This window comes from Diadema antillarum, unplaced genomic scaffold (assembly GCF_040938485.1).
Source record: "Diadema antillarum isolate AM-2024a unplaced genomic scaffold, OU_Dant_1.0 scf00000166, whole genome shotgun sequence".
Classification (NCBI taxonomy): domain Eukaryota; kingdom Metazoa; phylum Echinodermata; class Echinoidea; order Diadematoida; family Diadematidae; genus Diadema; species Diadema antillarum.
The window spans coordinates 1,303,004-1,369,246 of NW_027271055.1; the positions used below are offsets into that span (position 1 = coordinate 1,303,004).

Sequence of the window (66,243 nt, forward strand, 5' to 3'; positions counted from 1 at the left end):
TCTCTCATTACAAGGGATTTATCTCGTGTGTGTTCATGTGCAATGCACTCCCGTTAAAACGAAATGCTCAGGACCGGCAGTTTTTTGTTTTTGGGGTTTTTTTTCGTTTTAACGAAATTTCATTATAACCGAACAAACATAATATGCAATGTATAAGGAAAAGAAGGAAACCACGCATAAAAGATGCTATTTGTTGAATCCTCATCATACGCTGGAAAGCTATGTGAGATGGGAGAATACCTTTTTAATTTCGTTTAAATATTACATCTTAAAAAGAGCATAAAGTTGTTTGTGTTGTCACACATGTGTAGAAAATGACGGTGTAGGATTTGGTTACAGTTCGCTATTCCAAAGGTTCTTTTCTTACTAAAGTACGTTACTCCGAAGCCTCCTTATTCCGAAGTTTCGCCATTCCCTGGATTCCGATGGTTTGTTTATCTGAAGGTTCGCATTTCTGAAGAATCATTATTCCGTAAGTTCATGATTTAGATCAAAATAATATATCGTTCATTTTCCGAAGGTTCGTTGATCTGAAAATGAAATGAGGTTCGTCATTTTGAAGGTTTATAAATCAAAAAGTGAGAAAGGTTCACTATTCAGAAAGCCCGTTGTTCCGAAGGCTTTTTCATCCGAAAATGATATAAGGTTCGTTATTCCGAAGAAATTTTGTTAATGAAAAAAAAATGAGAAAGGTCACTTATTTCGAAGATTTATTTATCTTAAGACGATTATAAGGATTGCAGTTCTTAAGTTATGTTAGTGTACTCTCCTTTTTTCACCATGGACGATATTTTTGTAATGTTCCGATTAACGAACGTTTTGAATTCCTATCATGTTCGGACTAACGAACCGTATAAGAATGAGAATAAGGACCATATTTTATTATCGGATTAAAAAACTTTTGTTATGGAATAACGCAAAAATGTGCTTAATATTTCATTTCCGAACTATTACGGACATTTAGTTGTATCAGAATCTATGTGTTTTGTATTGAAGGACTTCGGAACAATGAAACAAACCTTATCTGAATTCAGATTATTGTATTACAATAATGCAAGTTCCCCTCGGAAACTGTGCGTGATACGCGGAGTGAACATTCAATGATGCGTTCGCTCATGCAGAGACGCTTTAAAAATGCTTGTTCCGCTACGCATTTTCGAATCATCGGCGATCCGCATTTCGTTATAACGGAGCACATTTCCTTTGTTTTTCTTTGTCAGTGGTGCTCAGAAAAGACTTCGTGATAACGAAAATCTTTTTATAACCGTCTTCGTTATAAGCGAATTTTGTACCATAGACTTTAATGGCGATAATTTTGGGACCAGAAGTTTTGCTTCGTTATAACGAAATTTCGTTATAACCTTGTTCGTTGTAACGGGAGTGCACTGTATCTTTATTTGTGTTGTTCGTCTCTGTCTTAATTTGCTTTCTTTGCATTGTTTCATCAATTTTGTAACCATTTTACTGTTATACCGTTAACGCTCATTTCAGGATTGCCCTACTGCATCATTGGGCATTAACAACTAGTATATCAAGAATGTGGGAAGAGATTGTCACCTCCTTGGTATGATCACCGCAGAGCATTACCTCCCTTGACAATTACTCCTTATTAAAATTAGGCTCCAAACAGTCACCCCTCTTACAATAACTCTCCCCCAGAAAATTACGTTTCTCATTGTTATTTTCGAACTTTTGCTATTTGAATTGAAAAAAAAAACAACATTTTTTTCACTACATATCGTCTGGTTTTGGTCGAGACCTAACTTCAGGTTTTAAACATCTTTTGGGTGAGAAAATTAGAAACCCCTTACGAAATGAGCATGTTATTCCAAGAAGGATTCAAGTTTTTGTGAAAGAAAAATACTCTTGAAATGGCCAGGATAAAACAGAGCAGCCCTATAATGTAAAAAGGATTCTGTCAACTACAACTCTCTATAGATCTATTAAAAAAGAGGGTGCAGGACAAAAGACTTCGTTAACAACTAGGGGTGTTTTGTAAAAAAAAAAAGAAGAAATACCGTTAAACTCGTAATATTTTACTCTTTCTAATCAGACTAACTTAATTTGAAGTGGATTTCCCCTTAAAGTGTCGAGGACATTTAATTTGAAAACTAGCACAATTCTACTTGTATGTAAAACAAGCTGTAATCTTACTCTTATGACAGATTAGGGCACCGTTTGATAAAAGTTGCCAGTTATGACATCTTGTTAGTCTCTAATAATTTCAATAAAACCATGGGTTCTGCTTGATTGATAAGTTCGAGTCACCGACTTGTTACCATGGACCTGCTTTGAGCGACCTACAACGATTGGTAATTGTGTGGAACTGACAGCTTGTCAGGACTGACTTCATAAAACCGTGCCCGGATCCTATCAGAAATTATGGCTTTATTATCCGGGGGGTAGTTATCCGGGGGGTAGTTATCCGGGGGGTAGTTATCCGGGGGGTAGTTACCCAGGGGGTAGTTCTCCGGGGGGTAGTTATCCAAGGGGTAGTTATCCGGGGGGTAGTTATCCAGGGGGTAGTTATCCGGGTGGTAGTTATCTGGGGGGTAGTTATCCGGGGGGTAGTCATCCAGGGGGTAGTTACCCAGGGGGTTGTTATCCAGGGGGTAGATGTCCTAAGGGTAATTGCTCTTGGTGGTAGTTGCCCTAGGAGGGTAGATGACCGGGTGGTGGTTGTCCTAGGGGGTAATGGCCCTGGAGGGTGATTGCCCTAGGAGGGTAGTTGTCCGGGGGGTTGTTGCCCTAAGGGGGAATAGACCTGGGGGGTAATTATCCGGGTGGTAGTTATCCGGAGGGTAGTTGCCCAGGGGGTAAGTGCCCGGATACGGAATATAACATTCTTTGGACCACCAGGGAGTTACATTATCCCAAGGGAAAACGTGTGGTCACAACCAGGGAGAATATGACATTTACGATTCTCGTAAACAGTAGTCTGTGACGATCTGTTAACAAATCACATCCTAGTAATCGTAAAAGCCATCGAATATACTCTTTTATTGCTATGAACATATCATTTCTGCTATGATTTATGGTTGAAATTGACTGATCTTAAGTCAGAGACTGAGATTATTTGACTTAAAGTATAACATCTCCTATATTGTTCACATGACAATTTTTGCATATTATTGCCTTATCAAAATGTTATTGTGTATAAATTTCGTAGCATAGTTTCCATGCCATAGTAGCTCATAGTATACTAAGTTAACTTTTTTTTTTCAGAAACAGACTTTCTTTCTAACTCAAGCTTGTAAGTTCTTAATGTGTGCAGATACCCTTGCATCCACATAATTTGCACAAGTTTATAATCAGTTTGATGTAAAAAGCCTCTTATTCGCTTGATTGCCTACAAAATGCAGTGAAAATCAGAATTCACACTTTCACTATGGTAGTGTTTTTTGGAATGATTTTCTAACCATGACCTCAGTTGTGTACTGTTTGCAAGGGAAAAACAGTCCTTTTGTAAGCAATATTGTTCCGATTTGCATCTGTTCATAATTATGTAGGCCCTACTGTTAGATTTGCATAGTCATATTCAAAGGGAACATAAACCTAAAGAGCAATGTGGATTGAGTGAAAGCAGTAACATTAGTAGAACACATCAATGAAAGTTTGAGGAAAATCGGGCAATCGATGCAAAAGTTATGAATTTTTAAAGTTTTGGTGTTGGAACTGCTGGGTAATGACGTATGAGAGGACAGCAATGTAAACAAAATATAAAAGGAATTCCACAAAAAAAAAATCACTTTTATAACAAAGTGAAAGAGTACTTGACTAACCGCTTTCAGAAAGCAGGGGGAATAAGTGCTACCCCTAACATATGTCTGTATCAAGTTGATGGAATGTGTAATTTTCATGAAAAATGAATTTCTATATCAAGATCAATATGTTTCGAAATTTCACGTCTGGTGTACTTGTTTACATAATCATGCATAAAATGCCTAAGTTAATTAAATACTATGGAAACAATTTAAGCAACTGAAAAGTGTTGTTGTGAGAATATTGTCTTATTCCATTAGCTTTTTGGATATTAAGTTCAAAGCAATTTAAGACATTGTCACATTAAGGCTTTTTGTTTGTTCTGATTATCTGTAGATGTGTACGTATTGATATGCATATCATGCAAATAACAGGTTGTTTGCATAGAGACAGTTTGTCTCTTCAGATGAATCATTTACTTTTGACCTAAGGAACATCCATCCCAGGTTCAGACTTTGTACTACAAGATTCAGTGCTTAATAGTTTAGAAATTCTCTCAAAAATGCAGATTTTTGCACAATAACTTGCGTAATTATGCAATTTTTATGTTTATTTACATAGGTATGAAATCAATTTTTACAGGAATTGTTTTCACTAACTCTATACAATACTTCTAACAAATTAGGTATTTCTGCTGGATGCACATATATTTTTTTATAATTTGTATATGTATTTCTGCATAAATTATGCAAATTAAGGCTTATTTGCATAGATGCAGAAATAGATAGTATATAGATACAATTTTTCAATTGCCCTAGGGAACATCTGTGCCAAGTAGGACATTTTGTACTAAAAAATGCAGCGTTTACCCCCTTAGCGTGTCTAGTTCCGCCGCCCTGTAATGCAAACAATGGGTTTTGCCATTGAAGTGAAAACAAAGTTGTGGTGAGGGCTTGAGAACCCGTCTGGCACCATTTTATATTTGCTTGCAATATATCGAAAGAGTCTACAAAGATACTTACCTGGCTGACGCGGTTTGCCGGAATAATGAGTCGTTTTGGAGTATTTTGAGAAAAATAATAAAAGTAGGTTATATGTAGGTAAGTAGATGCAATGCACACACAACTATATCTGTGTTGATTCTTAATACCCTGATATTCACATATGCGGTGAAAAGAAAGTATTATTACATGCCAAGAATTTTATAATAATTTTTCAGCCATTTTTCTTCGGAATGCTTGGAAACGCCCACAAAATACTTCCCAAGCCAAGATACTGTCAGTAACCTCATCTGTCAATCACCGCTCATTTACTAATGCACTTGACAAAAGACAGTACTGAATTAAACACATTTTGCATGTTTCCAGACAATGACTAGTCATTGTCTTTGGTGGTGTCCTTGTATTAATGGAGCTTTCCTAAAAATTGCAACTGTCAATAAAATTGAAACAAAAATGGGTCAGTATTATGTAGAAACATGCAACAGCATTGTGACAGAATGCCCCTCTTGGAGGAAGACGAATTCCACTGTCTTTTGTCTAGTGCATTAGTAATTAAGTGGTGATTGACAGATGAGGTCACTGACAGAATTTTGGTTTGGGAGGTTTTTATGCCTCCGCCACGAAGTGGTGCCGGAGGCATTATGTTTTCGGGTTGTCCGTCCGTCCGTCCGTCCGTCCGTCCGTCCGTCCTTCCGTCCGTCCGTAATGAATTTTGTGGACAAGGTAACTATCAAAACCTGTTGAGGTATCCTAATGAAACTTGGCATGTATGTGTATTAGGGGGTGAAGTTGTGCCTATCAACTTTTGGGTGCATATGCTCAAGGTCAAAGGTCAAAAGGTCATGGTCAAATACATAAAATTTCACTATTTCCACCACATCTATTGAATGCCTGAAGATATTTTCTTGAAACTTAGTGTATACATGTATTACCCAATTAAGATTCTCTGGTGAAAGTTTGGGTCATGAGGTCAAAGGTCAAAGGTCAAAAGGTCAGGGTCAAATACATAAAATTTCACTATTTCCACCATCTCTATTGAATGCCTGAAGATATTCTCTTGAAACTTAGTGTATACATGTATTACCCAATTAAGATTCTCTGGTAAAAGTTTGGGTCATGAGGTCAAAGGTCAAAAGGTCAAGTAAAAATATTAAAACTTCTTTTTTTTTCTCCATACCTTGGAAAATTGTTCAAGGTATCTTCATGGAACATAGTATATACATATACTGACTGAAAGTGATTATCTAGAGAATGTAGGGTTCATGAGGTCAAAGGTCAGGGGTCAAAGGTCAAGTGCAACACTTCAAGATTTTACTATTTCCCTCCTATCATGCAATGCCAGCAGGGTTATTTTTTTTTTTACACTTGGTGTATACATGCATACATGTGTAACCTAATAGAAATTCTCTGGAAAGTTTTTTTTTTCTTCTTTTTTTGCCTCAAAGGTCAAAAGGTCAAAGATCAAGTGAAAGTGCTGAACTAACTTTTTCCTCCATATCTCGGAAGTGGCTCAAGTTATCTTGAAACTTAGTACATATTATGCATGTTCTACCTGAAAGTGATTATCTTATGAATTTTAGGGTCAAGGGCCAGATGAAAATGGTAACAATTTACTATTCAATTCAGAAATTGCACTTTTTCTCCACACCTTGACCTTGAAAATTACTCAATGCCTAAATGTATGAATGGGTCAAAGTCGAGTTAAAGTCCTTAAATCCCTAGTTACATGCTCTCCTATTCATCCAATTAAACCTAGGTCAAGGAAGGTGAACATTCAACACATTTGTGACAAACTTGTCATTTCAATATTTTGCCAATTTTGTGAAAATGTAATCACACATTGTCCACATGTACTCTCTAAAAAATTTCGAGTGAATAATTCACTCCTTGGAAGGAGTGAATAAAATTTCACTCAATTAAGAGTGACTTTCACTCGTTGTCGAGTGAATTTCACTCTTGTAACGAGTGAAATTTGTGTGAAACCCATTCGCCGAGTGAATTCCGAGTGGAAATTAAGCCGAGTGAATTCTGAGTGAATACATAATTAAACGCATTTGGCTAGGCCAATAGAAGTTGAGAATTCCCCTGTCATGTGTTTACTCTAAGCCAATCACCAGCAGCAATTTCCCCTGGCTTGGGCGCGGGCAGGTTTACCTGAAGAGCGACGCGTCGCCTGTGCGTGGACTGTGTGCAATTGCGTGCTGTGTGCTAGCTGTGCGTGTATTATGCATAGGATCACAGATTTACGTGCGTGTAAGTGCAATCGTGAGAATCAGAGCCTGGATGTCGTGATTGACGGGAGAAAATGTCTGTCTTCAAATTCAGTGGAGCGGAGATATTATTCACATTTTTGAAGGTAAGCAAACCATAGATCGATCTAATTATACCTCTCCGTAAACGACCATAAGTAAGTTACCTTTAGGGTTCTATACGAATAACCCCGGGCCAGTACTGGCGTTCCTTCGAACAATTAATGTACAATGGTTTGTACACAGTTAGCTATATGGGGCTGGTCATACCATAGAACACCTTACGAACAGCTAGAATCCGAGGCCGAAACTCAGCTGATGGTACACGCTAGGTGTTGGGATCTAATAATACGTTGAGTCTTTAGACAACACTTTAATTGTACACATTGGGATCTAGGGCTTGAACTACTAGTATTCCAACAAAAAAATGAGTGATGAATGAAACGTTGGTCGTTAGTCATTGAATTGACATTCGTAAGCATATCATCACACAGAGATTACTGTGGTCGAGTGTAGCGTTAGCAGGGCTGCCAACACTGGAAACTAGTTGAGAGTTAGCCCCGGAGACCGCGCCGCCAGGCGCGGTCCTGGCGGCTTCCCCGCAGTTTCGCTTATGTTATAGTTCAAGTATTCTGTGCGCTTGTGCAAGTGATTGTGAATTCTGTGAACATCGGTGAGCTGCTTATAAGACATCATTTTGTGCATCACAAGCAATGAAATGCATCAAACAGTCGCCGATGATAGTCATTTAGGTTTCATCGACCCATGTAAGTATTCCTAGTAGTTTCTGTTGAAAAATTAAGGAAATATAGCGCCGCAAAGGCACCCGTTTGTTCAACATGAAGATCTTTTATGGGAGCACGGCGCAGGCGCCACACTGCGTGTGGCGGCTGTCGCAGTTAGTTGAGAGTGAGACTCCCATATAGGCCAATGCTATAATTTAAGAGTCAAAATGAGTGAGATCAATAGAAATGCATGCAAATGAAATAAAGTTTTAGAGTGAGAAAGGACCAAAATGCGTGAGTCTCACGCTCAATGCGTGAGAGTTGGCAGCCCTGCGTTAGATATCGAACTTATACTATAGGGTCCTATTACTGTTACTAAGCTGTGCTAATTAAAGCAATACATTAGAAGCGCCTAGCGCCAGACACGTACTCTACATTGCTATTGTTGAGTTGACAGCCGAATCACTGACACTGCATGGTCTGTGTTGCCAGATGAGATGGTGATCTCGATCAGTACGGTAATAAAGAATGGTGAAATTTGGTGATTTATGATTATTGTTCATTATATACACTGTATGTAGTCGTAAAAAGGACTTTTATTTGCCGCTACATTTGAGCATCCAAACAGCTGGGAGAATACCACGTACCAGTACACTAGCTCCCTCGTCATGTGTCGTGATCATCCACTACTGTACTAGGTAAGAAGTATGATGCGTGTACTGTTCGTGTTAAGTGCATGGTCCACTGTGATATATCACACTTCTAGCTGAAGATCAGCGTGCTCACACATCATGGAGATCGATCCCCCTTGTAGCAGACGATGACTGGCACTATTTTCAACGTTGTTTTTTATGAAAGTTACAGGTGACCTTAGGTATCAAAATTTGGCAGAGATCACATCTTTGGGTCTTTAATTCTAACATTAAATATGATGTACGGTAGCTAAAAAAGTAATTAGGCCTACTAGCTTTTGTATTGGTGCTCATTTAGTATTTATGTGGACAAAACAACTGCATATTGTCTTGTGGAAATGAGTTCTAAATCCATTTCTAAACCTTGTGTTTTCATACTTTCCTCCAGATAAGGACGTAGACATGACAGCTCTTCGGGAGTGATGGTGATTTAAAGGAACTCGGTGTAGGGGTCATCATTTGGAGAACAAAGACAGATATTGAGAGCTGTACAGTCTCTGCGACACGAAGGAGGGTGCAGATCACCAGATTGCAAAGTACCAGATGTGGTCATACAACGACTAGCCATTGAATTCAGGGTTGACGAATGCTGGAAACACCGGGCCAACATCAGCGAAGGAGCCTCTGAGATATGGACTTCCATTGCATTAACCCTGCTGTAAGCTATTCTGTTGTTTTCCACAATGATTAATGAAGGGAGACTAGTTTGAAATTGATTTATATCTATTTTACATTCTAGAGGCTTAGTAATTACATAAGAGGCTACATTAAGAGACTGAATGCTTGGTTGGTTTCATTTTGTTTGAAGAAATGATTTTCAAGATACTTCATGGAGCAGTTTTCGAGCTGTCCTTCCCTCTGACAATGAATGTCTTGACAGGTTAGTACTTGTATTTAAGAAGAATGTGTACCATGTACTTGCCGTATTGACAGAAGTGAGAACCATGTTATGGTCAGTCTTGAGTTGTGTAAGTAGAGCTGTTGCTTATGTCAAATATGTATGTTAAATGATTTTGCTCTTCAAGTTTGTAATGTAAACTGGAAGAACCTACTATCCTCATGCCATTTGTATTATTCATAAAACCATTAAATTTTACTTATTTGCCCAGGAATTCAACACACACATCACTTCAAGGGGGAAGAGATACTTCAAAAGCTGAGGGAAGGAGTTCTGACTGTTCCGAGGAGACATCTGCACATCCAGATCATTGCAGCATATTTGTTGTTGAAAATGGAAGCAGAAAACTGTACAGCGTAAGTTCAATTAGTTAAAATATTATTATTATTCATATATTATCATTATAATTTGAAAATTGGTCTGGAATACCAGTTTCCCATTGTCATGTCTTGTACTACAATGTACATTTTCATCCAATATATAACCACGTAATTTGCCTGTTCATTTTTTTTTTTTTTGGTCTTCTCAAGTATAGAGAAAAGCAGACTAAAATTTGCCCCCCCCCCCCAAAAAAAAGGAAAGAAAGTAGAAGGGACCGGTAAGTATAACATTGTTAATGAAGTAATGGTTATAGATTTAAAAATAAAGACTGGTATACTTGTATGAAACATGTAGACAGAGTGTACGTACAAGACTCCATGCTGACTTATTTTCGTGGTAGCCCCATCGGGCCACAGGTATATTGATTTGATAATAGTCCTAATACTTATGATTTGGCCTTTACAGGGAAATTGCATCTATTTCTTAATTAACTCATTGTGCAAATATACAGGCAATGTGGGGATTGTGATGTACCTCCTCATAGATGTCTAATAAAGTTGTGTGCAGATTGGCCTGATTCCATGACTTAGGTTCGATGAACGTTAACTTCAACGTAACGTAATGTTACTTAAGTTCCAACATGCCAGTTGCGCCGTTCATTTATAATAAACCTATTCTCATTTTCTTCCGTAAGAATGCCACTACATGTATTTCTACTGCTATCAGATCTTCATCAGTTATAGTCAACTCTGTGCCAAAGTCAAATTTGTTGAGACTCAAGAAAAAGCTTTGACTTACAATGCATTCTTATATTTCAGGAGTATATCTGTATGGCAAGGATCATGGATTCATTGAGTATCATTTGAAGACCTTGAGGAGCTATGACACCACAAATTACCTCAGGCAGAGAGAGAGAGAGTAGTTGCAGCTCCCACCAAGCCCCTGACCGAGCACCATTCCAACGTTAGATTAGAAGCCCAATGAGAAGAGACAGCTACCATCGGTGTATAGGTCTAAATACCCTTGCTTTTTCCTCTTTTGAGATACAGCATATGCTCCTCTGACGTTGGAACTTGCATTCTTGTTGAAGAGTCAGCCTCATCAGGCTCAGCGGTAGTTTAGCATGAAGCTGTTACCAGGATGTACTGCAGCACTTCAACATTAAAAGTAGAACAGGGCTCGCCGATGAAAAGAGTTTGTTGCATAGAATGTGTGATTGTTAATGCTTTAAATTGTTGATTGTTGTATATACTAGTAACTGAAAATAGTTTTGACTTATGTAGTCAAAAAAATCTCCTCTTCATGGCCACATGTTAATCAATACATTCATCTGTGAGGTGTTCCAAGCATATCAAAGAATGTTTGGCCACACACAGCTTGGCATTCCGCATGATACGAATCTGGCTGCGCTCATGATTAAGCACCCCCTTCTCTCCAGGCAATTCTGACTTGCTTTAATAAAACCTATTTATGGTCTAATATTCAAGAGAGAAAACTGTTGACAGACGCTCGTATGTAATTTTTTTTTCCTTTCCCTCATTTTTTTTTTTTTTGGGGGGGGGAGGGGGGGGGGGAATGCTACAAATAGCAGGTAAATAGTAGAATCTTCCCATGGTTATCCATGCTCTTGGGATGAAGATCATGTCTCCATGTTGTGATTAAGTTACCACATACCTTTGTCACCCCTTTGATTAGCATTGATGCAGTACAATATGCATGTGCTCAAATTTATTGCATCCATCTTCTTTGGAGGAGGGGGAAAATCTTTAAAAAAAATAAAACAAAATTGATGGGAATCATTGATCCCTAGGGTTACGGGACCCAGAGTTATTTTGTACATTTTCACCTTTATGTAATTGATGTACTGTACTTTGAAAAACTTGTGGGTAGAAGCTCAATTGGTTCAACTTCTTTTTCCACGAAACATCTGCAGCCCATCATTGATAAATCCACGGCATTAGAGGAGATGGAGTTAAATAGATGAGTTCACTAATGTGCCAAGTCAAACTTATGGATAATTCTTCCCTTGATCTCGTAACAAATTATTAAGATAACCTGCAACTGACAATCATATTTTGATATAGAGTGTTAGCAGTGATGTCACAATTGCCCACCATAAGGCTGCGTTCACATAGAAGTATACTATTTGGGTATTTGGGGCTCGTTTTCGAGGGCACGCGAATAGCTTGAATCGAACGATAGGATTTCCTAACACCGGTTCACATAAGAGGGCACTATTTGAATGTACCAAATAGCATAGAATAGTATAGCAAAGTGGGAATCGAGCTTGTTCAATTTTCTTGCAGCGTATACCGTCTCTCATTTATGAAATAATGACAATTTTGGTCTGGATTTGCCCTTTAGCAAAAATAAGCATGTAGACTGACATTCTGATGCAGTTTAGAAATTGTTAATAAGATTTGCTGGGATGTAGGAGGAAGAAATCCTCACTGCATAGGATGGCGAGTTGATGGTGCGGGTGATGGTGTACTGGGTGCCTGAATAGCGAATAGCGAATACCGTATACTTCTATGTGAATGCAGCCTAATGAAGTCAATTGCCTAAACCGACTAGAAATCAAGACTGCATACAAAAGCTGCAGCAATGTTTACTTCAGGGAAACCTAAGGCAAAAGAACACCTTTGTTAGAGAGGCATGCATGAATGAATATTGATCGCCTTTGCTATGGAAGCCACCATTATGGTGGCCAACATGACGTCACATGAAATCACTCTATAAGAAATTCAGTTTGCATGCATTAGTTGTTGCTACATCTGGCAAAACTCGGAAGGATTACAAGTGTTCAATATTGTACAATGATGCCTTATTTAGGTGAAGAAGATCAATGATATGATACATGTTGTGTCAACTGTAGTGATTGCAATTCTTTTTCCATAAATAGTAGGCCCGGTTGAGGGGGGGGGGGGGGGGGGGCTACAAGCCCTCCTCCCCTTTGACATTCCATGCCAAATTTCATGAAGGCATGATTATTTTGGGGGGGTTATTGATTGTAATCAATAACAAATATTTTCATGCTGGACGTGTTGCTGACAAATTTCATTGAAAAGGCAATGAAAAACAAAAAGTAAGAAACAAAGAAATATGTGAGTAAATAGAAAAAAATAGATACTTCAGAATTTTTTGATGGCACAGTTTTTTCTCTTTCATTTGCTATGGACACTAGAAAGAATATTTACACAAAAAACAAAAAAATGTGCCTTTTTGGAACTTTATTTATGACAAATGGTCTGATTTCATGCTCAAATTAGCTTAATTTAGCCAATTGACTTTTTTTTTGTTGTTGAAAATCAACATTACCGTTTTATAGATTACGTCACAGGCAATTTGTGTGTGGATTTTGTAATGATCGCACGGTTGATGGCCGAGGTCTGGGGGGTTCCAGGGAGGCCCCCCTCTGGCTCTATCATCTACATAAATACCCCACCTAAAGCCTACTTAAAGTCAAGACCATGCTTCTCTGATCGAGTATGTTTAGGTATTTGTACAATGTACTTGTAGAGCATCACTGTGTTACATGACAGAGGATCCAAACTTGATTAACCATGCAGTATTGAAAATTTCTGTTTTTTTGTCAATTTTTCGAAGCAATCACAATTCCTACTACATGTGTAATTGTTTTTGTATTATAATATAGATAATGGTGACTATACTTTGCAAGTCTTTTGTAGCTTATCATTGAACATGCAATAATTATATTCACTTGTAGTCGAAAATTAAACATGTTCAGGAAGGGTACTTGTGAAAACTTTCACTTTTGCACAAACTTTATGAATTTGGCATATTTTCGGGGAAATGTGTGATGTTAATATTTGAAGAGTTTGTTCGCAAAAACTGATATGTCCATTTTTGAAGATTTTGAAGTACGGTTTCTGTCATAGAGTACAAAATAATACCTTTTAAATTATATATTGGTCACTACATATAAAGGTACATTTTTGAAGTTATGATCAAAAGAAGCAAACATTTTCTTATTATTCTCTTTATTTTTCTTGACCTTTAATCGCAAATATCTCCATTTGGCACATATGGACTTTTCACTTTTTGCAAACAAACTCTTCATTTGTAGAGCTTTGGGAATGACAGCTAGAATAGCATATTTACAGGGACCTTGTGATGATTATGGTGACAGTTGTTCTTAAATGATAAAAATATGTATAATTATTGTTGGCCACATAATTCATGGAAAACCAGATACTCAGCACATGAAGACTGTTTGTAATGGTGTACTGCTCTGCAGTTGAAGTTTAAATATTTCAAGAGGTATATTCCTTTTTTTTTAAATTTCAGGTGATCCAGTGGACATCACACATTTATTTGAAATAGAGAATCAGCTCATAAAAAAAAACATAACATGCGTAGCATTTAGTACATTATCTTCTTATATCCCCCTCAATGCTACTTAAAGAAAAAATAAATTAATAAGAAAGAATGAAACAACAGCCATTTGGATTACTAGCTTATATTTTTTCAGTTTCATGTATTGATCCAGCTCGGGTAGGAATTACTTTCAAACCTGGAACACAAAGTTGGCAGTGCACTGGGCTACCAGTGGTGGATCGTTGGCTTCTAAATACAATGTACATGCATTAATATTAACAAATATGTATATTATGAACGTTGCTTACTGTTTTTGTGTGTATTAGTTTGATTGGTATTCATTATTCCAAAAATGACTCCAGACCACCTAGATTATTCCCAAATTCATCGCCATATTGTCACTTTTTCTTCCAGGGTTGAATAACTAGTGCACTGAGTGCTGTGATCAATGGTGATAGAGATGTGTGCTCATGTAGAGTGTAATTCCGTTTGGGATTGAAAAAAGATTGAAAAAGGATTGAAAAAAGAGTGAAAAAGGAGTTAAAAACCTCCGGAGTTAAAGAAGAGTGAATACAATAGGAGTGAATTGAGAGTGAGAAAGGAGTGAAAAACGACTGACAAAAGAGTGAAATACGTCAGGGGTGAATTTAGAGTGAGAAAGGAGTGAACATCCCACCAAAAACATTTCCGTCTTTTTTCACTCTCTTTTGGAGTGAAATTTCTGTTCACTAGAAATTCACTCCACTTCTAGTGATCCTTGACGTCACTACCAAGGGGAGTGAAAATCGAGTGAAAATTCACTCTTTCTTTTTTAGAGAGTACTATCTAGACCTATTGGGAAAATCATGCATTATGGCGGAGGCATACCAGTCGCCAAAGCGACATTTCTAGTTTTTTTTTTTTTTTTTTTTGGGGGGGGGGGCGTTTCCAAGCATTCTGATAAAAATCATTATAAGATATGACACGTATTTATATGTAATTTTTGGCACATAAGTGATGATCAAGGTATTATAAATCAGTACAAGTCAATATGCATTTGCATTGCTTAGGTCCTTTAAGAGGTGGAACAGACAGTTGATGTTCTATGGGGATTTGGTTGGGTTGGGTTTTAAAAGCCCCACCCCAGAAAATGTTTGAGCCTTATTAAGGGGGGGGGGGGGGAGGCTTGTCATCTGCGGCGAATTTGTGTCGCGCATGTGTTGGAATATCTACCCTATTGTCATGATTAAGGGCATTGGTTAACATTGTTCAGTCTTTAAAAATCTGAGCTGCAAGTCCTTATATGCTATCAGAACATCTCATGGGATGTCAAAATGAGCCTTTGAAAAAAAAAATATGCTTAAAGGTTATCAGTTAGTGCTTTTAAAGAGTGAAACCGGAAATTTCACCCCATAGACTAAACTGTACAGGTATTATTATTGTAGTCGATAATAATTATAATTTTCATAGATATTTTGATAGTGAATGTGTGTCTTTCATTGTTTTTGCATTCTAGGTTGTTTTGCATCCAACTGAACATAAAAAGACAGGTCACGGAGTTCAGTTTTAGTTATTTTTAAATCAATCAACCACAATGTTAACCAGTGGCTTTAAAATGGGGAAAACTTCATGAAAGAAAAAATGTGACACGGATTGTCGCCTCCTGCTCGGGGCGACAATCCGTGACGGGCGCTGGCGGCACGGATTGTCGCCCCCGTCACGGATTGTTGCCTGGCGACAATCCATGACGCTTGTGCAGTTCCCAGTTTTTGACCTCGAAGGCGACAATCCGTGTTGGCAAAAAATTTGTTGCTACACGGATTGTCGCCCCGTCACGGATTGTCGCCCCGGACTCGGGGTGGTTCCTCCGGTGTTAAGCTTTGGTAGGATGGGTATGACTGGTAAGTTATGCGTATATGTGTGTGTGTGTGTGTGTGTGTGTGTGTGTGTATTGTGAGCTGCATGATATGTGATGTGTGTGATTTGTTGTGTGTGTGTGTATGTGTGTGTGTTTGGAGTATAATAATACAATATGTAGAAACTGTGAATGTGTGGTGGTTGTATAGTGGTAGTGGTTTGTTTGTCTGTGTGTATACGTGTGCCTGTATGCTTACGTGTGTATGTGGAATATAGTGGCGCTACTGTGGCAATACAAACGCTTTCAGAGTGTATGAGCACGTGTTTAAAGAATTCACACCAGCGTTATCTAAATATATATGGGTGTGTCAACCAATATCAGCGGTGAGGCGGGCTAGGCGAGAGAGAGAGACCGAGAGAAAATACATACGAGGGAGGTACCCTCCCTAAATGTTATTTGTCTTTGTTCATTTTTCACTGCAGTCATTTTCTTCCATCAGTCTTATAAACTAGAACGTCCATACCACTATTCTTTGTCCCAGAATAGGTTTGGCATGCTTTATGCATGAGCGAATAATTTCCACACGCCGTAAAAAATTTGTCAATCGTTAGTTGATTTTAGCACAAACGAACTGCCATTGCACACCGCTAATACATACGTAATACAAACAAACACCAACAAACACTCAAACAAATCCTCATAATTCAAATAAACCAACTCAACACTTTTTTCCCTTGATATTTATTGATTTCATTCAAATCATTCATAAATCGACCCATTCTGAGTGTAACATGAACAAAAAAAGTTACAAATGGCAATTCGAAACACAAACAAATCCATTTGTCCTTATTATTTGTTTATACCACAAATAATCTCACTTCAACATAGATAACTCGATTATAAGTGTGTGTATGTCCTATTAATAATTTCTTCACGAGAAAGTTTTGACATGTAGGGCCCTACCAAACCTATATTCCTTGAATATATTGGTTTGGATCATTCTTACTTACAAGGCCATATACATAAAAAAACACAAATACATTAAACAAATCTAGAATGAAATCAGTCATATAAAAACCCGACCACCCCCTCCCCTCCCCAACCGAAACAAATCTAGAGCCTACATCTATCCTAAATATTAAATCCTACCAACATCTGTCATACCATTTTTAACTATCCTTCTTCAAATTCAATCCCCAACCCACCAACCCCTGATTAAACAAAACCTAAATCATCCCATAAACACCCACATTCACCAACGCAAATACATACATACACACACACACACACACACACACACACACACACACACGAAGGTTCGTTATTCCGAAGTTTCATTTTTTTCCGAGGCTTCATATAATTTTATCCGAAACACACAATTCCCTATACCAAGAGGTTCGTTGATCCAAAAATGAAATTCGGAATAACGAACCTTCGGAATAATGAGCCTTCGGACGAATGAGCCTTCAGAATAACAAACTTTTGCAATAACGAAATGTAACCCCCTTCCCACATACAGACGGACACCCGAACGGATACCACATTCCTTCCAGATGAAACGATTTCCCAATGTTGATAAATAAGACATAATGGACCGTATGCAGAAAAGCAGCATCCGCCCGCACGCAAGCTCCACTCCGAATTCTGATACAAATCTGCCAAGCAAACTCATCAAATTCAAAGCTGCTGATAAAATCAATATCAACGTTTATGCCAGCAACAGCCTACTAGATATCCCTCCCCACGCACAGCTAAAAAACACATACGCAAAAAACTGACATAATAAACACATTCTTCCATCACACACACACACACACACACACGCGCACACACGCACAAACGGACACTAAATTATCATGTGCACGCGCACATACACACTTCCTTGAAACCTCACCATAACTTTTTACATGGCATGTTTGCATGGATGTAGCCATGTAAGTTATGTGTTAGTATTTCAATGATTATGTCCAGAACGATATTACCAAGCAAAATGTGCTTCGAGGTCGGGCGACAATCCGTGCCGCCAGATGATTTTTTTTTGAAAAATTAACTTCATGGTATTTTAGATTACATCATAGGCAATGTGTGTGCCAATTTTCGTCGCGATCGCGCGGTCAACGGCCGAGATCTGGAAGGGGGGGGGGGGCCTAGCCCCCCCCCCCCCCCCCCCCCCGGCTCTATCAACTACCTAAATAGCCCGGCCTAGTTAGGGTTAAGTTTTTGTGGTTTTTTTTTTTTAATCTGAGCTGCTCGTCCGTACATACGATCAGATAAATCGATGGAATTTAACAATGAACCTGTGAAAAAAAAAATAATTCTTCGAGGTTATCACTTAGTGCTTCAAAAGTTTAAAAACCTAAAAGATCCCCCATAGATTACAGTACTGGAATTATTATCGTTATGTGCTAGACATTGGGAGATGGTTGTATGATGACACGAGATGATTCTCGGAGATATCTTGATATAGACCATGGGCTAGTGGGGGTCAACCTGCACCCCGTCTGCACCTAACATCCATTGTTGTTTTCATGTAGCCCTTGGTCTGGAGAGTCAGAAAAGTGATGTTAACAAAAAAAAAAGTTGGGTCCCAAGACCCGCCCCGTGACGTTTTGTGACGTCACTTCCGGAACGACTTTTTAGCGAATATGGGGGAATAGCATTTGGGTATTATCCTAATAAAGTGGTCCTCGTGCCTTTATTTTTCAATGATAACCAAAGATTTTGGTATTTCTAGATTTCTCAGAAGATGGGCAATTATGATGCAATGCAAAGTTTGGTAATATAAGCCCTCAGATTGTCGTCATTGACAACGAAATGGGCAACGATGTCGACAAAATTCAACAAAATTTTACACAATTTGTGTAATTTTTCAAGTTTCACCCTTTAAGTTTGTATATTTTCGTGAAAAATTTGTTAAATAACTTGAAATTTGGTCTGGATATCGACTACATATCCTTCTTTATGAAAACAAAATATTTTGGCCTAATTGTAATCCTATCATCTTCTGTAAATATTCAAGTGCGCATGCGCGGTGTCTAGAAATAAGTCTCCTAAATGCCCTTTGTTTGACTTCCAGTATCAAAAATGAGTTTACATAAGTTTTCTGCGTATAACTTATCAGGTTCACGTTGCTGGCCATCTTAAAAGCTGTTAAGCTTTAATAAAATTATGAACTTACCATTTAATGTAAATGATGTACTATTCAACATACCTAACAACTTTTTGAACATTAAACTTTATTTGTTACTGTGTATGTGTTAACGAAATAAGGAAACTATAGCATTCAATATATTTACCCGATCTTGCATTATGGGTTCATCTTTGCTTTTTTTCTCCATTTTTTATTGCTCCGCCACGAAGTGTCGCCGGAGCCATTATTCTCTTTTAAGTTCATTGTTTCTTTTCGCTTGAAAATTATGGCGGTGTTAACACGGTATTATCACGGATCTCGCGGTGCAAACACGGAGGATGCCGTTCTTTACACGATGAACGGCGATGTGAACACGGTCCATTTCAAACCGCCAAGACCGCCACGAAAAATTAAACATGTTTAAATTTTCTGGCGGTTCCCCGCAGTTTCCCGCGGTTCTCGGGGTTCATGGCGGATGAGTGACGGATGACCAGGGTTTGTGTACGGTGTAAACACGGTCTTTGGCGGAGCACGGCGATTTGCTGAACCGCCATGAACCGCCATCTAAACCGGCGATGTGCATGTGATTGCACCTATGCGCGCAAAGCACATAAAAATGGATTGGTTTTGAATGTAGATGAGGATGGTGTGGGAAAACGCGATAATTCACTGTTCATTAATGGTTTTAATCAAGGACAAAATTTCGAATGAATATTTTCACCGAATCGTAATGACTGCACAATGTAATGTCTATGGAAGTTTCTAAAAAGCTTCGTAGACGTTTTCTACAACACGGTGTTCAATACAACTCGGTTTGCGTGCATTGTCGATGCAAAACAGCCGTCGATCCTAATAACGAAATTTACCGCGGGGAGCTGAAACGAGGCCACGCTAGTTCGTCGGCGATATTTTTGCACTGAAACTTCGAATCGAAAAGGGAACAACGGCATTTGATAGAGCTGGATTTTCTCAATCACGTAGGTCAAGTTTTTTACGTGAATTTCAGTGTTAAATATTCTTATCAAGCAAATAAACATTAGACGGTCGATGAGTAGTAGGTCCAACCCTGATGAAGATTCGTGATAATTTTGCTGTGTGGACAGTTTCAGTCTAAATAATGCATTTAGACGTGGGTATGAATAAAAGATTGTCTTTTGTGTTTTTGTGTTTTGACATAAGTGCTTTACATATTGCATTCACAAGTATGTCGTCCTATAAGGGTATCGTGTAGGCTGAAACATTTCTACATTTTAATGTGAAAGGAAGTGGTATAGCATCTTACGCAGCTCTGGCTTAAGGGAAATCATTATATACTTTGCGGAAACATGAAGGCAAGCGTAGTGCTACATGTAGTCATATAATGTGTAGTGTACATTGATTTGGATTTTTTATACCAACTTTTGCAAATCATTGCATCACTTCACAGCTTGGGACAGGATAACAATCTGAATGCGTCCAGAAGGGTAACGCTTCTAGGCTTGGAAGATCACAAGTCTGTAAGTTTGAAATTGGGTCTTTACATGTATTACAGCCTCTAAACAATATTTTTCTTGTTGACATTGCAACAGAAAATTGATATTGTAACAGTGTACAAATTGTATTAACATTGTTATAGTGTAACAGTGGATGGATAATGATTACAAAGCTGCCATTTCATTCATGATGTGTAGTGAATACATGCATGGATATAAAATGTGTATGTATAATGATGCAGTACAAGACAGTGTACTATTGTTTGTTCAGAAGAAGCAAACCTTATTGTGTGTTAATGGAGAATTGCATACATATACATTCAACTTATTGTGATCCAAAGAAATGTATGTTTGATATATTCATACAGTGTATCATTCATTGTTTCATTTGCAGTTTTACCGTTCGTTCATCACATACATGCGCACACGCACTTGGGCTTGCGCATGCACAGCAAGAAGGAGAATTCAATAAAGACAATGTAATGAGTGCAACGTTCGACTCGACTGTCTGCAATTTTATTCTTGTTGTACATTGTGTGTACGGCGGTTAGCTGACTGGATAGGATCTAGTGCTACCGGTACCTAGAAATCTGAGGCCAGTGTACACCTCATCACCGTATAAGTCTATTTGATAATTTCTATTTTAGTGATTACTTTTACTTTAAAATATCTAATTTTATATTTTAGTTTGAATAATTCGATTCAATTTACAAATGACATGCATGAAATCCACTGCATTAGAAACTACATTTGAGACTGTTTTTTTTTTAAATCTATACAGAACATTGTTGTAAAACAGCTTTTGCTGAACTTTTTATCCTGAATGAATATATTTTAACAACAACAACAACAACAACATGAAGGATACAACAGTTTGTGGTGACGGTGCCCTCAGTATTCCGACTTTGGATGCCAATGCCCATTTCTTGTGTGTGCTCTATCAGCCACATTTCTTATAAGATTTTCTTTAAATTTGGCAAAAAGCTGCATTATAGTGAAATAAAGATGCCCATGTTATTTTTGGTGGTGGCGCACTCGCTTGTTCCGTCTTTATCAGGGGCCGCGGAACGTTTTTCCGTTTGTTTGTTTGTTTGTTTGTTTGTTTGTTTGTTTGTTTGTTTTTTTTGGGGGGGGGTGTCAAGGTCAATTCAATTTCAATTCAATTCACTTTATTGATAATCATAAAAATGGAAATATATACAGAGTAAAATGTGTCGGGGAGTTCACAAAGAAAGCCAAAGGCTTGAGACAAGCTTGAGATCAACCCCCCGCTTAGACGCACCGGAGTAGCCTGGATAATGATCTTCTGATCTTGGGAGGGCGGCGGTTACTATGCGAGGGAACCAAGCGACCGAGCACGAGCGAGCGGAGGGAAGGGGGGGGGGGGAGGGTGTCGGAGGGGGATGTTCCCCCTGCTACATGGAGAACTTTTTGCATTTTGATGTTGTAAATGGCGCAATTTGATGCATGTTTTTCCGTCTTTTATCGACTTGAAACGGCCCCATTTGATTAAGGTAGCAGGATATTTTGATGTGGATTATTATTGAACGATTTGCCTATTAAGTGGTAGCATATAAATAAACTTCTTGTATTAATTTATTGCTACAATTAATTTCATGAACGTTGTCTGTTAAGCAATCAAACAGAAAAGGCATGCACGAGGGTGTATTACTAAAAGGAATCACCTCCCACACGAAGGTGATTATACATTTTCAGCGATCTGGTGCAAACTTTGGGTGCAATACTTGGGTTTTTTTTTCTAGCTCCAACATCCCCCCTCAAAAAAAAAGAACATTTATGGAAATACATGGTAATTTAGACTTTTTTTTTCAGGAAAGTGTTAATAGCAAAATCACGGCATTTAGCTCTTATTCCGCGTGTGCATCATTTGTGTGTATGTACAAAGTCTAATGAGGTAGATGGGGAGGGTGTGGGAGGGGGATGCCCCCTCCCACTCGACGGAGCTTTTGCGTTTTCAAAATCAAGATAAAGCACAGATTTTGTGAGAAATTCGGGTGGTGTGATTTTCCCCCGATTTCCCCCCCCCCTTTTTTTTCACGATCCAAAAGTGTGGGGGGCTGCAGCCCCCCCCCCCCCACCCGGTTCCGCGGCCCCTGTTTATACATGAAAGGGTAAATTTTACAGGGTCTGCTTGTGTTTGCGACCCTGCCTTGTTTCTTGACCGATTTTTTTTTTCAAATTTAGTATGTAAATGTATCATAGTCAAATCTATACACCTAGATCTATACTTATTTGGATTTTATTGTAACCTGCAACAGTTATTTTTTGAAAACAAAATACACTGTATTGAAAATTAAGGATTTGTATCTGTATAACCTAGGACAATTTATATTTAATTATGATTAAAAAATCCTTCCTAATATATTTGAAACAATGTTTCCAAGAAATCAGTCCGTTCACAATTACCCAACAAGGCGTTCGAATGAGTTTCATTTGCCCTTTTTCAGAACTCTGCTGGCTCAGAACACCTTTCCGATGGGCCAAAGTTTTGGAACTCACTTCCTAATGATATTGTAACAGCACAAACTTTGAATTCTTTCAAGAACAAATTGAAATTATTTTTATTGAAATCTTATAACATATTATAAAGGATTAGGTTTGTTTCATTAACTCAATTAAGTTATTATTTTTCTTTCTTTTACATATGCATTAATCATTACACATCAACTATTTTTTCATCATTAGAGTAAAATAATCTGTAGAATATAAGTTCTCCTCAAATGTGACAGTCATTGAACAATGTATCATTGTGTCTATTCTTTTCTTTTGATATGTGCGCTCTTGTCAGTTGTATTTTTATTAGTATACATGTACCCAATTCTTATATTCGCAATATCATTCAAGGGTGCGTCCTATACATTCTGGAAATCAGTTTGCTTGTCGTGTCCACGATGGCGTGTGTTGCAGTTTCATTCTCTTTTTCTAGTTTCCCTTTTCTCTTTTTTTTTCTTCTTTCGTTCTTTCCTGTTATCTCATTTCATGTCAGTTGACATTGGTTTCTTTTATTTTTGTTTCATGTATTTGTTTGTAGTTTTATGAAGTCATTATTCGTTTTTTATGCATTTCTGAGGGTCCCATATCGTACAAGCTCGGCTTTTCAGTGGGACCCTCCATTTCCATTACCATCCGTGTGATATGCATATGTATATACCTTATATGAATGCAATTAGTAATATGTTGTTACTCATCATCACATGTATCTTGTTCATGTACGTTTATTGACATTACTACAAATTTGTTTTGTTTATGCATTGTATACATAATTTCTCCTGTTTATTTAATGGAAATGAAAAAAATTAAGTTAGAAGTTAAAAGTTGAACAGTTGCCATACCATACAAAATTCTGGCCTCGAAAAGTAATCCAGATGGAGTATGGGAGACGGGTTCGGGGGATACGTCATGTGCTCGGATTGCGAGTGCTTCTAGTTTTCTTTGATTTTAACCACTCACCTTCATCGTATTTTGCTGATGGTTGAGTTGAAATTGGTGTTTTTTATAATCCAGACCTTATTGTTGAATTTTTCGGAGTAGATTGTGCGATGATTCACAAAATCAACGAACTACCACGAACACTCAAGCGGAAGTACCGTGGTAACATTTTACGTACGCCCGTGCGTTTTGTGTGTTACCATAGAGATATATACTGTACTAATTTAGTATTAGTACATCTCTATGCATGTTACGTAAAGCTTGTCGTCTGCTACGTATGAGTGATTGTCATTCAAATAACACGCAGAAGATGAGTGCAGCAATACGGACGCTTACAGACCTGACTTTAATCACGGATTTCGGTGGGTTTTTGACGTAATAAAAAAAATATATATATTATTGAATGAATGTCACAGACTACGGGGATTCCTTATTTTCAGTTTTCTACAATAAATAAAGATATTCATGAAGGAAACGTACACCCACCGCTGAAAATGACAACGTCTACAAGAGGGTAGACGTGCAGCCGCTGTCTGTCGCGAACCGCACTGTACCGACCGCGCGCGACCAACACGTACGACCGGCCGGGCTAGATACTCAGTAGCCTGCATGCAGGAGCGGGCTAGCGCGCGGTTGGCATGTGTATCGGATTATCATTGCCGCGTGATCGTGATAAGATGCATGTTTCGATGATCTAGCTGGCTGCTCACGGATTTACCAGTATCGCAGTAACAACAAGCAGGATCTGGTACGAGAAGTATTTTATTTTCTATTTTCTAGTGTAACGGTTATAGATAGACCTCAACTCTGTTGCTTGAAACACTACTTAGAACTACACCCAGCCTAGCCTCGACCTTGTACGTAGACCTAAACGAGGATGCTCTAGTACTAGCGGGCTAGCTAGGCCTATTTAGTTACAAGAATCTAATGTTAGAGTTGATTGCAGTCGCTCCTCCTCTTGTAACTAAACACTAGAACCTGTAGGCTGTATACTAGATGCTCTATTCAGCCCAGTCGCTGTATAAGATTCTAATCTAAGATACAATATTGTTGCTAATAAATACATGTGATATTCAGGATCTACCGGTACATGTACTATTAACGTTATGTACATGTAGCCTACATTACGTAAAAAAGTATAGTGAGGTGCCCGCACCTCGTCAGGGCAGGGGCCCGAATACCGTCACCCCGCTTAAAATTGTTTTAAGCGCACTTAACAAAAAATTATGCCCGGGACTGTGTTCAGTACGCTTGAAACTTGGCAGGGCTACCACAACCAAGCAAATTGTGGTGAAAACCGAACAGTTTTTCGCGAAAATCTGAAATTTAATCGGAATACGTGTTATGTTAAGTATCACCTTGGTATCACCACTGTCCCCGCACGCATCTTGTACGTGTATGTCTATGGGAGCATCACGGTCACCCGCACACGTCTTTTGCGTGCTTTGTCTATGGGAGCGCGGGTGACGAGTTGCGGGCCCCTTCCTTAGCGGGCAACTTTTTCGCATTGTTCGCGTTTGACGACGATAGCAGCAAATTTTCGATATCGATCAGTGAACTTGTGATTCCATTGGAATTTTCAGCATTTTTCCTGTATGTGAGTTGGATTTCAAAGAATTTCAGCGGCGAAATGTGATTCAAATATGCGCAAACATTAACTATGACGATTTGCGGGTCACCCAAGTATAAGTATGGTAGGTGTTCAACACACCGACCGGGTCCATATCGGCCGACCGCGCACTATATGGCATTGCGCGTACAGAAAGAAAACGTACGCATGGGTCTACGCGCAACGGTGTTCGATTCTTCACTGGGCTACGCTACCGAGTAAAATGTGGCGAAAACAACTAAGTATTCCCTCTAAATTACCGAAATTTAGCAAAATCAAATAAGGTTTATCGTGTAACTACATATAACTAGGCCTACCTTTGCTGACTCGTTGTTAGATGTAGAGTATCCTTCCGTGATAAATTTGACGATTTTGACCGCAAAATTGTCACCGCCGCTTGTACGATCGTACACACACGTTACACATACACATGACATAAACATTTTGTCGCCCGCTACGACCGTACGAGTTGATGCAGAAACGAGAAATGAATGTGAAAAAACAAACCGCCTCATCTAATTTATTTCAATTACGATGAAAAGTTTCCTAATGAAAATCAATTCAAATTCATCAAACAGTCCTTCAAAAGTAATATCGAAGGATTCAAAATATATTCAGATATTGGGGGGAAAATGACGGCTAGAAAAAAAAAACAGCGGCCTGTCGAAAAAACGCATTTAAGTGCCCTTTATGTTCTACGTATTGTCAGGGTGGTCGGTTGAAATGAGCAGGGCAACTGAGTGCGGAAAAAATGACACCCCACGCGTTCGAAGCCGCCATCTACAGTCTACTGATCGTGTAGTGTGCGGTGGCCTTAAGAGCGCGTACCTCAGATCGCATTTTCAGTGCGCGCTTGTGAATCCGGAGTATTTTCTCCACACGTGAGTAAAATCTCAGGCAAATTGTGAGATTTTTCACGTTTCTATTGATAGAAAAACGTTAGGTGGCTGGTATTATGAACACCCGTAACCATACTAGGCATATATAGACGCCGCGCCCTAGCATATTTAATAGTGTAAAACCCCGGAGGCTCCTAAACGGGCTTCCAGAATCCAAGTCCTTTTTACTAGTTTACACAGTTATCTGCGAAGTGTAGCCTCGCTTTCGGGCTGGTCGCAGTTACCCTAGCTAACGTACCAATTTGTAATGTTTATTGTTTAGGCTACTAAACAATAAACATCTACTAAATAGGAGCATAATTGGGTACTAACGTTAACAAAATCTAGACTCCGTAACTGGTACAGATTCTAGACTCTATTACTAGTAAACGGTTAGTAGGCCCTGTAGGTCTTATAGTTATACTACGTAGTTAGGCCTAATCTAGTTAGGCCTAATCTAGCCCGACCAGACGCTGTAAGTACGCTACGTACAGCGGCTGTGTATACTCTAGTAGACCTTCTAGTTACTAACATGTTAGACCAATCTAGTAGAGGATCTAATCTATTGTTGGGTGGATGTTGCTAGGCCCTCTAGCGTCTAGACCAGTGCCGTATATTAAGAGAGTCTGGCCAACTCGGTTTTCGGCTAATGTGTTTTGAAGACTGTGATTGGTCAAAAGCTGGTCCCGTGATCTACAGGCGCCATGTCGTTACCAAAGTCAATCACGCGGGCGCGAGCAGAGCTAATACGCAGTGCCCATTGTTCATTATGCGCAGCTACGCACTAATATTGCTTGCCTTTGGGACATCCCCAGTATCAGTCACCGGTGCAGTGAGGGTCTTGCCGTTCATACACGAAAGATATTGTGATATCTTACTGCGATAAACTGAAGATTCGTCCTGCGCAGCATGGCGTTGCGCGAACTGACCTGGCTCAAATGTAATGATCTACCGCTTTCCGGCAGATCCAAAACGAAAGAAAAAAGTGGGAAATCCGAGTGCGAGGGGAAAACTTTATGATTCTTGTCTTCTTTAGGTTCCTAGCGGTGTCTTTCAGACTATCCAAGTTTTTACTCATATTTGTATGTCACCGCCATAACGTACGTAGTGTCGCCTGAGGCATTTAGTTTGTCTTGGTCGTCCGTCCGTCCTTCCGTCTGTCCTTCATTCCGTAAGATCAATTTTTGTGGACACCGTTTGTAATGAAAGTTGACATTCATGCATGTGTGAGTGGACGAAGTTCTGTTTTAGCTTATAAACTTTTGTGTTAACACGCTCAAAGCGAAAGGTCAAAATCATGTATATATTACCCCATAATGCAATTTCCTAAGGTGAGTACATGTATTTCCACACGAAAATTACTCAGTGCCCGACTGTGATTCTCTTGTGATTTTATCGTTTGTTTGTTTGTTTGTTTGTCTGTTTTTTGTTTTGTTTTGTTTTGTTGTTGTTTTTTGGGGGGAGTCATGGGAGGGGGGGGGGGGCAAAGATCAAAGATCAATGTTAGGTATATAACATGTTAAAATTCCACTATCTTATTGTTGAAATATTATTACCCATTTCCTCCATACCTTGGAGATTGCCCAATGCACAAACTCAAAACCAAACACGACATTTGCATGCCATCATTACTGCGTAATGACGCGTAGGGGAAGATTTTTGCTTTGATGGTCAAAGGTCAAGTGAATAATATAATAAAAGGACAGGATTTTCCATATATCTTTCAAATAACCGCTCAAAATATTGCCATGAAAATAGATTGGTCAACTTACGGGTAAAAATGCTCAAATGCCTAATACTTGCTCTGTTAAACAATAAAAGTCATCCATTCACACCTAGTTCAAGGAAAGGAAACACTCGACGCATTAAATTTTGTGATAAACATGCCATTTTTTTCTGCCAACTTATGTGAAACTGTCGTGTAACATTTTCAAGACGTACTCTACATCTGCCAAGAGAACAGTGTAATATGGCGGAGGTATACTGGTGTCTATTTGGACATTTTTATTTTATGTTTCTTAACTTATTTCATAATCTTCTATTCAACCGTGTCCTGACCATCGTTTCTATTGGTACGAATGTCACTGAGGATGTCCCTCAAATCATGTTATCGAGGTACTTGTGCTGTCGTTCAATTACAGGTCTTTAAAAATATTTTTAAACAATCTGAGATCATTTCACATACCTTAATAAGCACTTGCCGATGATGTTTCATGTTGTACACTGTACATGTGTATATAATTCCTTTTGAATTACATATCTAGTATGCCTTCATGTCAATGAAATACATATAATGGTACTAAATAGGGTGGTAATTGATGGTTCCTTACGTGCGAAACAATACTACCTAACTGTGGAATTTGTCTATTGTCTGTGCACAGCTATAGACTTGTAAATTTATATAATTATCATTTTGTTATGCTATACTTTGGTTCCCTGGACAACTTGCTAAATACAATATAGCATACAGTTTAGTGAAAGTTTACGAAACTACATACTGTGAATTCTTCTTTTATTTTGATAGCAATAATCTATCATATTAATATTCAGGAATTATGTCCTGTAGACAGCCGCCCGATTATTTATCTGTGTGCTTGTGTCTATTTGAATTTGTAAAAATGATTGATTGTTGGCAACGTGGATGGAATGAAAGAATAGGGAGCTTTAGATTTTGACGCGCGGACGTTTGAGCCGACGCTTGCGCTGGACGTTCTCCTCTCTCTGCGTCGTGTGGAAAAGTAGCTTTAGATTACGCTGGGACGCAACGTATAAAAAATGAAATCGCGCCCCCATATGATCAGTGCATGAAGAAGCTCTCTACGTCGCAAACTGTGCGGACGTGAAAATAGCCCAGTACGCGTAGTAAACAACTCAGGCGACGCAAGCTAAAAATAGATTGACTTTACGCGCGCTACTGCGCAAGCTCAGATCATGTTTTTTTCCTTTGAACGTCCGCGCGTCTAAAATCTAAAGCTCCCTAATGTCTCTCTCCCAACCTACACCCTTCTCTCTCTCTCTCTCTCTCTCTACTCTCTCTCTATAAAAAAAGTCAAGCAACACAGTCTTGCGCCTTTGGGACGCTAACCCCCAAGCGCACACGCTAAAACCATAAGCGCACTGTACGCTGGGTAACGACATGGCGTCCAATTTATGAGTTGGCCAGACTCTCTTAATATACGGCACTGGTCTAGACTAGTCAAGACTCCTACGTTTAATGCTAGAAATGTTTATGAATTTAATAGATGGTCTACTACCAGGCCTGTAGTGTAGCTAGGTATGGTTGGGTGTTCATAATACCGGCCACCTAACGTTTTTCTATCAACAGAAACGTGAAAAATCTCACAATTTGCCTGAAATTTTACTCACGTGTGGAGAAAATACTCCGGATTCACAAGCGCGCACTGAAAATTCGATCTGAGGTACGCGCTCTTAGATGGCGGCTTCGAACGCGTGGGGTGTCATTTTTTCCGCACTCAGTTGCCCTGCTCATTTCAACCGACCACCCTGACAATACGGATTTAATAAGGGCACTTAAATGCGTTTTTTCGACAGGCCGCTATGTTTTTCTAGCCGTCATTTTTTCCCCAATAATATTTGAATATATTTTGAATCCTTCGATGTTACTTTTGAAGGACTGTTTGATGAATTTGAATTGATTTTCATTAGGAAACTTTTCATCGTAAATAAATTAGATGAGTCGGTTTGTTTATTTCACATTCAGTTCTCGTTTCTGCTTCAACTCGTACGGTCGTAGCGGGAGACAAAATAATTATGTCATGTGTAGGCCTAGCGCCTATGTGTAATGTGTGTGCACGATCGTACAAGCGGCGGAGTTTAAGAGAGCGGCGTAATGACAATTTTAAATTTGCGGTCAAAATCGTCAAATTTATTACGGAAGGATACATCTAACAACGAGTCAGCAAAGGTAGGCTTAGTTATATGTAGTTACACGATAAATCTTATTCGATTTTGCTAAATTTCGGTAATTTATTTGTTTTCGCCTCATTTTTACTCGGTAGCGTAGCCCAGTGAAGAATCGAACACCGTTGCGCGTAGTCCCATGCGTACATTTTCTTTCTGTACGCGCAATGCCATTATAGTGCGCGGTCGGTCGATATAGACCCGGTCGGTGTGTTGAACACCTACCATACTAAAGCGATGAAATCACGATCGTTCAGGGGCCCGTTGCATAAAACTTACCGTTGAATTTCAATGGTAACTACCGTCAAAATTAGGCGTTACAGCCAATCAGCATCAAGGATTATAAAATTTACCGCTAATTTGAAGACTTACCGCTGGAAAGGAGCGGTAAGTCCAGCGGTAAGGGTTTTATGCAACAGGGCCCTGATTTTTCTTCGGTATTGTGTAAAATTGTCTAGTAGGCAGGGGCAAGCATGGTATTACCGGACGCATGGTATTACCGGACACGCACATTTTTGCGTACTAATGACATTCTGTACGCGCGAGACTTCGTAGATTAGCCTCACAGAACTTTGTGTGGACCGAAATCGCAAATCACGCCACATAAAAATGTAAAAACACGAAAAAATTCACATTTTACCTCAAATTCATAGTTGAGTGACCCGCACCTCGATTATAGTTAATATTTATGCATGTTTGAATCACATTTCGCGACTGAAATTCTATGAAATCCCACTCACATACAGGAAAAATGCTGAAGATTCTATTAGAACCAAAAGTTCACTTATCAATATCGGAAATTTGTAGCTATCGTCCTCAAACGCAATGACAATGACAATGACAATGACAATGACAATTTTATTTATCTCATGTCACCCAATCAGGGTATTGGAGATAACCATGTGAATTATACATTTGAGATTACATATCGACAAAAACAAACAAACAAACAAACAAAACAAAACAAAACAAAAACAAAAAAAAATAATAATAAACAAATAAAGAAAGAAAAATAAAAATAAATAATTATGAAAAAGTACAATGAAGGTACATAAATTTACTGGGGAAAAAAGAAAGAAAAAAAAGTTGTATAATGCTATGCAATTAACCAAATAACCAAATAACTAAATCTGTAACATAACTGTACAAGAAAAAATAATAAAACAATGCAAAAACAGGGATGGTCCTGGTTGGCACCAGTAAATGATGATACAATGCGGAAAATTGATATTCGAAAATGACAAATCAGACAGGAAATTAACATTTAATATAGTAACAATGTTTACCATAAGTTTTCTATGAGTTCTTGAAAAAAATCATTTTATGACAAAACTTAACTAAATTGAACGTGTTCTAGGATTGCAGGAGTTAAACATTTGTTCCATTTTCAACGTATTGGGTCTAGTAACAAAATATTTTTTTAAGATATAATTGCCTATCGTCGAAAACAGGGCATTCAAATAGGTAATGAAATTCGTCACCTAGTGTATTCATATCACAAAGACTATGTTACAGATCCTCATGTTCCTGGGAGTATCTGTGTATCTCCCAGAAACAATTGGTAAGTGATGGTTTGAACACCTAAACCTACAAAGAATAATTCTATCCCTCTTCGGGAGTTCAATCAAATAATTCTCAATATCAGAATTTAGTGATTGTTTGAATATACGATAAGTCTTGGTTTGTGAATTATCAAAGATAGTGGACGACAAATTTTGTTTGTGTATATCAACGAGTCGGCGCTCTACCGATGCTTTGATCCATTCACGACTTGTAGTTTCACACGTGTTCCACAGGTTGTTCATATAATTATTTATATTAAGCGTCGTGTGTATTTTCATGAGCCATGGTGAGCGATAGATATTTCGTTCAAAAAGTAATTTCAGTATCAAGTAGATTTTACCAGATAGTTTACTTTGTCCACTATGTACAAGATTGCTCCAAAAGTTTATCATTCTACTTTCAATGTATTTTTCTAATTTCAGCCTTCCTAGCTCGCCTAGAATCATACAATTTACAGTATTTTTTCGAACATGTAATATTTGTTTACAAAATTTCATATGAAATATTTCGATATCATTAACGATATCAAACCCCCAAATTTCGCTTCCATAAAGCAAAATTGGTACTACTAATTGATCAAATAATTCTAGAAGAATATCAATAGGCAAACGTAAATGATACGTTTTTGATAAAAGGCCATACATTGCCCTTCTCGCTTGATTGAGTTGTTTGGATTGTGCCTTATACGGAACTTATTATTGTAACTAAAGGTGGTGCCAAGATACACGTATTCATCAACAACTTCTACGATATCACCATTAAATCTAAAAATGGGAATGTTCCGTACTTTTCCACGAGAAAATATGACCACTTTTGTTTTACTCGTGTTCACTTGGAGGTACCATTTTTTACAATATTCTGATAATGCATTGAGAGCATTTTGTAGTTCATTTTCAGAATTAGCAAGGACAATCGTATCGTCAGCATAACGATGCGGAATACTAAGTAGTTGTGCACGCAACTCGTCACCCGCGCGTGCAGCTCCCATAGACAAAGCACGTATACTCTAACCAGTTGTCGATTTCTCACAAGGTTTTATTTGCGTGAACTGTTCGAAATGGTCAAGACAGACATTTTACTGTAAAATACGGAATTTGAGCCTCATTTGCCGATTTTTTTTGTGTGTCATCCGCTCGGTGAGAATGTGTACGGTGATTTGTGGGATGAATTGTGATTCTGGTGCAAGGATTAGGTGCGAAAGACCTCGATTATTCGATTACGAAAATCGCGTCCGGTAATACAATGCGATTTTGCACCGCACAAAACACCACTATTTTTAGAGGGGTATGTTTGAAGCATATTTTCTAAAAACTGGAACGAAGAATTGACGTAAGTTGGCTGAATTCTAAATTTCCATGAGTCTGTGAATAAGTGGTGTTATTTTTAGCCGAAATTTCATTCTATGAGTACGGAATTCAAAGCCACAAAGAAAAGCGTCCGGTAATAGGATGTGCCATCCTACTACAGACTACACCTCTAATCCTATCCTATCGTTACTTTTTGCTTTGGGCCGGATTCTGCATGATGGATAACGAGATAGGGTCTTTACTCTAGGCGTATTTAACATAGAACGTTAGCTCTTTTTATCTTAGGGGGACCATTTAAAGGATCCAATCCTGAGCCTGAGGAGTTCCTACGACCTAGTGGTGTATCCATGGGTTGTCAATTTATGCAATCTGAATTAAATTTGTTAATTGTAATGCCAGTAATAAAGTACGGTAAGTATGCTTTTGCTTCCAGCGATCACTGACTGAGTATAGTACAGTAGACTTGTAGATACAGTAGTTGAAGTCGTTTACTGCCGTTGCCTCTACATTAACAGCTTCCGCACAAATGCTATTCCAAGTAGAATCTATTTTCTAGAAAGGAAGTTCAAGTCTCTGGCTGAAAGAGTTTAGTTAACTTGAAAATTCTTTCCTACTTTAAGTAAACCAGAAAATATTTTAACTAAGTAAACCATATGGGATTTCCCTATGATGAAAGGAAAATAGAAAGTCTAGTGAAATAAGCAGTGCCAATAACCTATATTGAAATATCCAACGTTACTACTAGTACTAGTGTCACCTGGTAAGCTTCGGCCTTCAGGTGAAATAAATTGCTTTATAGTGTAAAGGAAATACTAGTAGCTCACCTTTGTAGGGCTACCCCTCGCCCTATGTCTTACAATAGTAAAACAAATGTAAGGACAAGTTCATGGCCGACGGAACCTGGGGGGGGGGGGGCTGTGTATTCATTGGTGCACTTTTTGTGCACCATACAAAGGAATAGCCGAATACATGAGGTGTCATCACTTTGGGCACACTTTTTTTTAAACCCAGAAGTACGTAATTGGCACTAAAAAGAAATAGAGTCTTGAGATAGAATTATCTCAAATGAGTGTTAGCGCGGTAAGGTATGTATTTGCGCTGAAATACTTTTTTTTTCTTGTTAGCTGAAGAAACCCGGAAGTGGAAGGAGAAAGATGAACTAAAGGTTTTTTTTTTTCGCATGTCAGCTGAAGAAACCCGGGAGTGGAAGGAGAAAGATGAGCTAAAGGTTCTCTTTTTTTTTCGCATGACAGCTGAAGAAATCCGGAAGTGGAAGGGCAGAGAGGAGAGTTGCGCTGAAGACTTTTCTTTTTTTTTTTCTTTTTTTTTTTTTGCTTGTCAGCTTATGAAGCCTGGAGGTGGTCCCCTTCCTCCCACCCCCACCCCGCACGTTTGAAAACGCTCCGCCGACCCTGAAGTATGTACTTACTAAATAAGACTGAGAATAGCAGTCCGCAGGTATGAATGTTATCGATTATACCCACCAGAGCTTTCTCTGAAAGGAATTAAAATTTGAAAGAGCTACGATCGGGCCATTTAATTTCCTACATGTATGGACGTACTTACGGTTTATTAGAACGTTTCCAGTTAAAAATCTACTCAGGCAATGGCTTGGTCAGGGCACATTGGAGGCGACTTTGGTTCTCAGAGCACGTGGCCCGACGGGACGCCCATCGGTCAAGTTCCATCAACCTCATCAGGAAGACGAGCAGGGGATCGAGTGCTAGGAGTTGAGGTCGGTGCTGGAGGGGGAGGGGAGAGAGTGCACCTAAAGGATCTTACCGCCCACTCGACCAATGTGGTAAGCTGGAAAGTTGGAGGCAAATTAAGCTCCTTGCTGTCTCATTTAGCATGGCGCTATTTTTTTTTTTTAATCATTCATAGAAGTAAGCATGATGATCATCCAGCCCATCCAGACGCTGTGAGAACAATCATATACAGCGACTGGGCTGTGTATAGTTAGATGATCATCTAGAATCTAGCTGGAGTGAAAATGATTTGGACCAAATCACATCAATATTCATTAGTGTCTAATTAATCCAATTGCAGTCATGAATTAAAAAGGTATATTGTTTGCCAGCTCACTAGATCCCCCTATGCGTTTCAGCATTTAAACTATAATCTATTTCTCCTAAATCTAGGTCTAGAACGTTTTTCTAGATCTACTTGAAAAGTCATGGAACAAATACAATGTATGTTATTTTCAGTGCTTGTAAGGAAATATTTCCATTTAACATTTTATAATCTTAAACATGATTTAGTGTCTATTAAAATTTCTTGAGCTAGCTCACGCTTGTGATGATGCGGAATGACTTTCCGTTAGCCGGCATAGGTACCACGGTACATGTAATGATATTGAAAAATAGAAAAAAAAAGAAATGCAGTAAAAGTATCATAAAGAATTATTAAGTAAAGATTGAGTCAAAGACAATAACTTACTTGTCTGTCAGAGTGTTACAATGCTTTTTACTGATAAATGGCGCGAGATAAATACTGTTTCATCATTATCATTATCATCTAAGGATATAGTACCTGGTCCTGGGCTGTCATCGTGAGTGGCATCCTGATAAACGCAGCTTGAATAAACATTAAAATGCTAACTTAGAATTCCACTTTCCTTGTATTTATTAAAACGTTTGAAAGACTTATTGTAGCGACAAAGAAATGAAATTGTGTTCCACTACACGGAAAGAGTAAGCATGTAGACTTATTTCGTTTCTAATCTCTTTCACTTCATCCAACACATCTCACCTCCGATTTCTCTACCGATGTTCACACACGCAGACAGTGGTTGGGCTTGTGATTGCTAAGCAGCATCCGAGAACAGTGCCAAGCAAGACAAGTGAGCAGTCTTTATTACTTTTGTTTTCTTTTTCACCATCTCTTCTACCTTGTTATTTGTGTGAAGTAACATGCACACTGTGTTCAGTTGACTACGATAAATGAGAAGATGAAATATCAAACAAACAGTGAAATACTAATCAAGAGTGGACATTAAAGGGATAGAAAAGGTCTCACTTGTTAATCCAAAACATTGACATTGGTCACAGTCACGTGCATGCAAGTTTAGTGGAGTACGTGTATTCCCGTTATAACAAACAAAGTCATAACAAAATTACGGGTACAACGAAGCATTATCCGCTCTGTCTTTTAATGTTTATTTATTCTCATATAACGAAATTTCGATTTGTTATAGCGAAAGAAAATTGATGTCCTAATCCGTTTAAGAATTGTAACAGTTTGTCAACGATAGCTTTTGAAGGGAAGGTGATAACAGTTACCAATTAATCATTGACAATCACCTGACAATGACTGACAAAAAAAAAAAGTACAAAAGCTGAACCAGTTTGAGAGTGGTTAAGGTGAAAATATTGGCTATATAACTGGAAATGCGTCTTTTTTTTTTCCGGACACTCTTTCCGAAAATGTGTAAAACTTAAAAGTCGCACAATATGTTAGTACTTTCTGTCCGAATCTAATCAGCTTATACTGATATCTCTGCTTTATCACACTCATCTTGTCCGTGTCAATTTATGAAATCGAGTTTTCTGTAGGGAAATTCTCCATTGGGTAATTTACGGCAAAGGAAAAGTTCTTGTGACTATCATATTGTAATTTCTGCAAAGATTCTAGCGAAAAATTGAGAATGTCACCAATAGAGTTGATTCCATACTATTGCGATAGAAACCCCCCCCCCCCTGCCGTGTTTTCATTGTGTTTTCATTGAAACACAAGATTTCTCACAACAGAACGAATTTTATTTCACTCTCACGCTTTAGAAGTAAAAGTGTTCGGTTTGGATGACGGGGTGACGGTGAGATTTTCATTACAGAAACTGAATGTAAATCCCACAAAACCTGCTTTTGTTCTCCTAGACTCCTGGGGGGCATTTCATGAAGCAGTTTGGTCGGATATTTTTCTGACAAACTGTTACAAGCTACTGAAATCCTTGCATCTGATTGGCTGAGAGCAAATTTGTCCGACAACTTTGTCGGACAAATGCTTCATGAAATGCCCCCCTGACCAGTTGATTTTCCTCACCATTCCTGAGATCCCTCCCATTCTGCGTTAGGAATTCCAATGATAGCTAGCAAGAGGTTGGCATTAATAAACGGGAGGTACAACCTTTCATCGCTTTGTATGTTTTGTCTACCCGTTTGCTCTTCAAAGGCCCCGGTACTGACCGGTCCGTGCTAAGTTTCACCCTTCGAGACTCCCCGGTCGACTTCATCAATGCTACCTGCTGGGGATCCCGTGAACACATTCAAGGCCTGGGTGACAAGTTCTGCATAGGGGACCTGGGTATGCAGGGTGGTCCACGAGGGGTTTTAGCATGTCGCTGCAACATGCTAAAATTCTTGTGCAACATCCTAAAAAGCCAGCAACATGCTATGCAACATCTTCAAGAATTTGCAACAAGCTCAAAGTAAAAATATTCAAAAATGTGCAAAACATGTGCATAACATAAGAAACATCAAACTACCAGGTACTTTAGATATTTGTGTGCAAAACATGAGAGAGAACATTGAATGTAAGCAGCACAAAGAGAGATAAGCAGCAAAATATTGCGTACTATGTACTCATAGTGTGCGCTCTGCACATATTCAATTTCTGCAATATTCTCAGATTCTGAGCTTGCAACATGCTAAAATTTCAAGTTGTGGACCACCCTGGGTATGTGTTCCAATACAGCACTTTAACCAAAATCTGCTCTGAAAAGGGAAGAAACGAGAGGAAATTAATCGGTAAAACTAAGCAAGGAATATATAATTATGTTCAACTTTGTGGCGTCATATGAAAAGTAGAAGGACTATAACTCAGTAAGCCACCGCAAGAGTTTATTTAGCGATTCAAATGAGATTTTACCTCTTACATGAATATTCCAGCCATCCCATTTTCTAAAATTGTGTACGAAGTAAGACAGTATTCCATGGCGTTGGGAAAATATCATTTCACAAAATGTAAAATCAAAATCAAACGAATAAGAAGAAAAAGAAGACTAAACAAGTGTTCAACTAATACGCCTTTGCTAACTTTAAGAGATCAGTTATTATGGGGTTTAATAGATTTACTAAAAGTAGTGACATCTACTGGTACTTAGTACTTTATGATATGTACGCCTACACTATAACAACCTGTTAATCTCCCCTGGAAGAATCTGCTTCGGCTGTCGGGACTGTATGTACCGCAAATGGAGAACTCTTGCAAACGTTTCATATCTACCTAAGATAAATTAAGGAATCCATATTTGCATACTGTGGCTGCCTATTATCATTTGTTTAGGGACTGCCGTTGTTGGGTGTTCTGTTGTTGCTGTTGTTGTTGTTTTCGTAACGAGAGGTTGTGGAGTTTCTTTTTTTTTTTTTAATAGAGATATTACTGCCATGACATATCTGCAGATTCGATCCCCCAAACATTACAATTACGATAACGTCAAAAACTTCACACAGAGACAAGACATTAACCAATAATGCCACAATCTTGCAAGTACATGTGCAAATAAGAACCTGTATTGATGTATGTGTTTGAGCATTCCAGTGCCGATTTCATGATTGTTGTGTCTTCTCTTCTACTTTAAAGTTGAAATAACCAACCCCCAAGTGAGAACCAAATCAAACAGTGAGATCGAAGAGCGCTATCATCCCTGGACCCCGAGGTAAGAATACATGAGGTACTGTCCGTGCTAACATTTAAACAACCTCCTGTAGCTTTGGGTTCACTGCGGACCAAAGTGGAGCAAGATTGTTATGTTATTTCACATACGAGATATTTCTCTCAGTGAGAATCTTCGAGGGAAAGCCCCGCCATTTTGCGTGTCGTGGTAAATCACAAATTGAGATAAGAAGGGAACTCCGGAAAAATAAGATGTAATATCATTATTTTATTTAATTATTACTCCGTTCCCAGCGAGATATACCCATAGCCTTTGCACATGCAGTAGGCTACTCTCCTACATTCCCGCTTCAAATGGGTTAAAGATGTGTCAGGTGTACGGTTCTCACTTATTCTTTAATAACCTATACAAATTTATGACGCTGTCTGTAAATGATAAGTCTTCTTGGCAAAGCCTCGCGTTTTGTGGGAAATATGAAATGTTAAGTTTCCAAAAAACACCCCAAAAAAGGCATATTAATCAATTCATATGTTATGCATTATACCCTCTGAGTATCTAAGTTTTACTTACAAGCATTATCCAATATCGCACAAGGCTTAAGAATTTCGAAAATATGGCAAGACGTTTGACCTGAGTCAGAGATTTATCATTTTATCGAAAGTGCAGGGATAGAAAGTCATTTCCATCCCACATTGTTTTGGGTTCGTAGTGCCTTCCAGCTAACGGTGAGCGAAAGATACTCAAAGCTAAACCTTTACGATGGCTGGCCTGTTGAGTCTCTGGGTGCTCTCCAGCACACACCGATAAGGGACAGCGCGGATTACTACACACTCGGAGATGTCCTGGCTAATGGACAGAACCTACACAGAGAACATATCAACCTTCTTGCACTGGTGAAAAAGGTAACACTTCACTCAAATCTAATGCCCTGTTTTTGTCATGAAAATCACAACCATTTGACAACATAGCTTTCAGTTCTTTCATCACATTGTGGTACACGTACTGATTTTGTATAACACGTATTCAAATGTTTTGGTAAAATTACATTTTTGTTGGAATAAAATAAATGAAACGAAGAGAACAAAATGACCTATTGTGTATTAATCTGACTTAGTTTACACGTTACAATATCTGGGCCCTGTTTTATGAAGAGTTATAATTGACTATTTAGCTGATTTCTATCATAAGTCCAAGGCAGCCTGTGTGGTAAGGGAATTTACAATCGATTATATCTTTTAATAAAACGGGGCCCTGAATTGCTTAGATATATACATAGCGCCACTCTGTTTCTTGTATTAAGTATTACTTATCTTAAATAAAAAAGTAAAATCAAACCTAAAGACAAACAAAACACGTTTGTAGATCACACCAGCCATGGAATGAAGGTATTTGCACCAATTTAAGACACAATCACATAACTTCCAGCGACGTTCAAATACCAGGCTCGTACAATCAATCGTCTCTAATTTACCTGCATGATTCTGTGACATCATAGCTGCAAAGCAGGCTTGCTTCCAAAATCTTGAAAGAGAAGGATTTCCTCCAGTCAAAATTGTGTGTAAGTATGTAATGTAGATAATAATTTTTTTTTAACCTAAATTTGTTCTTCCGTGTAACAGGAATTTTGTTTTAACAGTGTTCGTCATAACGGGAGTGCACAGTATGACTATATAGTTTGTTGACCTCACACTTTACACCAGGTCGGAATTGCGAAGGACATTGTGACGAAAGAAGGCAGAGAGACCAAGAGATGTGAGGTCACCCTGTTTGATGACACGTGTACCACTTTTCCCCTCGTCATGTAAGTCATTCGCAACGTGTAGTCAGAAGAGATTTAACCCTTTCCGACGAACATGTGTATTGTCCCCGTATGCAGTATATGAGATCTACCGGGGTTCTGGAGGGTAACGGGTTAATGGAGGAAATTCGCAAATACCACAAAAAGTTCCCACTTATGTTTCAATGTTACTGCTATTACTGGTACTCTTCCTGCTTCATATTCTTCTACTACAATTCCTATGCTGTATTTTGCAATGACAACTTTACATATTCTTATACATCTACTACCACCACTATGGTAATAAGAGTAAAAGCCCATCCTAATGAAACGTATTAGATAGCCCATGGAAAATGCGCTTTATAAACACATCTATCCAAAGGGGTAAGATCTTTGTGATTGTATCGGTAAATCGTTATTTAACACCACTAGCTTTGTGATATGAATAGGTCTGCCGACCTATAGAATCATAATTCAGAGAAAAATAAAACTTCTTAAATCATGACATCAGACTTTAATCGATCAATTACGTTGTGTGCAGCCAATGAGAATGTACAGCTGTAAGATAGTAGACCAAAATGATAGACCAGTACAACTTCTCATATAACTCACACAAACAAAGGCACTGCTACCATTGCCACTACAACCACTGAACTGAACTTCTATTGCTGTTGATACTGCAACAAGTCTGAAGGATGCAGTTGCGGCTATACTTGATGCAAACCAAAACTACTCCTGTGTTGACACATCAACCAGTTCTGATATAGAATTATTGCAAATGGTCAATGTATTGAATTATGCAACCTTGAAGGCACCGGTGAAGATGTGAATTGAAGCAAATTAACGACGCGGCAATATAAATGAGACGGATAGACAAGAAATCCTTGGAAGGAAAGGAAGAAGCAGTAAATATTACTGAGTGTATAATTCGCCATTTTTTGTCACTTTTAGTACACGCATGTCATCCTTTTTGTCCTGTCCTTGTCCAATCTCTTTCTCTCTCTCTCTCCTTCCCCTCCCCTTGTTCATTCAACGTATTGTTTAAACTCGCACAAGCTTATAGACCACAGAAGAGAACTATTTTATATTACTGCAGTCTTAATTATGTTGCCTTGCTCGTTCAATCGTCGTTGGTTGGCAGTTCAGACAAAGTTCGCGATGAAAACATATAATAGGAACGTGGCGTTCAAAACGAAAAGGTTAGATGGCGAAAATCCTAACGCTGTCACGCCTCTCAAGCACCTTCTTTTGCTATTAATGTCCTTGAAGACCTTCATTCTCTTCACCAGTGTAGGCAGTACAGCTTTTTTATTTCATTTTAACTAATAGACATTAGCCTCCCCTGTGTCCACACTATCCCTGTGTGAAGAGCGAACGAGAACGTCGCGTGCCAACTTCTTGATGTAATGCCTTGTTTTGACATTTCTTACAATTGGTGATTTGATAAACTAAATTAGATCTCTGGGGGCACAAGGACTCGCTATTTATTCCTATCAAGGTTAGATAGGGAGATGAATTTGTCTCCATAAGTTTTTCTATGCTCAGCGTTCCGTTTCTTGGCTGCCATTTGCAGGCCACCGCTCTGTCACGTGTACAATCCGCCATGAACACTCCGAACCAGGCTTTTGCGTCAGCATCTGGTTATGAACAGGATCGAGGGCGCTAGTCTGAAATATGAATATCCGTCAGTCCATTGGAGCCATATATCTAAATTATGGCAAATGCATTCCTTTCAGTTTGGTATCTTTCGTTACGGGGGTAAAATATTTCCGAGATTCTTGAGAAAAAAAAAACCCAAAATTGATAACGTGTACAGCTGCGATATCAAGCATAAATCGCTTATTTACTTTGATGTATTTGTTAATACGACTATTCGTTTCAAAAGTGCAAATCCATTGTAAGTACTAGCATACATGACAAAATAATATTCTGCGTTCAAACAGCTGTGTGAATTCAAAAATATTAGATGTTTCTGTTGGAAATGGAAAAATGAATGAATGAATGAATGAATGAATGAATGAATGAATGAATGAATGAATGAATGAAAAAAAGTGGACATTTCATTCTCGGTAGTAAACCATGTCTTTCGGTAAATAAATTCTTAAGAAATAAGTAGAATGCCGTGGAAACAAGACAGAAGGAAGTAACTGTTTGGGCATTGCATGCAATATAATGATGCGAAATGTTAAATTATTATGTCTGCCTTCTCAATGAAGCTGGGACGAAGAAGTCATCAGTCATGCGCAACAACAATGGGAGGCAAGAGAGACAGGTATTTATTCTTGACATCATTGAAGTATCACTGTTGTAATATGTGAGTGATGTGTGTGTGTGTGTGTGTGTGTGTGTGCATGTGTGTGTGCGCGCGTGCGTGTGTGTGTGAGCGAGAGATTAGTAGAGCAATGGAATTTACTTTTATTTGAGTATGAGTGGTTGGTTTAGTGTGCACGTGTATGTGTGTGTCTTTGAAAGTGTGTCTTTGTCTCTCTACGTGTTCAATACGTAGGGCCTATATTTGTGACTTACTAACGGGAGTGATCATGAGTGTAACGTTGAGTACAAGTATTGGTCTTTGTTTGAATGTGAGCTTGAGGTATTGGTAAAAACACGTGAGTGTAATTTGTAGGCATGTGCCTGACATTGTCATGATTGTACTACATGTGTTGGTGGCTGTGGGTGTTCCTCTGTATGTGGTTCTCTTCTACGTAATATAGACCCATCTTCTACAATTATTTCTTTACACACACTGTGTGTTATCATTGCTATAGTAATATTCGATCATGTACAAATATATTTTGCTATCCTTCAAACGTGATGTCACATGATTGTGTTGCCATAACCTCCATTACAATATCTCCCCTTACCTGGGGCCCGTTGCATAAAAGTTACTATTATGGTAACTTTGCCATCCAATGGTAACTTCCATGGCAACAATACTCAACAGCCAATCAAAATCAAGAATTCTATGGAAGTTACCATTGGATGGCAAAGTTACCATAATTGTAACTTTTATGCAACGGGCCCTGTGCAGGTCTGTTAAACCATTTGATATTGCCTGTTGGGAAATCAGTATCATAGTTGCCATCAGGTTAGAATACGTTATGCCTCGATTCAAGGTAAAACAACTCAATATCACCCTCCACAAAAAGGTTGTGCGCGTTATATAACATTTGATGTGCTTACATAATTACATAAATTGAATCAAAGGAGCGTTTTGATGGTTCCATTTATCCCTGTAAATGGGTATCTGCTGGTCCAAGGTCACTGTTAGGCCTAGTTACCTTTTGCTTTTTAACCGTACGGGACTTTATTATTTAGCCGTTCATGTTTCTAAACCCTTCGAGTCACACAGATATAGACACAGTGGACTCCCGTTATAACGAAGTCGGCAGTTTTCTTTTGTAATATCAAAGTTTCGTTGTAACCGAACAAATAAGCAATAAAAAAAAAGAGCGGATAATGTTACGGTCTGAATTTTTACTTCGCTGTAACCGGAATTTCGTTACAAAAGTGTTCGTTATAACGGGAGTGCACTGTACTATGATCATTGTAGAACTCACCGAAAAAGAGATTTGATTTAGCTATATGTTTGTATACTTTCGATGCCCAGTGATCTTTGCTGTCGACGTGCTGGTGAAGTATGATGACTTCCGCAACACAATGATGGCTACTGTAGATTCCAAGACTGTCTTCATCACCAACCCTGGTACGTCAGTATAATGATTGATCCTTAAACTGTCAAATTCAAAGGAGGAACATAATTCATCCAGTGAAGTAGAGCATCCTTGATGTTGGACTCGTAGACCCCGTGATAGGAGAACAGCTGCCCTGTGCTGATGTTCTATACTGGTCTCCTCACACGTGTATAGGCTTACACGCCGATAATTTCCCTCGTTTTCCTCTCATGTTATTTAACCAAATAATGAAGCGGATCAAACCAAATATTTCATGATGTTGTTAAAGCTGAATAATCATTGTTTAGGTAACAATAAATTGCATATTCATCCCATTAGAATTAAGTACAAATGTATCAGACTCGGCTTATCTGATATCCGGCACTGAATAGTTAGAAGTTTTCTCGGCATCATGTAGAATCTAAAAGCGTTGCCAAAAATGAAGAAAAATGGATGCTGAATTAACTGAAGAAGTTCAAATAAAGTTGTTGACCTTAAAATGACTCACCAATCTCTCGAGCTTACCGACATTGAACCTAGAGACACCCCCCCCCCCCAAAAAAAAAGAGAGCAAAGCAACGACACTCATCAAAATTGTGTTCAACCCATAGAATATTCCGTTGTTACACCAAAGCTACACACTCGCATCGTAACAGTATAGCAGAGGAATTTATCGTATAGACAAGTGAATAATGCAGTAAAATCAATCTCTATTAGTCACTTATTTGACAGTCTTTATTGTCGAGGACGGTATGCCTAGATTGATTAGGTACCCATTCCTTGAATATCAATCATGTCTGTCGCTTGACGGGAGAAATTGGAAAGGTGGGCGTAACGGCTGATGGTTTGATCTTGCGGTTCGACCATCAGATACACGTGAAGCGCACTCGCTGTACAAGTATGGCAAGACTTTCTTACAGGATGATGAGAATGAAGACAACAACAACAACAAAGACAATGTTGACTGTAAGTACGACATTTAGGAAATAAACACTATGACTTTTAATTATTTTCCTTATTGTTTGAGGGCAGCTTGGCATGAAGTTTATGTTTTATCATTCCAGTATACATTTAAAACTATAGGATGGGGCCGAAGTTTCATTTAATTCTTTTCTTTTTTCATTTCTGTCTACTGATACTGCGCCAGATTTGAAATAGTACGGGTATTTTGCTTGTAATAAGCATGATATTTTTGTTTTAAATTTACCAGTGGCTTGACAGTGTACTTCTTTTTTAGTTTTTGTTTTATAAGAAAAGACAACATGTTTTGTTTGTTTGTTTTTGTATGGTGATCTACTCGACGAGTTACACATGTATTAACTATAGATCCCTGTGTAAGTGGGTAGATTTGCGTTTGACGTATCAAAATTACTTTCTGGGACAACGCCTTGTGAAGGTATACTTACGTTGTATTGATTTCTACATTTCTCATTATTTCCACCGCTTGTGTCTCTCAGCTATATCGAGCCAACTATCCTATCCCAGAGAAGGACATTGTATCTTCCAAATGTGATACAGTTTTAAAGTTGCGACGCGAACTATTGCGCTGATATCGTGATTGGTGTTCGGCACTGACTATTAAACACAAACTTGGACATACATTTTGTTCTTTGAATGTCTGTATTTACATAGCTTCATTATTGTACAAAAAGACGACAGTGCCATTAAAATATATTATGATTTGTAAACATTCTCCTTTGAATTTTGTATCACCTTCATTTTATTATTTTTCTACCATAGTCACAGTACAGTAGTTATGAGCATTGCTACAATTAGGCAGAAAATTATGTAAAAAGTTCATGGTTGATCCAGACGTAAAATTTGATTAATCATTGAATACTAATATTGAATAACAGATTGAAAGAAATTTGTAACTGTTGTGCAGTTGATATGTCTGTTTACGTGCGCTCATCACCCAATAATAATAATAATGATAATAATAATACAGTACATTTATAAGGCGCTTAATACAGATGTTTCTAAGCGCACAGTTTACCGGAAAAATTAATATTTAGGCCAAACTCCCGTATTCCATCTTAAAACTATTTTGTAGGGTAAGAAATGATTTTGAATTTGTTTTGCTTGAATCTGACTCCCGCACAGTACAAACCATCCAGGCAGTGTACACCGTAGATGAGCTGAAGACGAAAGCCAGCAGCACCGCGGCTTCACTGGGCCAGCCAGAGTATGGAATCTGCTACGCATTTTTATCGGCTTTCGATCTGGACGGAGCGGCCTCGGGCGTTCTCGCAATGAGATGGTAAGATACATACTAAAGACTAAAAGGGCTCATAGTCGTAGGAGATTCTCTTCTCTGAAATGAATGAAACTACAGGGATATACAAATATACACCAGTACGAAGGTCAGCCGGTCATAACCTAGAAATGACAAGAATTTAACCCTTTGCTTTGAGTGCTGATTTTACACAGAAAGCTCCATAGCGTAGTACACTCACTGTCCAATGTCCCTGAAGCAGAAATCTTAATGGCAAGCTCGTTTCTGACATCAAGTCAGCACCTTACACAGCATGAAATGAATTATATAGAGTACATACCAACTATACGATAATTCACACTGATTAATGAAACTAGCTCTCTCAGGCAGCTAGCCTCATTGATATTTAAACTAGAATGTTTTCAAACACCCACCGCAACATAATATACATGAGCTGGTATCCGAAAGTTTACGTATTTCTGGAGAGGAATAAAAGTTTAAAACGCACTCGTGCACGCAAACTCACACACTCACCCTTAACATTCAGATGGTTTCGCTAAAGTGTGATGTAATTCTGGTGTTCCAAATTGTCCCATACAGCAGTGCATCTAAACTACAGTGTATTTTTCTCACAACGTCGCGTTCCGTCAGTTTTCTACGCGTACAAGAAGAAACATACGTGTATATAATCATATGATACACATGCATCCATTATAGCGTTATGTTTATATGAAGAGTTTGATAGCAAAACGAGCTATCTTCATTCTAGTCAATTTGAGAAATTCGCTATTAAACGTGCTACAAAGCGATTAAAATCAGATAATAAAATCGGATACTTTTAATCATAACTTAAAGAATATTTCTTGTGATACAGCTTGTGAGGTATCATTTAATAAGTTTTATTTTGTTCTATCTGATAATGGACTTACTTTTAAATGTTTGAAAATGGCTCGTAGCCCATTTTGCGATGAAACTCTTCATATGTATATATACGAGAGAGCTTGTGTGTTTTCACCTGAGCTGATTCAGAGTCAAGTTCAAGTTCAAGTTTCAAGTTTGTATAACATTTATTTTCCATCTTTTTTTTCATATAGGAAATCACATGCATGAAATTATTGTACAGGAAGGCAGAACCTCAAAAAAGCAAAGCTTGTGGTGAGCTGCCTTACAAAGTCACAAACACAAACACAAAAAAAAAACAACGAAAACATGATAATTGAAATGAAATATTCCTCAAAGAGTCAAGATTCAGATTTTCAAATTCCCCCCCCCCCCAAAAAAAAAAAAAAAATCTATTTTACAGCGAATTTTTAGCAAACGTAATGTTTTTGATCGTCTGGCCTTCTTACATTAAAATATATATGTTTATATATATACCATATATATCATATAATTTGTGTGCGTGCATGTGGGTGTGTGGCTGTGGGTGATACATTTTGCTACATTGTTCAAGCTCACCAGCTCGTGACGTCAGACGGAAGAAAGAGAGAGGGCTTCAGGGAATTCCCATCACTGACAATCACTACATATCCAGTGTTTAACTCAATTAATTCAGCTAATGGCTAAGGCGATATCTTGAAACCGTGTATACGTCACAATTGAAAGCTGGTATCTCTTGGGCGTAGCCACCGTTTCCCATTTTGAAAGACTGCCTTAGCTAAGCCTCAGTGAATTTCTTAATGGTAGAAAAGTATTTACAAAGTTTCACGACGCTCTGTGCTGTGAAATTTTTCATTGAGTCCATCGCAGTATAAAGAAAACCCATCTCTTGAAACCCTTCTAAAATCATCGCTTCCTCTAAGGACTACGTTTTAGTGTAATCATGGTAATTGGGTAGCAATGAAAAACTGAAATATAGAAAGTGGCATGAATAGTTTCCTTTTTGTGTCTTCGGACTGTAATTTCACAAAGTAACAACACGGAGTGCATTTGACTAGACACAAATTTCGAACTCTTCTTCTATTTGGTATAATTATTTCAAACCCCAATAAGCTAGTTTTGAGTTGATGTTTTTGTCCTCCTTTTTTTCATTTTCTTTTTTTTTTCACAAAAAGAAAAGTAAATGTAGAATTAGAAATCAGTATGCACTGGACTGCTTACCATGCATGGTTGTTCATACTACTGCTGTGTATGTGGGGTGGGGGTGTGTGTGTGTGTGTGTCCGTATGCGGACATGCTCAAGCGAACACACATCGACGTAGTAATCTTTAGTCTTGATCATCAACTATGTCCCAAGTTGTGTAGACCACGTAAATTCATCAGGTTCATCAGAATCTCAGCAGGTACCGCAATGATAGTGACATACAGAATAATGAGTAGGATTTAAATTGTGATTATATAGTATTCAATCAATTTCATTAAAAGATGCATGCGTGAGCTTTTTATCTTTTTAAAAATTGTCTTCTCTGCCGGCCAGCATTTGCACAAGGTAGAAAAATGCTCCACCTTCACTTGATATTTGGTGTCATGAATATGCATTTGTACAAAGTGGGTGTGGCCTGTTCGGACCACGTTGGAAAAAAAGATGGATCCAGACGAGACTGGGACGATGCCGTGTGAGGCGATAGAAGAATAAAATTTTTGTTACTTTAAGCTTGATATCATTGGTGGAGGTGATTTGTTTTGATGTCAGGATGTGTGACATGTTGTTGTGCCACCAGGATTTACCTCCCTTCCGTCATATTTAGTAACAGTCTGCCACACTTTGAAATATTACGCATTTGGTTATGTAACTAGAAAAATGGTACAATATCAAATGTTATTAGATAGAATTGTGCATATCTTATTTATGTCTGTTTATTTCTAGGTCTATAATATCTAATGTTTATGATGTCTGATATAAAGTTGTTATCTTTAATCATAAGCATTCTATACCTTTTGGAAAAGGCACGAGACAAATTGATTGAAATGTCGTAATGTCATATCACGTCATGTCATGTCATTTGATATAATTGAATCATAACTTGCCAACAGTAATAGCTGCCGATGGCGTGTAGACCGAGAGACTGGGACTTGCCTGAATAGCAACTGCTCTGCCGCCCTCACCGACCAGTCACAGGCAGTCCTGACATACGACCTGAGGGTCAGTCTCTCGGACTGGTCAGGGACCATTGAGGGTGTGTACATGGGAGGAACCGTGGCGGAGCAACTTATTGGATGTCCAGTAAGACACGTTTCTTCTACGTTTAACAGTAGTCTGTGATTTTTCTTTCCTAGTTCATTTGCATCAAGTCGCAAAAAAAGACATTTTATTTCCAGTTTGCTTTTTTTTTTTTGGGGGGGGGGGGTCTGATTTTATGCCCATTTCATGAATTTAACCTAGATGTCTCTTTTTCCTGCTACTTAAGATATGCATGCAGTAAAACTCATAATTGCAAATTTACTGAAAACAAGATACGGTTTCTGCAACTAAATTGCTCAAAGACTGCCATAAGGAAAATAAGGGAAAGAATTATGGTCCTGGGTATGATGAAGTGATATACAGCTGTACTGTAATCACTGAAAACATACTGTATGTCAGAAACCAGTGTACAGGAAGGGAAAAAGGGAAATTAATGATATGGTGTGCATTTCAAAAAGTACAAAAATACTAGTGGTATCTGTGCAAGAGTAGATTTATTCAGCTTTATTTTCGAAGTCTTTATCATTGAAAACAGTTCTACCATGAGGCTGTTGAGAGATCAGCAAATTTTATTCGTTCAATAAGTTTACATTAAGTGCAGTCACAAAATATATTTTAGAAAGAAAAAAATCAGACAGCAAAATTTGTTATTAAAAAAATTCAAGCCTCTCAGTTCTGTCCATGTTTGACCAGGTGGAAGAGTTTGGTAGGAGGTCAGAGGACCAACTGACACACACTAAATGGCAACACCTGTTGGAGCGATGCAAGGTGTACTTCAAACTCCAGCCACGCCCTGGTATCATCCACGGCTCCACTGCGGTAGTCAGGATCCTCCAGTGTACCAAGGCTGAGCCAGACGAGGCCTTGAGGAACATAAAGAGTGTCTAATTACTTATTCGAGATTTTCACTCTTTGGTGTCACAGGTTGTCTAGGAAACGGAAAAAAAAAAGTTTGACGCGTGAAGGTGAGCGATGGTGGAAGCTACATCCATGCATTATTGCATTACAGTAGTTCTGATCTTTATGATCTATCGGTTATTCAGTCGCGTTGTTTGGAGGTGGAGGGTCAAATTTTGATGTAATTTTGTTAGAAACAAATAGCAAAGGGTACTGTATCTGTCGTCATCGTATTACATAGTTTGAATATATTTGATATTTAATTTCAGAGAACGAATACTTTTTAACCTATGTTTCATATCAGTTTAATGCTACTGTCGTGAGGAGAGCGGCAAATTTCTATGAATGTTACAAGTCTTCAAGTAGAACTGTACAAATAATTCAACTAACTTGAATTGAAATTTCAGAAAATCCCTTCGATGTTAATGGGAGTTTATTATTTAAACATCTAATAACTATTGTCCCAGTACAGTAGTACTACAATTGAAATTATATTGCGTGAGTTATATTTCTTGAAAGCCAAACATTGCCAAATATAGAAATATTGTAAACTTGAGGTGATACCTACTGATTTGTATCAGCACTGATCAGCGACCACATTATAAATTTATTTGCATGTCTTGACCATTCTCAAGTGATGTTTAGCCATAATGATTTAAAGTTTATCCTATAACTCTGCCTGATTGAATTTAAAAAAGAGAAAAAAGGTCTCTGCTTTCACTTTTGACAACTATCATTAGTCCAAACAAATGAAAATGTAAAACTGGTGTAAAGCAAAACATGAAATCATATTGCCTTTTTTACTGTCATAACTTTCCTCTAGTGGAATGTACGTGCACATACGTGATAAGGAAAATGCAAGATCAATTATGATTTCTATAGAGTGTTACAAGGAACGTAAAGAATAAAGACAACTCGTGAGAGATGCATTTCAAGAAGACCGAATGGGAGACATCACATCTACGCCTCTTTCCCTAGGAGGATATTTATAGAATGCTATTTGATTTAGATGTAAAAGAGCAGCATGCTTCTTTGAGTCGCTGCCCCAGTTTCACAATCCTTATACATTACACGGTCTCACGTCTTTGCCGTGCTACCAAGGACACACCCCCTTTTAGCCAAGAGTACATGGCAAATATGACAATCTTGTTACTCTCGGAGGGAAAGGAAGCTCAAGGGTGTATCATTTCTCTCTCTTTGTCTGATGTAGTGTCTGTTTGTTTGTCTGTCTGTCTGTCCCTCCCTGTCCGTTTCTAGCTTTCTCCTTTTTTTTTTTCTATTGTCTCATTCTACTTCCCTTCGTCTTTCACCTACGACGATGCTCTTGTTTTCTCGCTTTGTAATGTGGTTGGGTGAAAGACGCTTCCCAGTGGAATTCGCAAATAGAAAGTACTGCCCTGAGAAATTCCCGCTGCCTTACAAGACGTCATCATGGTAATATTGAGAACGTTTCACGAGAATCATCTCAATTTTTGTTCTGTCGAGCGTGTAGACCTTGCGAATAATTGGACTTGGAGAATCTGCCAAGTGGAAGAAAAAAAAAGCAATTCAGTCTGCAGGATACATACTGCATTATTTCAAGCTAGTAGAAAGAATTCCCCAAAAGAGCTAATTGCGTAATACATTGTATGTAAACAAATGTAATTGCAGGAATATAGTATATGTAAGGCGTAATGATTACTTGTTATTTGACAGATTGTATTTTACTGCTTAGCCCTTGAGCGCCCTTAAATGTGTATTACTTGTACTCTTTTAAGATTGAAGATATTTTACACCAACAAATGACTGGAATAACGTTTCATGCTAAATCCTTAAATAGACAAATAGTCTTTCATTATTATAATCATTCTTCTAGTTTGTGCACATATCTAATGACCATAGCATAAAAAAGAAAGAATTTACTTCTTGAGAAATTAATATATTTCCTGTGTATATGTGTGTTTTTCGTAAGAGATATTTCTTGAATTTCACCTGTACATGTTTATAATTACAGTTGTGTCTTGTAGAAGACAATGTATTTGCATTTGATGGTGCTTTGGATGTTGCTTCACTGAGTTAGCTAGGTGGCTTATAAATGTTAACTCATTTCCTTTACATTTTATTGTACGATGCACATCAATTTTATTTAGGTGCAATTATATAACTGACATGTTATTGTTGGCTTTGTGTTTGCCTAAAAAATAACACCAGAGATTCAGAAGAAAATACTGTGTGATGTCGTTACTTTTGCTCACAGAAGAGATCACTTCTGGGGGAATGAACCTTCTCACCAAGACATGAATCCATGCGCGCTTTTCTGATATGCGAAAGTCAAACTAATAAACTAAACCGTGTATGTGTGTGTGTGTGTGTGTGTGTGTGTGTGTGTGCGTATGTGTGTGTGAGCATGATTTGTGTGTGTATTTTGTTCTTTTAAATTGCAATCAACACGGGTAATAAACAATACTGGTACTTACAAGCACGATATTCAGTGCTTGCCTAAAGGCAAGGCCGCTTTAAGTTTCTTTGGCAAATGAAAGAAAATAACAAATCATCCTAATCATAGACAATACGTTGGGGGCATATCTCTTCGGACCACAGAAATTAATCAGTCTTCTGCGCCACAAGCAAAAAAAAAAAAAAAAAAAAATGCAAGCCTCTTTCACAATATGTAATCTCCCTATACACAAAACACATAATGATTCCAAGCGACCAGCTGAGATTTCACCGGCTGAAATGACGTCCGAGAGGCAAGATTGTCGCCAGAGTTGCGAGGGAAATCACTCGGCCTGCTGAGCAGTCATTAGCGCCTTTACAACGCTACAGGTTCTGTCAACAACTCGGCCATTACGTGGCCGAGCCATTTCATCATCCAAAGATATTATGCCGACTTTTTTAAAGAATATGACGTGGTCATATTTCAACTATCAGACAAACAAAAGTAGCTTTGAAATGGAAGATATGGAAATACATATGAATTTTCTTGAACGAAGTGTCATGCCTATGACACATGATGTGCAAAGTGCCTCTGTTCATCTCTTGTAAGTATAGAATTATCATAATCAATTCCTTATCCCAAAGAGTGGATTTTACGACGTATTAGTAACATTAATGGTTAAATCAGCCAAAATCATTCATTGCAGAGTCAGACTTGAATAAAAGTCAGTTCAGGGAGGTGAGAGGAAAACCTCCTTGGTCAGTTTAACCACGATGTCATAACATGCACTCACAAAGGTGTTGAGGATTGTGATAAAACCTGGCTGACCACTGAGTAAATACTTGGACATTGAGGACATAATGACCATCAGATGTAGAAATACACGCAATGATAATAGGAGAACACAAAATTCGCATTTGAAAACGGCAGGAACATGCTTGCCGAAACGTAGAAAGTGGGTAGGCCCTTTTCAGGGCACATATGCATACCCAAGAGAGAATATATGTCATTAAGCCTTCAACCACCCAACGTTCTACCGCCACGTAAGCCTTCAAAGATTTTAAGAAAAGGAGATAGAATAAAAACAAAACACAAGAGCTTAGGTAGCTATGAAGAACAGAAGAGGATATAGAGCATCGGACGCGACTTTTTCAAAGACTTTTTGCGATAGTTTTAGAAAACTTACACAAAACATGCAAAAAGAATAAACTGAAGTAAAATCTAAGTGTGACGCTTAATCCATCAACATTATCGGGAAGGGTACCAATAGAATTTACGAGCCATATTTACAAGAAAAAAAATAGAAAAGTCAGTTATAATGAAAGGAAACATCAGGACTAACGAAGCAGTCATGAGCCTTTACATTGGGAAACAAACAACCAGATCACAACATTTAACAAAGGCTACTTGCAAAAACTTATCAATGTATGTATCTACATAATTTATATATTATAACCTAATATTGTATGCACATTCACACACACACACACACATATGAAATGTGACGTGATTTTTAGTCCACGTGTTGATACAATATTATCAAAACTATAACATAACTCAAGAAAAGGTATGAAATTCGTGTGTTCCTCAAATAAACTGTTGGTAATGACAGCATGATTCATTTCTTGAGTTCTGTTCTATTATGTATTTATATGTGTCATATATGTATACATATATATATATATATATATATATATATATATATATAATATGCCTATGCATAATAGGGCCTATACATGTTTTTACACACATCCATACACCAAAATGGTGTGCCAATCTACACACCTTAATCTGTCTCTGATATCTCTTTGCCTACATCCATTCACCAATTTTTTGTCTGAATCAGCATCTGTAACAGTTTTCTATTTAATCTGTACGCCATCGACTGCATTACAAATTCAACGCTTGCTGCCATAATGTTGCACTTATGCCTTCAATGATTTATCGAATAGCGTCCAAAAGCGCATGTTTCTTTTTCTCTCTTCTCTCTCTCTCTCTCTCTCTTTCCCTCTCTCTTTCTCCCCAGATTTGCCACGGTGATGAAAATTGCCGGTTACTATGGTAATCGATCGCGCTGCCTTTACCAGCTTCAATTGCAACAGAGCTCTTTACAATAGGGAAAAGTGATGTGTGTTTGATAAGGAAAAACTCAAACTTACATTGACCGGCAAAGCGCACCACCCTCAGTCTACATATTTCTAATAGTGTCAAAGTGTTTCCAAACACAGTGTGAGCATAAGAAAAATAGTGGTCGCTGCAAGTCCGTAATTCTTTCAGGAACCTCGTTTGTATAATCCTTGATTAATACTCGTCGCTCGAGAATTACATAGACATATCTGAATGAACTCTCCTATCACAAAAATAAATGAATAGATAAATAAAATATGAAAAAAAAATAACAAAACGAAAAGCAAGATCTGTTGATGAAAACATCTTTTCCATATTCCCTTGTACCGGTATATGCTATTCCCCCTAAATCTCCCCCTCTCCCTCCCCCCCCCCCCCCCTCTGTCTGTCTGTCTGTCTGTCTCTCTCTGTCTCTGTCTCTCTCTCTCTTTCTCTCTCTCTCTCTCTCTTTATACATACCTTAATATGTACATACATAAATTATTGTTGTGCATAATGCCCGCTCATGACATACAGTAATCCTGGTTTGATCTTATTTGATTTTCTTTCCTTTTAGAGATAAACAAACATTATTACATTCATGTTTTGATAGATGATTAAACTTAATGGAAATTTATTTTTTGGTTATAATATTTTTTAATCGAAAAAAAACCTCAAGACACCGTGGGATTGATAAAACTGCAATAAGATTGACAGGAGAAAAATGCAGTAGATCTCCATCTTCAGTTTTTTGAGCTTGATGGAGGAGCTATGAAACACAGATAACATGTAATAAATGTATTACATAGGCGTGAATATGTGCGCAAGGCATGTTTCTATGTATGTATGTGTAGGCCTACAAGTGCATAATTTTCAGTGTGAGTGTGTATGTGTGTGTGTGTGTGTACGATTGTGTGTCATGTGTTCGTCGGGGTACAATATATCAGTAGGCCTATGTGTTTGTGTGCAGCTGTGCGTATGGCATGTCTATTTGTGCCAATATGGGATATGATACATTCCTTTTTTTATATATCTTTTTATCATCACTTTCTTGCTTCACAGCCTTGCGGAATGTTGATGAGTTGGTATTGATTCGAGACGTCTCATGGGAAATTGCCGGTCTGTTTTTGACTTCTGTGGAGAGTTCTTCCTGCAGGCATACACCTGTACTAAATTGCTGTTTCGAAATGGCCAACTCCGTGACGAGAGTTTAAACTTTCTTTCCCCCACAATGATCAATCACTTTCGGGGTGCACGTCACGAGACTGACACCCACGAGTCACATAGCCCATGAGTTCGACACTATAGCTAAAGCAAACAAGGCCCACGAGACAGACACGTACTGTAAGTCCCGTGTTGAATGTCGTGCTGTTTTTACCTATAGTGTCGAATTCATGGGCCTTATTTGCCTAGTGTAGAACTCATGGGCCGTATATGACTCATGGACCTTTCTTCTTCAATGTCGAACTCGTGGTCTGTATGACTCGTGGGTGTTGGTCTAATGGGATGACCCCTATAGTACCATAAATACTTTCATCAGACGCTTGTTGCTCACCCCCAGAACCAGGAGATACAGTTTGTACCATATACTCTCCTATATAGAAATAAATACCCCCAAGTGTATACTTTCGTATCGCTGTTCTACTTGTTCAGTATTTTCATGCTAGAAAAATGGCAATATTATTATCTGGGAACTGTGTGACTGCAAAATGTGTCACGCATATTACCTCGCGTGTGATGTCTGTCTAGATCTATCACACTGATTCATTTCTCAGTGAAGTCTGTCGTGCATTGGTTGGACAGAATACGACGACATTGTTATACCACTCTGTTATCAAGGAAGTCATCGTAGACCGCTCATGACACACCCAAGAAACAACTCGTGATTTAATTTTGTTTTTTCGATTAATAGTTATAAATCTTCTTCACCCCATTCCCGTTTTCTCTCCTCCGACATCAATGAATCTACATTTTCTTGCACAAGGGGAAATATAATAATTAATCAATTGAATTTACACTACCTAGTACCTCATACCTGGGCATACAATAACTCGAAAGGCAGTTTTGAGGATGCACATTTCTTTTTTCTTGTCATTATCATAGTTTAAGAATAATGACAATTTATGATTATTGATATTTATGATCACAGTTATGATCTACTAATGATTGACTAAGGACTTTGGATGTAATCATTATGACATAATTAGTCGTGAGTGAAAAGGTCCTCCTCCTTTTATGTCTTAATGCCACAGTCACCGAAATTTTGTCAAAACAATGTCAGATATTGACTTCTATATATTATTAATACATCATATAATAGGTGTGTGTGTGTGTGCGTGTGTGTGTTTTGTGTGTGTGTGTGTGTGTGTGTGTGTGTGTGTGTGTATTAACCGAAGGCCCAATTTCCGATATTTTTTTTTTGGGGGGGGGGGCGGCAAAAAGCCCTACTTGTTGAACTTTAGACATTTATACACCAATTTCATTTTTCACAAACTACCGACGATCATTTCTTGGTTGTTTTTTTTTAATGACGAAAATGTTCATACTTATATGTCGTCATATATACAGTATGTTAGATATCATGTATGAGTATACTAGTATCATTATTCGTATTCTCCAAGTTGATGCGGACCATCGTCTACTGAAGGTCACGTGAAGGCGGGGTGTCTGTGGACAATGTAAGAAGTTCGACTTACGAAATTAAAGTACGTACGTGTGCTGAAAATGTCGCCCGCAATCTTGGTTTTAGGATCCACTCGAACAAGACATGGTCTTTCGTTTCCCTTGGCAACAGGTTAGCTCCCTTACGTAATTTCTGGCGTCATTATCTGAAGTGAACTACATAACAAGAATGCCTCTCTCTCCCTCTGTTCTCTCTTTTTGTACCAGCAAATTGAAACTCCCGATGTTGTCGCTAATTGGTTGCTCTTCTAGGGTATCCTTGCGACCAGTGCGTTGAAAGAAGAAGTATAGTGTGGCGGGTTTCACGATATAAGTCATTTTTCTAGTCAACGAAAGGCATATTGCATGTATACATCGATTTAGATATTTTGTTTTTTTCAACAGTTAGTGTAAATGATAAAAACACACACACATTATGTGTATAGGCCTATACTGTATTACATATTCATTGGTAGGTTGTAGGGAAACAAAAAAGTCAGTTTCGCCACTTATTCCTTTATCTAATACGTAGCTTGTGAGTTGTAATGGACGTGAATGTTCTTAATTTAAATTGTTGGAAATTGATATTTCCTGAAGACACTTCCATCAGCTTTCGGCTTCAAAAACAACAACAACAACAACAACAATATACTTATGATCATTACCATATTTTATTATAGTAGCTTGTGATGCACAAGAATACAAGACCTCGTGTACCGGTACAAGTTTGATTCAGGTGTCGTGCTATCAAACTGTAATAAAGAGGGTCGAAGCATTATCGAAATGTGAGCGTTGTATTTATTTTGTTCTTGACTCCAGCTCTTTCTAGCATGTCATCCCTACATTGTTGGCGGGAGGATATGCTATCTTCTCATCACGCTCGTTCTGCATCAATATTAACAAGCGTCGAGTGACAGACAGTGCCAATGATATAAAACAAGTGTAAAAGGAGCAGTGCTTGTGGTTATAGATAGAGCTGAAGCTAAAAGACGGGAGGCAGCCGAACTCTCGCCACATTATAACCCAACGAGTTCGAGATCAAGAATACAAAGGGGCAAGGCTTGTCATAAAGGGTCTTTACAGGTGTCAACCAGTTAGTATGCACTCCCTAGACCAATGGACTACCGTACTTTTTTGTTACCTACATTTCTCTCTATCTTCATCGCTCCGTATCTCTTCCATCTTCAAGAAGTGCAAAGATTATTCTAACATCGTGCACGTTCTCTATGCCATCATCATTAACCAATCGCGTCTTGGGGGATTTTGCATCAGAAATAACATCTTTTCTACATTTTTGGCAACTATGAATTTTACTGCATTTCCTTTCTTTAACAAAGATTATGCGGAATTTGCGAAGTACATCTAATCTGCGTGAAATAACAGTAAATGCCTAATTAAGACAATTTTGTATTAACGCTGATCTTGTGAAATATATGGCCAATTTTAGAATTACAAGTTTAACGACAAATAGGATCTTGATAATTCTGCAACCAAAACAATCATAAGAATAGTCACTAAAGGGCTGAGATGAGAGAGATAGTGTTTTACTTTACTTTTGTCTTTACACTAAAATAAATAGTTATATAATTATGAAATATATTGTTGGCTGACATAATGATGATAATGATGATTATAATAATCATCATCATCATCATAATCATAATCATATTAATAATAATAAGAAGAAGAAGGAGACGATACACTCAAGAAACGACAGGATTGTGGTTGGTACATAGATTTCAGATGGAGCATATACATGTATATTTGTATCTCTGTTAACAATTACCTGTGTCTTCATTACGCTGTATATGTTTTTTTTTTAATTACATTGTTGTACTGATTTCGTGTCATTTGTACACCCAAACATTTCACTGTATCCTCAATTTGTTGGAGATGAAGTAGAATAACTTGAACCTGAACATGATGGGTTATTGCTTGCGCTCCGATGTCGTATGATTTTTTCTCCTCTTCTCTCTACTTCTCTCCCCCCCCCCTTCCGTCTGTCTACTCGCTTTACCAATCTCATAAACATACACACATACTCACAATGTACATTTGTAAACACGTGCAGAATGTACAGTATACTTAGTATACACTAGCTGCATGCAGCTCTCTCACATAGCTCTCTTGGTGTTTGCGTGTTTCTGTACCGTATATCGTGTAGAACTGTATAGTACGGTGGGTGTACTAAGTATGTGTATGAAAGTGTAGAGTTAGAGTACGATGAGATGGTATATACATGGAGGCCATTGGGAATTACCTTCATTCCGGTATAGGCCTACTATGTACCAAGTGAAGAAACCGTATACAGTGTGTCCAGGCCGCGACTCCCGTCATAAGGAGGTCCACGGGACCGGCAGTTTTCTTTCGTTATATCGAAATTTCGTCATAGCCGAACAAACAGTGTTATACATCAAGATGATAATATTGGGAAATGAATGTTTACTCTGTTGTACAATGAGAATTTTGTCATAACTGTGTTCATTATAACGAGAGTGCTCTGTACTATGTGCTATCCTGATATTATGACAAACACAAACACACAAATGCACATAAACACACACGCCCTCGTTAAAAGAAACTTCATGGTTTTACTTGATTGGCTGAAAAAAAAAGATAGGCCTAATGAGCTGAATTTAGTACCATTTGCTTCCATGTATTCTCCAACATTTCCATGAATCCTATGTCCATAGAAGTTACGCCAAATGTTCCTTTATCTTTCGTCGGCTAATAATGGTTCTATATTCCACATGAGATGCTACCTCTGGTGGTGTCGCCGTGGAAAGAAACAACAATAACAACAGAGCGGATGAGTGAGATAGAAGCAAGTGCACATACTAGTAATGCAGAATTTCGTCGCTTCTGTAGATACACGAGTTGTAGTGGTGACAGTGACTGTTATGTTTTTTGGAGTTGGTGGTGAAGCATAACAGTGCACGCCTCGAATTGTGGTGTGTTACGAAAGTCGCCATCATCCGGCGCTGACGGAAGAGTGATCGGTGATTCGGTTATCCTGCCAATTATTGACATGCAGCTCAGGAATTGCAAACAACTCAACCATATCACTCAAATGGTCCCCTTTTCCTGTGCTCGAAGCTTTCAGCTATAATCCAGTTATCTCAGATGGTTGTAATAAAGAACGGAAAAAAGGAGGGGGGAAGAAATAGAGGCCCAAATAGTTCATTCACTACGGCCTGAAGGTTTATTCTTGAGGCCGGAAATTACAAGTCTCAGAGAGGCTCCATCAAGATATCATACGTCACGCCTTGAATATTCATCAGATGACCCTTCCTTTTAGAATGATGCCCTCCAGATTGGCGCAACACCGACTGGTATCCATAACAACCGACAAGAGGACGTCCCAAATCTTAGAGCCGCTCGTATTTTCGTCTGGGGCAGTGGTGCAATCGAGTTACACAGTCATACAGTGTATATGTAGTGAATACTGATAAGGAGGTTTATGATGGGTGATGCCGATTATGTGAATGTTCACTTAAAGAACTATGATTGATGATGGTTAATGTGTTAAATTATATATATATATATATATATATATATATATATATATATATATATATTACAGAAGGAAAATTCAGACTTCTTGACAGACATTTTTGATGTGTGACCCTGTTACAGGACAATAATCATACATAACACTCGCGGCAACATAATCGAGCAGTTTTAACCTAGATAGGCCCGACAAACAACAACAAAAAACAACAACAACAACAAGAAAAATGTGTCTGAATTCAATGATAAAAGAGAGAGCATAGCATGTTTCAATGTTCGTTGTGAGTTATGTAATACCAGCACATAATTGATTTCTAGACTCTTTTTCTCAATTTCTTCCGTACCGGTACTATTGCTCACTAGCGATGCCAATGAACTCCGAAGTCTCAAGTCATTTTTGTCTTCTCTCAGCCTTCTATACGTGATTTCTTTCCAGGCATTTATTATCAAATACACGTGTGTGTTTTGTCGTGTAAGATTGTCTCGAACATTCGAGAAGGAAAATAAGAATATGCTTAGGTGGGAAAGAGAGTTAGCACAGGATGTTTTTACGCCGACTGAACAATATCGCAGAGCGATAATCATTCTTATATGGTGAGATTTTTGGGTCGCTATTCTTCAGCGGATTCTGTCGCATGAATGCAGAATTCTTCATGCAAACTTAGAGTAAGGACCAGTGTGAACGATCAGCTTCCTACATCACAATCCCATATAATAAAATTCTGCTGGGGCATTCAACAACATTATGTTCTAGAAGACAAACAATACAAGTATAGACTGAAGTTAACGCGGTCTATACTTCGAAAAGATATAATGTTCTGTCGTTACTTACATCGTGCGCAATTACTTCAAAGCCACCCCTGGATATTATTAAATCCTTCACGCCCACGAGTAAGGTTATAATGTACAAACGAAATGACATTTTGAGACATGTAGGTCATGAAGGGATTAAGTATGATCAAGCTGCGTACAGCCTCTTGCGATCCTCAAGATTCCACCACGGTTAGCTTACTCACTATCCAAGGACACCAACGAAAAGGCGCCCATTATACAAGCGTGCACCCTTAACGCGAAAAACGCCACCTATGCAATATGCATACTGTCGTGCAAAGCTTCGCTAGACCGGCAAATTGATAGAGCGAGGGAGAGAGAGAGAGGGAGAGAGTGACAGACAGACAGACAAACAGACAGGGAGAGAAAAGACAAGGTGTGCGTGTGTGTGTATGTGTGTGTGTGTGTGTGTGTGTGTGTGTGTGTGTGTGTGTGTGTGTGTGTGTGCAGAGAGACAGAATTGTAAGAACAAAGGTAGCTATTCGCGATAGGAAGAGAGGTAGGGGGGGGGGGAGAAAAAAACTTCCTAATTTCATTTCAGAATTGAATAAATACCTCTCCGTGACGTCTTTTTGTTTGTTTTTTGTGTTTTTCAAGTAGTACGCTTGAGAAGTGTTAGCATGGCAACACGCAGATAAAGTACTTTCGTGTTTCTCGGCGCAAATCAATGACGTTACACAGCCCAGGTTATTTTTCTACAAACATGTCAAATAAATTCTTAATAAAGTAGAAAAGTATCTGGTAGATTATTGTTTTACAATGTAATGATGAGGAAGTTTTTGTTTTCCTTACTTTCCTCCTTTCTTTAGATCATACTAAACTTTTATGGGCATGAGACTCATGTTATAGGAGGACAACATTTTGAGTATCCGACTTCATTACAAAATCGTACTGTTTAAGAATTTTCGTCAATGGAAATTGTCTTGTGTTCTAATATCCCTGCTGGAAAGAACATATAATGTCCCACACAATATGTGAACACAGTGTGAACTTGATTGTCATTGTGAACACAGTGTGAACTTGATTGTCATTGTGAACACAGTGTGAACTTGATTGTCAGTGTGAACACAGTGTGAACTTAATTGTCATTGTGAACACAGTGTGAACTTGATTGTCATTGTGAACACAGTGTGAACTTGATTGTCATTGTGAACACAGTGTGAAATGTCTTCACACTGTTAGATTCGAGCGTTTTAATAATGTGAACACAATGTGAGTCGTCAATTCACAGTGTAAAACAAAGCATTACTATGTGAACACTATGTGAAAACCATTCTACAGCGTGATTTCACATAGTCGACTTTATGAACACACTGTGATCTTTCCAATAGGAATACTATTAAGTTCCTTGAATGATTCGAACCGAGAGAGGCATTTACAGCTACGTATGTGTGTCTTTGTTATTATATGGCATACTAGCATTCAACGATAATAATGCTGTTCAAGAGCTTTGTGTGACACACCCACAAGAAAGCACAACTCCATTAACATCAATTTCGTCCGTTCGACATTTACAGGACACTTTAAGACCATCATTCAAAAATGGTATGCTACCATGGAAACAAAGGAAGAAGATTTTGTGCTGCGATTTTCTCGCTTCTCTTCATTTGAAAGAAACGCTTCAACATTGTCGGTACAGTGAAAACACTATCAATGTCATTTTTCTTTGATGTGATTTTTCTTGTCGTACTCAATCTTCAACACACACATACACGCTCACACACACACACACACACACACAGTATATGACTTCTGACTAGTTTTCACTGCTACAGCATGATTTTGCTTCAGCTTTCTGATCTTTCCCTGAGATTAATATTCTTGTACTTGTCATTTAATGTCCCACTCTCTTGTCGCATAACGACTAGATATTCACATAGACATTATCTTGATACTTTTCAGAGCAAATAGACAAACTAATAAATTCAGCCGTATGCAGGCACTATATTTAATAACCATAAGTTTGAATAATATGATTGCAATTTTACAAAAAAATACTATAGGCACCATTCTGATATCAGATAAAATTTTTGTTCGGCACAGCTATACATTTACGCACTATAATAATAGATGCACTCTTACAGGCTCAATAGATGCACTATTACAGGCTCAATCTCCAGGCGTAAATAAGTAAATAAAAATGTAAATGTTCTAATACTGACTTTGGTTATCGTACTGATGTCTGGCTGCGCAAGTCTATCAATCTTACCCTGTTAATATGCTACTGAAGCGCATTTGACAGCGAAGACGCTCCGTTTGATTTTTTTTTTAATAAGCAAAAATCATTACTTTAAATACTTTGCTAGTACTTTGTAAAATTTGCTATATTTTTCTTTACATTCAATATCATTGCACATGGTAATTTGGATATTTAATAATCTTTAACAATATCCATTAAAGGTGAATTTCGTTTGAAAAGGGATTAAAACTATTAAAAAAAACTGACTATACCGTGACACAATAGTTTTCCTTCTGTAAGTTGGAGATTATACGTTCTTATTGGAAGGTTATAAGTTACACTCTTTGGCGCTTCTAATCACGTTCGTGACATCCTCGCCAGTTATAATCGACTAAGATGATATAATTATACAACTCGTGAGACAAAGAAGTTTTCATACATTTGCATATTTTACAAAGTCAAGACACTTTCCGATTCCCATCAGGGAGCAACATCTTTGCATTATTGATCCCCTGTGGGGGAAATTTGAACATTGCTCAGATGTCTTTACCACGCTAAATTTTCGCGTCTTGTAATAAATGTTGAGGATAAAATTTGAATAATTATGTCGTCTTTGTAAACAAAGGCTTCAATACGTTATCTGGTGAAGGGTTGATACACCGTCTGCTGCCGGTATAGTCCATGCGAAAAAGGGGGCGTGGATGATTTGCCTGCATCATATTCTATTTCGCAATGATGCCATGTGATAATCTTACCTAACTTCTCTACAATTATTAACGGTTAATATTGATAGCCGCTAAGTTTTCACAGCTTAATGTAAATTTGTTGCATGGAATTTGTCCAAAATTCTACCCAGCTGCACTAAATAAGTCCAATACTTCGTTGTCAACTGCGATAAGATAAAACAGGATGCCATATAATATTGACATGCCCTTCTGTTATGACTAATACACATTCAACATAGGCTTTGCAGTTATACATACCGGAGGGCCGTTGCATAAATTGGCAACATCTAATTAAAAATCGCGCATTGCAGTTACATCAATGTGTTTCAAAATGTCCACAATTTCTAACATATTTAACGATGTCCAGTAATTAATGATAACAGTGTAATTGTCCATATCACATCAGCGGTGGCTCGGTGACTCGGTGGCCTGGGACCACTAGATGTTGATGTTGGGCCACTAAATTTCCAAAGAAAAAAATCTTTTGGTTGCCCAATGGGCAATCAAGATTCAAAATGGATTGTGCCCGTATCTTCGGGCCCCTACATTTCTTTTTTTGGGTGTCCAAAATGTTAGATTTTATGGTTTCAGTGGCCACCAGAGTTAAAAGTTAGTGTCGAGCCCTGGAAAGTAATAATTTCTCAGAAAAAAGAAAAGTCTTTGATACGAGGCAAGATAAAGGGGAGGTGAGCATGGTTCTGGAATAAAAAATCGCTTTGACGTTTTGTAGGAATTAGATGACACGTTCCACATACACTACATTGCAAACCTTTTATGCTGCAGTACTGAATGATAAATTGCACTAGAAGTCACACAACAAACTTATGAGGTTAATCTTTGGTTCGTTAACTCCTTTGAGATGAATATCCATCTGAGGCATTTTATCACTATTTCGGTACAAATTAGTTTGAGTATTGCATTTACTTTCCCGCTTTCAAAAGTGATTGAGGAAAAAGATTCGCTGACTTTTCTTCCTATTTGAGTAAGAAGGGCGAAGGATTCACCCCATGTAAACTCTCCATGATCTTCTTAAAATCGGGGCTACATGGCACTGTGAGTGTCACCTCCGCCTGCTTATAACTCGATACTTTGAGAATTGATTTATACGGCTTCTTGATGTCCATCGCGTCCTTTCCCTCAGTAACTGTTTGATGATTCTTCGCGACAGTCTCAGGTTGCTTAGCAACACCATCCTCCTCTTTACTGATTGTCTTGGAGTTGGTAATGCTTGGTAGTGTCATGACGGGTTTAGCTGTAAACTGAGGTACGGGACGTTTCTCCACTGAGAATGATTTGTCGGTCGTGGTACCTTTGGCAAGCTTCCGAACTGGTGAAAGTTGGATGGGAATTCCTGGAGCACTGTTTACCCTTTCCAGAACATGCTGCCGTCGAAGCTTGGTGTGAAAGGCATTCTGGTACGGTCG

At 38.2% G+C, this 66,243-nt stretch overlaps 1 protein-coding gene across 1 annotated transcript; it reads left to right on the forward strand.

The window, feature by feature from the left end:
• The first annotated feature begins 34,699 nt into the window (after window positions 1-34,699).
• On the forward strand, window positions 34,700-50,382 carry LOC139722498 (meiosis-specific with OB domain-containing protein-like). Its single transcript, XM_071633787.1, has 12 exons — window positions 34,700-34,894; window positions 35,878-35,935; window positions 37,264-37,395; window positions 38,674-38,749; window positions 39,417-39,609; window positions 40,408-40,508; window positions 42,701-42,756; window positions 44,095-44,190; window positions 45,029-45,124; window positions 46,262-46,418; window positions 49,347-49,536; window positions 50,188-50,382. The coding sequence occupies exons 1-12, from the start codon at window positions 34,700-34,702 to the stop codon at window positions 50,380-50,382; spliced, it is 1,545 nt and encodes a 514-aa protein (XP_071489888.1).
• The last annotated feature ends 15,861 nt before the right edge of the window (window positions 50,383-66,243 follow it).

Bases quoted from the DNA above. Each gene is read 5' to 3' on its own strand.
- LOC139722498 (XM_071633787.1), top strand. From the start codon at position 34,700: ATGGCTTGGTCAGGGCACATTGGAGGCGACTTTGGTTCTCAGAGCACG. The intron at 37,396-38,673 runs GTATGCAGGGTG...TCTACTTTAAAG, and splicing joins GTTCTGCATAGGGGACCTGG to TTGAAATAACCAACCCCCAA. The intron at 38,750-39,416 runs GTAAGAATACAT...TTGGGTTCGTAG, and splicing joins TATCATCCCTGGACCCCGAG to TGCCTTCCAGCTAACGGTGA.